Raw genomic sequence first — 72,089 nt, 5'->3', positions numbered from 1 at the left:
AATCCTGTTTTGTACTTATGGGTTGACCTACAAAGATCCCTTTCTTTCTGGAGTTCACTTGTTCCTGATTCTTCCAGCTTTTAAGGATTCTGTCTATGTATCTATCTATCTATCTATCTATCTAGTATCAGGGATTGAACTCAGGGGCACTCAACAACAGAAGCCACATCCGTAGCCCCCTCATATATATATATATATATATATATATATATATATATATATATGCATTTTATTTAGAGACAGGTTCTCACTGAGTTACTTAGCACCTCGCTAAGTTGCTGAGGCTGGTTTTGAACTCAACAATCCGTCTGCCTCAGCCTCGAAAACTGCTAGATGTGTGCCACTGCACCTGGCAGGATTTTAATGTTTATTCCTTGGAGAATGAGATTTCTGATACCTACTTGTTCCCCTCTGTAGATTGAGCTCAAACAATTCTGCATTTCTTCACAGGACTTAAAGCATTGGTAATTAAATATCTTTGAGCTATTTGTTTAATAACTGTGTTCCCCTCTAGTTAGCTCCTTGAGTTCTTCATAGCCATCCACCCAGTGGTAAACTCTCAGTGCCTAACACAGTACCTAGAACACAGTAGACACAAATGTGCACATCTGTTACAAGCATAAAATGACAGGATGAATCAAAGAATAAGCCAGACCTTATGTGCACATGAGAATCTGGAGAAAATTACTTTGGGGCTTAATAGAAGCTATAGGACTTACATGGTAGACAATTTTTTATGATAAGTTGTGTGGATTTAAATTTTAATGCTTTTGATAGATGGAATTTTGGCATAACATCTAGAGCTTTTTCAACCCTTGAGATGAGAGCTATGTCTATACACATTTGTCCTGTAAATGAGGACATTCTTCAGTCTTCTCTCCAGGGCAGGGTGACATAACAAAGGTCCACTCTCTCGCTGTGTCAGGCTGCTGCATCTACAGAGACTCCCTTATTAAAATTCTGTCTCTTTGCTAATCAGAAACAGGTGACTCCAAACACTTGGGGATCCGAAAGCTTCCAAGATGAATTTCAAATTCCCTATCTCACTGTTAGAATACAGCACAACTGGTGAGATGTAGTACAGCCCATTCTTTTAAGTATGTCCTCTCTCTCTTTCTGTGAACTAATAGACAGGGATAAGAAATGATGAAAATGTTTGTTTATATAAGCACATGCCTGTGTGTTCCTTGCTATTAGATATAAAATAATCTTAGACAAATATGCAGGTTGCAGGTCACACTTGGGCAATGTCACATGGACATAACTAACTTAATTTTCTAGTAAATCTTGACATCTATAACTTTGTGGCAGAATCTACAATATTATTTCTCTCAAAGATGAGTTGTGAGCCCCACAACTTTGCTGATTTGCATTTAGTGAATAAAATGAATACAGTGTGAAAGGTCTTTGGATACCTCTGATGATGAAAGAGTCTAAGACATTCCTGTTAAAAGGTGAAAATCAAATACCAGTGGGTGGTATTGGCCTATCTCCATTGCTTGAAAGGGCAAAATCTGCTTCTTTTCTCAAACTTGGCTGAGGCAATTACCTTGACCTCATCGGAGTTAACAAAATGCCAAGCATCTGAATTTGTCCATTGTTTGAGTCTTTCTTGTCTTCTAGATTTCAAATGAAAAAATAATCTGAGTTCAAAACTCTATTTTCCACCCGGAAATGTTCTCCTTTCCCTGTATTTCTTAGATTGACCTCACAGAGTGACCACACTTGATGAGATCAGCTATCTCAACTAAGATACCCTTCACCATTACTGCCTATTTTTCTATCTGAACTACTGATACTTACTTTATGGTATATAGTACAATTGGTTTATTGTTTATTATTAATTTTTAAAAATCTTTATGGAAAATCCATAAGAATCCTATGGTAGGAACCAAGTTTGCTTAATTTTTTTCCCCTCATCTTTACAGAATTCCTAGAAGAGTACCAAAAACAGAATAAGTATTTTTAGAAAAGTATTCAACAAATTGATTATTTGATTGAATAATTTATATACTTGAGTATATTGATCATTTCTTATTTGATGGACAGAATAAATATATAGGAAGAATTATTTTTACATTTTTTTAAAATTTGTGCTTTTTAGATATACATGACAGTGGAGTGTATTTGATATGTTGTACATACATAGGGTATAACTTATTCTAATTAGGATCCTGTTCTTGAGGTGTACATGATGTGGAGTTTCACTGGTATTTATATGTATTTATATATGAACATTTTTATTGATGGAAAACTCAAGTTCTTTTAGCTAGTGACGAGCAGAGGTAGGATTTGAACCCAGGACTGTCTATTTTACATCAGTATTAGAAAAGCATTTTTCTTACTGTTGTCAACCTCCTGGGAAAAGGTGAAAGAATAGAAGGCTCCTCTTTTCTGACTCTGCTTGTCCTTGCCTGGATTCTCTTGCTTCTAGTAGTATTGATAGTGTCCCTTTCTGTGCCTGTGTCTTTCAAACTTGGCTCAGTAACACATTAGCCTGTGAAGTTTTAAGAGATTCATAAAGTCTGTGTCCTAATTGTCGTTTTGTAAACTCTGGGTTTTCTCCTCGTTATCCCTTTTTACTTAAGTGATTCTAATGACTTAAAACATTTTTTTTTTTCTGTATGTGGACAAAAGAAGCAATTTGAAGTTAATTCATTCAAGGTTTTATGAACAAATGGTAAATGTAGCATGTGAACCTCTGCCTACCTATTTTTTTTTTCAGTCTCAAAGTAACCCAGCAATTTCTCCAGGAAGGGACTTTAGAAGCTTCATTGCAGAACTTAGAGAAGATGTCTGGAATAAAGGAATGTGGAGATTGGGAATAATAAGTCCAGGGACAGGCAGAATACAGATGGTCCTCGACTTCCAATGGTTTAACTTATGATTTTTCATCTTAACAAGGATGGACAAACAATGTTCATTCAGTAGAAACCAGATGTCAAATTTTGAATTTTGACCTTTTCCCAACCTAGTAATGTATGGTATGATGCTCTTTGGTAAAAACTGGGCAGCAATGGTGAGACGCAGGTGCAGTCGGCCACACAATCATGAAGGCAAATAACTGATAGTGTGCTATGTTGCAAGGTTTTTTTTTTTTTTGGGGGGGGGGGATACAGGTATTTAATAAATTACATGAAATATTCAAGAGTCTATTATAAAACAGGATTTGTGTTAGATTTTTCCCAACCGTAGGCTAATACTAGTGTTCTGTGCATATTTTAGGTAGGCTAGGCTAAGTTAGGATGTTTAATAGGGTGGGTGTACTAAAAGTGTGCTCAACTTTTTTCAATTTAGAAAGGGCTTATTGAGATGTATTCCTGTTGTAAATCAAGAAGCATCTGGACTGAGGAATTCAAGTAGAATTTTTAATACTAATCACTGAGAAATAGTAATATCTCAAATCCAAATGAAAGAACATCCAAGGAAAAATCTGAAAAAAATAGCAAGGAAGAAGGATTGAAGAATGGTATTTTGAAGTCAGAGAAAAGTATTGTTATGTAGATGGGAATTTTCTACTTTACTAAATTCTGAGAAGTTTCAGTGATCTTCCTACAAGCTACTGTCACTTACTGACAGGAGATGAAAACCCAGTTAAGTGAGTGGCGGGTAAAGGAAACAGGAAGATACAGAGTCCAGAGTGCAGATGAAACAACTGGCTTTAGGTAGAAGAAAAGACAACTTTTTTTTTCTTTATATAGAAAAAGAAGTTGAGGGTAGATCCGAGATATATTTTTAGTAATTGTTAAATAGGCAGCATAAAGGAAATTCTTGTCCAGCGGTCTCTGTTTCTCTATGTAAATGGGAATATAACATTTGGACTGTAATGGTGTGTTATCAGTTAGCTATTGCTGAGTAACAAACCATTTTAAATTTTAGGAGCATAAAATGACAACCATTTATTATTTCAAGAATTTCTGACTACAAGACAGTGCAGTTCTGCTGATCTTGTCTGGGCTTCTTCTTGTGTCTGGTCAGTGGCCAGGTCAGTTAAGGTCTGGTTGATCCATAATGACTACAACTGAGGTTGTTAATTTCCCCTCAATCAGCATGGCACACTATTTCTAACAGACATACAGTATTCCAGGAGAAGAAACCATTATGGACAGATTACTTGTGTCACCCCTAAATTCATACCTTAAAGCCCTAACTACCAATGTGACTGTGTTTGAAGATAGGTCTTTTGTGGAACTGAGATTAAGTGAGGTCTAGGATGGGTCCTGTTCCAGGATAGGTGTCCTAATTAGGAAGGGAGACCAGAGAGCTCTCTCTGTAAGGTGAGGACACAGTGAGAAAGGAGCCACTGGCAACATAAGAAAAGGCCCCCAGTAGGAATCTGACTGTCTTGGCACCCAAGTGTTGGATTTCCAGTCTCTAGAACTGTCAAAAAAAAAGTGTTTTCTTCTTTAGTACAGTCAGTCTATGTTATTTGTTTTTGCAGACAGAGCAGATGAATATAGAAGCAACTACAACAACAAAAATATGTGATCTTTTTCAAACTTCTGCTTGCATAAAGATGCTACTGCGCCATAATCATGTATCTATGTTCAGATTCCAAGCAGAAAAGAGCTTCAAACACAGACTGAATTCATTCAAGCCAGTTATGCAACAAATCCAACAGAGAGGGGGGGCCATTGAATTTGAGAATTCGCTTGCACGAGCCTTCCTCAGTAAATGCCCATGGAAAAATCAATCCTCTCTCTCTCTCTCTCTCTCTCTCTCTCTCTCTCTCTCTCTCTCTCTCTCTCTCTCTCTCTTTCCCCTTTCCTCATCCCTAATTTTATAAATTAAGGTTCTCAATCTTATTAGAATTCAACTCCACTCTATGGTTTCACTTAAACTTAATTATCTCATAAAAGTTCTTTCTTCATACATAGTCACATTTGGATTTAGCTTGGATGGGTGTATATTTAGTCCATAGTACCAGGCTAGATTTTTGAAAGGAAAGTTGCTCATTTCTTTCTTTCTTTGATTTCCTTGGCTTTTTTCCATTGTTGATGAAAGTACAGAGGTATAATAGAAATGATGTTATTGGTTATAGAGAATTTAAAATCCCAACTAAAAGTGGAGGGGATTTGGAGAGTAAAAAGTGATTGAGAGAAAGGTGGCATATAAAAAGTATAGAGATGCCACAGGATTGTAAGTGCAACAATAGAATACTCAGTCTGAAAAGAGCTAAATTAGGCTATTAGAACTAATTATTTAGAATGCAGATAGTTTTAGGAATCATAAAATCCATGGCATATGATGAACAGGAATCGTGGAGGAAGTTTTGGAAATATCATTTGAGAGGAGGAAGTGATGGAACTGAGAAGCAAGCATGTTGTATAGTTGTCCTGTGTGTTGGTGTCATCCCAGCCAATGGCAGGGACTTGATGGGGAGAAAAAAAAAAAAAAAAAGCAAAGCAGCAGTGTGTTCAATAAACAGAAGGATCACTCAGAGAACTGCAGATCACTTTGACTAATTCATTTCCCTATGCCTAATGTTTCTGAATATTACAAGTTTGATGCATATTCAGAACGCAAAAGATTTATTTACAGTAAAGAGTTAGCTTAGAGTTTGCAGAGTACAGCTACCCAGGAAGATCAGTACAACGCCACAAAGACAAAACGCCAAGTCAGATCGGGTAGGTACAATTGGTCCTGTTTGTTCTCTGAGTAAGTTTTTAGAAGCACTTAGAAGAATGAGATAAATCATTTTTTACCTCCAAATTTAAAAGCAGCATTTGGATAATGAATCCAAAAAAGAAAAGAAAAAGACAAGACTGAGGTTGTATGTCTTTTTTTTATTATTTTTTTATTTATTTATTTTTTAGGGAGAGAGAGAATTTTTAATATTTATTTTTTAGTTTTCGGTGGATACAACATCTTTATTTTATTTTTATGTGGTGCTGAGGATCAAACCCAGCGCCCCGCGCATGCCAGGCGAGCGCACTACCGCTTGAGCCACATCCCCAGCTCTGTATGTCTTGATATTAATTTTTTTGCTTAGTCCTTTGGAAGACAGATGGTTCTTGAGTTTCTCCTCTTCCCTAATCTTCTACTTTGCAAAGTCTATCTATGTTCACACCCCTGAGACCTGGAGGGGATCAGCTGTTTTGAGTTATTTTTCTGTGGGTTCATATAGAACATCTTATTGTGGTCTTTTAGAAGAAGGTTAGAAGTCTTCAAGAGAGATGTCCTCAGTTTTTTTTTTCCATCTGGAAAATAAGAGTACAGGAGCACCTGAGAATAACAGCAAAGTTCCCTGGACAGGACCTACCCCACATTCTCTCTATCTTCCTATACATGTTTTTCAGCTGGATATAGTTGGAATTACTTTTAAGAGACATGGTTTCTGATAGAATTCTCAAGATATATCCTCTCTTTCTATTTCATCTTCTTTTAGTTAAACACAGTAGAAATAAGGCAGAGTTTGCAAATACAAGATAAGTTCTCTCCTCTATTTGGTAGAAAATATCCCCCAGGGAATGCAAAAAATGATGCAATTTTCCCCTAATAATATAATAACAATTACTAGAACCTATAAAATAGCAATTAACTCAACATTTCATACCTCTTTCCTTCAATAGCATATAGAATCTTTCTGGGCAACTTGATTATCTTCTTAATCTTGAAATCACCCACACATAGCAATTAATAATAGCTAAGTAATTTATCAAATGTTATTATATGGCCATAACTAACACTTCACTGTTATTCTTTCATTTAATCTCTCAAAAACTATTAAGATAATAGGTAAGGCTACCTGAATAGAGATTAGAGAAGAGAATTCCAGGCAGAGGTTTTGTGGACAAAGCCCTTGGCAATCCTGAGAATACTGAGGAGTCCATTATGCTTTGGATGGAAGGCAGAGATTAAATGACAGGAAAGAGTCTCAACTGGCAGGAAGGAGTGAAGTGATGCAAGACTTTATGTTACTTTAGGATTTGGGGTTTTATATTAAGCAAATAAAAATCCATTTGCACTTTGAGGAAATAATTACCAAGTAAATGTTGAATTTCTAAAACCAATATTAATGATCTTTATATATTATTTGAGACATATCACCAGAGATTTTTGTTTTTGTAGATTGCGGATATTGGCTTTTAAACATATGTATTACCCAGGTCTCATAAATGAAACAGACTTTATTCTGTGATTCTTATGTATTGAATATGATGCAGACTGAGTAAATTCATAAAGGAAAGAGTCTAAAGCTACTTTGAAAGCAAGTCTCTGTTCTACTTTTCTCGGGTTTCAACCTGAGATATAGAAGAAAAGCCCAAACCAAAGGGAAGTCAACCACTCTGATGTGGTTTATTCAGGTTGACCTGGAGCAGAGAGCAGGGTGGAAAGACAGTGGACTTCAGGGTGAGTGCTTCATTAGATTTGTGACCCTAGGACTTTTGTTTCTAAGTTCTACTTGTCCTGGATCTGGGGTTGAAAGTGAATCTGATTTTTATCTTGTAACTAGAAATACTGTCACTAATGAAAGACATCCAGCACAGCTGGGTTTGAATAGTTTATCATTGTGTGTCTTCAGATAAGTTGTTCCATCCTCTCTAAACCTTATTCTCCTCACCAATAAAATGTGGTGGGCCATGGACCCACCAAGTTGAAGTCGTTAATCCACCTCCATTCTAACATCCAGAAAATAGTAGAGTGTAATTATTATGCTAATAATAACTGGAAATAGATTAAGTTTCACGTTGGATTTTTTTTATGTCGTTGTCTTCCTTGAAACCTGACATCTTTCCAAGGAGTCCAGCTCATAGCAGATATGTTAAGTCACTAGAGCAAGCAGTGAAAAGAGACATTTGGGATTGAAAGATTGTGGACATTCATAGATTCTACCTTAGAATGTTGCATGTCCAGTTTTAGTAAATACACATTGAGGTAGCTTTCTAATTACTCTGGATGAGTCAAAGAATGTCAACATATTCTGTGCCCACTCGGCGCTTAGAGGAAAATCATAAATATTAGAACATTTTCTTAGATATAAATGAAAAGTGAAGCTACATCCTCAGAACCTTTTTTGATTCTCCTTCCAAGTTTTCTATAAAATGCCTAAGCAAGGAGCTTTAAAGCATAAAATGACTTATGTCAGCCTATACTAAAATCAAACAAAAATTTGTAACATTTTCCAAATGAACAGGAGGATTTGGGGACATATTAATGCATAGCATAGGATATAGCCTGGGAAATAATTCTTAAAGAAAAGTGAAAGATTATCGAATAATATACATAGGAATTTCACAACAATCTGTCATAGTGTTTTAGCATCAAAGAAAAAAAAAACATCATATTCAAATAAGTTAGTTAAGAGTGCAGACTTAGAGGAGAATGGGCCCTGTTACTGTGGCAACCTAATTTTGGATTCACTAGGTGAGTGTTAATGTAGGCTCCTGTCTGATGAATGTATACAAGCACATAATAAGATACCTAAATCGCTGAGACAGCATGTGAGAAGTGCAAGTGTATTTGAGGAAACATCTTCCCAAATCTAAATCATCCATTGATTATGAACTAATGCCCTAAGCCATGATTACTATTTCAAACTATTTTCTATGAAGATTTGAATTATTTTCTTTCATGTGGATCTATAATGTTCCTTTTGGAGACTTTGATTGAACTGCATAAAATCTGACCATACAGGGAGTTCTCTTAGCTATAAAATAAAGAGGTTGGACTAGCTCTTGTTCCAGCACCCTAATTAGTGAGATTAATAAGGTGTATGCTGTTGATCTGGGATTCCAGCAGTGGTTTGAAGGATGCTTTATTATTTGTCTTTCAAAGACTTAAAATGACCATGTCTTGGTTATTTGGAATGTGTTTAAGGTAGTGTGAGATACCTATTCAAATTTACTTATGTTAAAAAAAATAGGGGCATTTTATGCTGGGGATGTAGCTCATGGTAGAGTGCTCACCTAGCATGGACCAGGCCCTGAGTTCAAGCCCCAGTGCCTCATATAAAAGGGAGACATTCATTGGAAGGAAAACAAGTGTTAGTGCACGGAAAGCAAATGGTGCTGTATCTTACAATGGCTAGGATTAGAACTGGAGAGTCGTTAGCAGCTTTGCACCCTATCTCTGTTTCTCATTACTATCACATTGGCATTCCCAACACTTCTTTACTTTCCTCTCTATATTTGCATCATTCTTTGTTTTCCCTGGCAGCAGCTTTCTTTGTGCTACATGTTTATGGGCCCTCCAATGAGGCTGACCTCTGCTCAGAGATATGTCACACCCAGTTCAAGAACTAGTAGATATTGTCTAGGAAAACAATTTCAAAAATATTCCTTATGAGCTATGGATCCCATGTGTCACAGATAAAAGGAGTGCAGTGTTCAGTTTTCCTTGCTGCCAGCATTCCTGGGATTCAGGGACCAACCATATACTCCAACTACTCCTCAGGCCCCATGGTGGCACCATTGTAAGCTCAAAGCCACTCAGCTCTTCTCAAAACATTGTTCTTCTAACTTGCCTGAGATCACTTCAGTCAACTCAGAATAGCCTGAAGTCAATGGACTCTCTGGCAGTATCTGCAGACCATGACTGGAGCCCCCTAAAAAGATATTCAAATGTTAATGCAATCCCCAATACCTCATTCTAACTACAGCAGAAATCATAGCCATGCTAGAGAGTATATATTAAACACCCCTAATTTAGAAAATCATTAACATACCTTATTCTAAACTGTTGTAACTTCATCAGTGCATTATTTTGGACACAGGTACCTGTGCTAATGGACACAACAGTAAAAATATAAACTATCAACTCCTAAGGTCATCTACATTATGTTGAATACACATGAGTATTTCTCATTAAAGTATTTCTACAGGATTCCTACAGAAATGAAACTTCATGAATGAGCTCAACTGCCTATAGCACTAAAGAGGGTGATTCACAGGAAAAATGCCTCGAATTCTCTCTATCTGTCCCTATGGTATCTGGCCTCCTATTTCCCAGGCGTCTTTTGAGTGTCACTCATTTATAGATATTAAACTAGATCCCTGTTGGCAAGTTCATCTGAGCCACAGACCCATGCAACCTACAAATTACTTAAAGACATGATCAAACCCCATTTGAAAGTATTGCTTCAGCTGGATGATAAAGTGCTGCTGTCAATCTCTATTTTATGATTTCCCAATTCTGATAGGCATCCCAGATTGTAAAATTACTTGATATTCCACAGTTAGAAGTTCACAATACCAAAATCCAGTGGCCAACCAGGAGCTGCTTTGCAAAACATATTTGTAGGATAAATCATGGCTTTTCTTTAATGCTGATGGATCTGCACTGTGTTTTCTTATTGGAATTTACCATAGGATCAATAGAGCATCTGCAACTGCCATTAACATTTCTACCATCATTATATTCACTGGGTCATACAGGCAAAAGGAAAGATCAACTTGCACTACAGACTAGAATAGCTGCAGGGCTTCTGTTAAAACAAGAACATAATCTTAAAAATCACAAGCAAATATGATCAGTATTTCATGTCATTCCATTATGCTTGAAAGTTTTCACAAAGTATCAAGTGTCCTAGGAAAGTCATAATTTATCAAAACTTATTTCAGAAAAATTGAGCTACCACAATAGAAAAAAAATATTATTATTAAAGCAATGGGATAATTTGTTTAAATTTTTCTCAATTAATTAAAAAAATCATCCTATGCCCAGAGATTTTCTACTTGTTTCATCAAACTCAATAGATCATATTTGTATTTTTTAAATCATCTTTTATTTTTTCAAATACAAATAAAGGAACATTATAGCTCACACATCTAATAATATTCTTTATATGAAAAGTAGACAAGTATTGTATGAAAAACAGAAAATTATATATCATACTACAAAACAGGTAAATAAAACACTAATAATCAGACTTCATCAATGTGTCAATGATACACTAGTTAGGCAATGATGAGCCCATGAAGATAAATTAATAAAATATACCTGGGTGGCAAAACTACATGGTATTTCTGAAATTAGGTCTTCTTTTCCATTGACTTGCATGGATAGCTGGGAATGTAGCAATCAGAGTTAGAACTACATTTCCCAGGTATCCTTGCAATTAAATATGGCCAAATATTTTCCAGTGGAATATGAGAGAACATGATCAGAACAGAGCCTGTAGATAATGAGCCCATTCTTCCTCTGCATATACTGAGTACCCCGCTGGATTTGGCAAATGAGGACATAGCCATAGGGATTGGTGAAACAAAGCCAGATTCAAAACACTAAGGCCCCCAAAGGATTTAATAGAGCAGAGGTTTCTGATAATCTGGAGTGTTTTACAAGGACTTTTTTGTGATAGAAGAAATTTGTTACTACTGATAAGTGTGTGTATGTGTGTGTGTGTGTGCGCGCACGTGCAGGGATGCAAACATATAATTTCCTATATGTTCTAAAAATATTTTAAAATTGTTTAAATCCATATGTATTTTAAATTGCAAGGTGAGATTTTTACTACAAAATTAATATTTTCATAGTAAGTTTTGTGGTTGTTTACAGTATATTGGCTTTCATTAACATGTTTAATTAAAATTTTGGCTCTGGATATTTTACTGGTAATAGTTAATTTTGCGTGTCAACTTGACTGGGCCAGGCAGTGCTCACATTGAACATTATTTCTGAGTTTGTCAGCAATTATGTTTCCAGATGAGATTTCCATTGCCCTCCCCAATGTGGTTAGACACATCCAAATTGTGGAGGGATTAAATAGAATAGAATACAAAGGAAGGAGACATTCACCCATTTTTCTTTCTACCTGTTTGTTTGAGCTAGGACTTCTCATTTGGGCCTACGTTCCTTCTCCTGGAAGAATTATAGCAAAGGTTTTCTAGGGTCTCCAGCTTGCAGAGAGAAGATTGCAGGACTTCTCAGCTTTCATAATCATGTAAGCCAACTATATCTACACAGGTATATCTATATCTATCTGTAAGATCTATCTATCTATCTATCTATCTATCTATCTAAATAGATGGATCCTTTTGAGTATCTGTCTTCTCTGAAGAAACCCAACTGGTTCTGACTAATGGATGGATGGAAAGAGAGATAGGTAGAGAATCTGATGGAGAGAAAGAACTAACATCAGGAGCTTTGCCACAATTTTGTGAAGGAGTAAAACTTCAGCATTTCTCGGTGCTTACCAACTTTTTATTGTCTTGAGTCTCCTTAACAACTATGAACTCAGGCATTGTCCCGTTTTTAGTGCCTGGATGATTTATGCCTAAGGGCAGTGCAACCTGCAAACATTCATTACATGCAGGATAAATAGTATTCTTCCTTTAGAAAGTGAGAAAAACACAGTTTCGATAAGGGACTATTTACAGGGAACAGGGCGACAACAGACATTTTCAACAAGATCATGTTTAGAAAAATGTACATCCAGAAGTTTAGGGTCTGGAAAGGTATTCTATGAAAACCATACATTTATGTATAAACCCTGGAAAAACCTTAATTGTGATCCTCAGGATCCAACTTTCTCAGAAGACTGATTTCTAGACTCAGCCAATGTTTCACATAAATAGAGTCCATGGAGCTCTTGGGCTACTTATTTTTTAAAAAATATACTGTGAAACCATCTCCAAACCTGATTAGAAACTCTAGAGGTAGGACCACAGAATCAGGTTTAAAGATCTCCAGGTATTCCTTGTACAGATAGCCTCTGCCTCCAGGTTATTCTTTTGGAAATTACTGTCATAGTTTTAAAAAATTTAAAAATTAACTTTAATTTTTTTTAGTCTCAACACACAAAAAAGAAGATCAAGTTCACAACTCCTCCAAATATTTTTCAAGTCTCCTAGTCTTCTTCCCCCTCTGTCATACTTGACACTCCCTGTTCATTTCATGGACCACTGCCATCCCCAAACCAAAAACCCAACAAATAAGAATCTTCCACCCCATCCTCCACTCTTGACTACCTGGAGGATCTCGCAGAGTTCTTTCCCCTTCTTTCTCATCTATTTCTACTATTTTTATCTTTCTACTATTTTATGGTTCATCACAAATATGTAAGAATCAGGAGGCCAAGAGATTTGCCTTCAAGGGCAGACATCAGAAAGACACCATTGACACAAAACGTCAGATTTGATGTCTTTCTCCTAGCATCAGAAATCCTATTGATGGTGGCAGAAGCCTCATGGAAAAGGTAATCCAGAGATCCAAAGAGTGACATGTACCTAAAATTAATATACGTCATGTCATAGCCTCATTCCTTGCTCATATTGCTCCCTGAACTTAGGGGAGAGGATATTTTTGTTGTCACTCAAGCCACAAGCCTTGACTTCCTTCATTTTGACGAGAGTAATGTGCAGAGTATAGAAATACAGTTAAGTTCAGTTTGGGAAGTAAATGCAATCATATCTGAATTGGCAGAGGTCTCTTCTGAAGAACAAAATAGACGTGGAAAGTAAGGTATTACTGGTTTCTCTGGAAATGCATTGTGCACAGATGTAGTGTGGGATGTAAGAGGTTTATTAGGGCCAAAAGCAAGATTGGGTAAACAGAGAAATAGAAAATGTTTCCATGGAGGTCTGGCAAAACCTTGGCCAACCTATGAGGTTCTCTGGGTGTAGATGGATGGACAAGACTCCCTGACTTTGGCCGAAATGGCTCAGTATATATACCATGCCTCTCAGTCACCAAATACGGGCTGTCTTGAGAAAGACAAGACCTGGAATGAGGTGGTTCTCTGCAGCTGAGGCAGGCCTTCTGAATGAGCTGACAGTTGAAGACTACCTGCTGACCACACTCCCCTCAATTCAGGAGCAAAACCTTCTATGAAAGGGGATCTGGAATGTGCATTTGTAAGTTTATCTTGTAAAGGAAGAGTGAAATAAAGAGAGAGGTGAGAGAGAAAAAATCAGCATTTTTTTTGTTTGGTTTTGTTTACAGTATTGGGGATTAAATCCAGGAGTACTCTACTACTGAGAGGCATCCCCAGCTCTTTGGCTCTTTGTTTGCTTGTTTTAGCAACAGGGTCTCATTCAGTTGCCCAGAATGGCCTTGAACTTCTGATCTGACTGCTCCAGTCTCCTGAGTTGTTGAATTATAAGCATGTGCTTCCATGCCCTGTGGTGAATTTTAAAATTTGAAAGAAAGGAGGAGTTTTGCAAATGGAAATGCTTTGTAAATGGGAAAAGTAGCTATTATGCTAGAAAGCCTTCCGGTTTGGGGCACATGGATGGTGAAAGAAAATTCTGGGACATTCTGAGCCTTATCCAATTAAATTTTCTATTAGTGTTTTTTAAAAAAGAATTGATTTGTCCTGAATATGTGTGTCCCCCAAAATTCATGCATTGAAACAGTAGCTCTTCCATGTGGTGGTGTTAAAAAATAGGGTCTTTGTGAGGTAATTAAGCTTAGTTGAGGACTTTTTTTAAAAAAATACTTTAGAATTTTAAAATTGTTTACAGAAAGGGTTAGATATTCCCCTTCTAGACACATCTACATTTAAAAAAATTATTTTCAGGTGTAAATAGACACAATACCTTTGTTTTACTTATTTATTTTTATGTGGTGCTGAGGATTGAACCCAGGGCCTCACACATGCTAGGCAAGCGCTCTGCCACTCAGCTACAACCCCAGCCCTTAGTTGAGGTCTTGAGAGTAAAGACCTCCTAGATGGGATTAGTGCCCTCATGAGACTATGAGAGACTTTGCCTCCCTTCTCTGCTCTCTTCCATGTGAGGATAGAAGGAGAAGACGGCAGTTTTCGACCAGGAAGAGGGCACCTCACTGAACATGTTGAGGATGGAATGATGATCTTGAAATTCTAGCCTCCACTACCATAAGAAGTAAACTTCTGTTGTTCATAAGATACCCACCCAGTCTATATGATATTTTTGTTATAACAGCCTGTCTTAAGAAAAAAATCTAATAAACACTTAAATCCCTTTGTAGTTCTTGTGTCTGTAATACTTGACCTAAGCTAAATTCAAGCTTTTTATGGGTAACAACATGACTGTCATTCATTTGCTTAAAACCTTCTGTGACTTTCCATGGTCCTTAAAATATAATTGTCCTGAGATGGAAAAATAAGACGTTGCCTTTGGTTGGCTTCTTTGCTCTATTCTCTTCCCCTTCCCTTCTAATCTACAGTCAAGCCTTAATGAATGCCTAGCTGGTATTCTCTCTACCTGCCAGGGCTTTTCTTGTGTCTGAATAACTTCTCCTTGCATAGTTTCTCCCTCATGCAGGTTTCAACTGAAACACCACTTCCTCGAGGAGCTTTGCCTGACCCCAGAACCCCCATTATTCTCTCTATCACCATGACATTTTCCACATCCAAAAGTATTCATAATACTCCAAATTATAAGTTTATCTCACCTTCTGTATTCCCTGAGAGACTGCAATATTCATGAGGGCACAGAAGCACCTGTTGTGCTTCTCACCATATCCTTGGAACTTCATGTGGGAAAGGAAAGCTTTCAATGTTAAGGTCTCAATCATATGTAAGTGCTCCTGGTAGAGGAGTTTAAAGTGAGCCACTGAAATACTAAAAAGGTCTTAATTATTATTACTTTGGCTGGAATTGGAATAAGAGTATTATTGTAACAATGATAATTAACAATTCAGGAATTTTTTTTCTATGCACTGGGTATAGTAAAGGACTTTTCATATTTTAATGGGGAATCATTTTATCTGCATTTTTCAGCACAGACACTAAAGAACAGAGGACCTATATAATGTCCCCTATGTCAAACATTTTGAAGGTATTATAGCCAAAGATATGAAACCCAGGAGGTGGCTTCCCATCCAATATTCTGAAGTATTTTTCATTTCGCCACTTTTGTATATGAGTGTGACCTCTGTAATAACAATAAAATGAGGAGCTTAATACGATTTTTTTTTTAATTAGCACAATGGACAGTAGGTATTTCTTTTTTTTTTTATTGGTTGTTCAAAACATTACAAAGCTCATGACATATCATCTTTCATACATTTGATTCAAGTGGGTTATGAACTCCCATTTTTACCCCAAATACAAATTGCAGAATCACATCAGTTACACATCCACATTTTTACATAATGCCATATTAGTGACTGTTGTATTCTGCTACCTTTCCTATCCCCTACTATGCCCCCTCCCCTCCCTTCCCATCTTCCCTCTCTACCCCATCTGCTGTTGTTCAATTCTCTCCCTTGTTTCCCCCCCCTTTCCTCTCACAACCTCTTATATGTAATTTTGTATAACCCTGAGGGTCTCCTTCCATTTCCATACAATTTCCCTTCTCTCTCCCTTTCCCTCCCACCACTCGTCTCTGTTTAATGTTAACCTTTTCCTCATGCTCTTCCTCCCTGCTTTGTTCTTAGTTGCTCTCCTTATATCAAAGAAGACATTTGGCATTTGTTTTTTAAGGATTAGCTAGTTCACTTAGCATAATCTGCTCTAATGCCATCCATTTCCCTGCAAATTCCATGATTTTGTCATTTTTTAGTGCTGTGTAATACTCCATTGTGTATAAATGCCACATTTTTTTTTTTTTTATCCATTCATCCATTGAAGGGCATCTGGGTTGGTTCCACAGTCTAGCTATTGTGAATTGTGCTGCTATGATCATTGATGTGGCAGTATCCCTATAGTACGCTCTTTTAAGGTCCTCAGGGAATAGTCCAAGAAGGGTGATAGCTGGGTCAAATGGTGGTTCCATTCCCAGCTTTCCCAGGAATCTCCATACTGCTTTCCAAATTGGCCTCACCAATATGCAGTCCCACCAGCAATGTACAAGTGTACCCTTTTCCCCACTTCCTCGCCAGCACTTATTGTTGTTTGACTTCATAATGGCTGCCAATCTTACTGGAGTGAGATGGTATCTTAGGGTGGTTTTGATTTGCATTTCTCTGACAGCTAGAGATGGTGAGCATTTTTTCATGTACTTGTTGATTGATGGTATGTCCTCCTCTGAGAAGTGTCTGTTCAGGTCCTTGGCCCATTTGTTGATTGGGTTATTTGTTATCTTATTGTTTAATTTTTTGAGTTCTTTGTATATTCTGGATATTAGGGCTCTATCTGAAGTGTGAGGAGTAAAAATTTGTTCCCAGGATGTAGGCTCCCTATTTACCTCTCTTATTGTTTCTCTTGCTGAGAAAAAACTTTTTAGTTTAAGTAAGTCCCATTTGTTTATTCTTATTATTAACTCTTGGGCTATGGGCGTCCTATTAAGGAATTTGGAGCCCGACCCCACAATATGTAGATCGGAGCCAACTTTTTCTTCTATCAGATGCTGAGTCTCTGATTTGATATCAAGCTCTTTGATCCATTTTGAGTTAACTTTTGTGCATGGTGAGAGAAAGGGGTTCAGCTTCATTTTGTTGCATATGGATTTCCAGTTTTCCCAGCACCATTTGTTGAAGATGCTATCCTTCCTCCATTGCATGCTTTTAGCCCCTTTATCAAATATAAGAAAGTTGTAATTTTGTGGATTGGTCTCTGTGTCCTCTATTCTGTACCATTGGTCCACCTGCCTGTTTTGGTACCAGTACCATGCTGTTTTTGTTACTATTGCTCTGTAGTACAGTTTGAAATCTGGTATCGCTATACCTCGAGATTCACACTTTCTGCTTAGAATTGCTTTTGCTATTCTGGGTCTTTTGTTTTTCCATATGAATTTCATGATTGATTTATCTATTTCTACAAGAAATGCCGTTGGGATTTTGATTGGCATCGCATTAAACCTGTAGAGAACTTTGGGTAATATCGCCATTTTGATGATGTTAGTTCTGCCTATCCATGAACAGGGTATATTTTTCCATCTTCTAAGATCTTCTTCTATTTCTCTCTTTAGGGTTCTGTAGTTTTCATTGTATAAATCTTTCACCTCTTTTGTTAGGTTGATTCCCAAGAATTTTATTTTATTTTTTTTTTGAGAATATTGTGAATGGAGTGGTTTTCCTCATTTCCATTTCAGAAGTTTTGTTGCTGATATACAGGAATGCCTTTGATTTATGCGTGTTGATTTTATATCCTGCCACTTTGCTGAATTCATTTATTAACTCTAGCAGTTTCTTTGTAGACCCTTTTGGGTCTTCTAGATATAGAATCATACCATCCGCAAATAGTGATAATTTAAGTTCTTCTTTTCCTATTTTTATGCCTTTAATTTCTTTTGTCTGTCTAATTGCTCTAGCTAGTATTTCAAGAACTAAATTGAATAGAAGTGGTGAGAGAGGGCATCCCTGTCTTGTTCTAGATTTTAGAGGGAATGCCTTCAGTTTTTCTCCATTCAGAATGATGCTAGCCTGAAGCTTAGCATAGATAGCTTTTACAATGTTGAGGTAAGTTCCTGTTATCCCTAGTTTTTCTAGAGTTTTGAACATAAAGGGATGCTGTACTTTGTCGAATGCTTTTTCTGCATCTATCCAGATGATCATATGGTTCTTATCTTTAAGTCTATTGATGTGGTGAATAACATTTATTGATTTCCGTATATTGAACCAGCCTTGCATCCTAGGGATGAATCCTACTTGATCATGGTGCACAATTTTTTTGATATGCTTTTGTATTCGATTCGCCAGGATTTTATTGAGGATTTTTGCATCTAGGTTCATTAGAGGTATTGGTCTGTAGTTTACTTTCTTTGAAGAATCTTTGTCAGGTTTCGGGATCAGGGTGATGTTGGCCTCATAGAATGAATTTGGAAGAGCTCCTTCTTTTTCTATTTCTTGAAATAGCTTGAAAAGTATTGGTATTAATTCTTCTTTGAAGGTTTTGTAAAACTCCGCTTTATACCCATCCAGTCCAGGGCTTTTCTTGGTTGGTAGTCTTTTGATGGCTTCTTCTATTTCTTCCTTTGTTATTGGTCTGTTTAAATTGTGTGTGTCTTCCTGACTCAATCTGGGCAGATCATATGACTTAAGAAATTTATCGACATCTTCACTACATTCTATTTTATTGGATTATAGGGTTTCAAAATACTTTCTAATTATCTTCTGTATTTCTGTAGTGTCCATTGTGATATTGCCTTTTTCATCCCGTATGTTAGTAATTTGAATTCTCTCTCTTCTTCTCTTCATTAGCATGGCTAAGGGTCTGTCGATCTTATTTATTTTTTCGAAGAACCAACTTTTAGTTTTATCAATTTTTTCAATTTTTTTTTGTTTCAATTTTGTTGATTTCCGCTCTGATTTTAATTATTTCTTGTCTTCTACTGCATTTGCTGTTGTTTTGCTCTTCCTTTTCTAGGGTTTTGAGATGAAGTTTGAGTTCATATATTTGTTGGTTTTTTCTGTTTTTGAGGAATGAACTCCAGGAAATGAATTTCCCTCTTAAAACTGCTTTCATTGTGTCCCATAGATTCCGGTATGTTGTGTCTGTATTGTTGTTTATCTCTAAGAATTTTTTGATTTCCTCCTTTATGTCCTCTGTAACCCATTGATCATTCAGTAACATATTGTTCATTTTCCATGTGATGCAGGATTTTTCCTTTCTTCTTTTATCATTGATTTCCAGTTTCATTCCATTATGATCAGATAAGGTGCATGGTATTATCTCCACACCTTTATATTTACTAAGAGTTGCCCTATGGCATAATATATGGTCTATCTTTGAGTAAGATCCATGTGCTGCTGAGAAGAACGTGTATCCACTTGATGATGGTTGATATATTCTATATATGTAGGTTATTGATTGTGTTATTGAGTTCTATAGTGTCTTTATTCAGCTTTTGTCTGGAGGATCTGTCTAATGGAGACAGCGGTGTGTTGAAGTCACCCATAATTATTGTGTTGTGGTCTATTTGACAATTGAACTTGAGGAGAGTTTGTTTTATGAACGTTGAAGCACCATTGTTTGGTGCATACCTATTGATAATTGTTATGTCTTGTTGGTGGATGGTTCCTTTTAACAATATATAGTGTCCTTCTTTATCCCTTTTGATTAACTTAGGTTTCAAGTTGATTTTATTTGATATGAGTATGGCCACTCCTGCTTGCTTCCAAGGGCCATGTGAGTGGTACGATTTTTCCCAACCTTTCACCTTCAGCCTGTGTATGTCTTTTCCTATCATTCATATGTCTTTTCATATCATTCATTCTCCTGAAGGCAGCATATTGTTGGATCTGTTTTTTTTAATCCAGGTTACTAGCCTATGTCTCTTGATTGGTGAAATTAAGACATTAAAATTTAAGGTTACTATTGAAATATGGTTTGTACTTCCAGTCATGTTTATTTATTTATTTATTTCAGTTTGGCTAGTTTTTCCTCTTTGGTTATTTTTCTCCCCATTTACTGAGATACCTCCCACTGTTAGTTTTGGGTGCTATTTTTCAATTCCTCTTCTTGTAGTATTTTGCTCAAAATGCCTTGCAGTGCTGGTTTTCTGGCTGTGAATTCTTTTAACTTTTGTTTATCGTGAAATATTTTAATTTCATTGTCAAATCTGAAGCTTAATTTTGCTGGATACAGTATTCTTGGTTGGAATCCATTATTTTTCAGCATTTGAAATACGTTGTTCCAGGATCTTCTTGCTTTCAAAGTCTGTGATGAAAAAATCAGCCGTTAACTTAATTGGTTTACCCCTAAATGTAATCTGCCTCCTTTCTCTCATAGCTTTTAATATTCTCTCCTTGTTCTTTATATTGGATATCTTCGTAATTATGTGTCTTGGAGTTTGTCTATTACTGTTTTGTATGTTTGGGGTCCTGTAGGCTTCCAGGATTTGGCAATCCATTCCATCTTTCATATCTGGGAAGTTTTCTAAGATTATTTCATTCAACAGATTGTTCATTCCTTTTGTTTGAACCATTATACCTTCTTCTATCCCAATGACTCTCAAGTTTGGTTTTTTTATGACATCCCATATCTCTTGCATGGATTGCTCATGATTTTTTAACATCTTTTCTGTGTTGACTATATTCTTTTCGAGTTGATAAACTTTGTCTTCATTATCTGATGTCCTGACTTCTATTTGACCTAGTCTATTTGTAATATTCTTGTTTGAGTTTTTAATTTGGTTTATGGTTTCCTGCATTTCTAGGATTACTGTTTGATTTTTTTAGGATCTCTATCTCCTGGTAGAGTTCCTTCTTTGCAATTTGAATTTGCTTATGCAATTTGTTTTCAAAGTATTTTTTCATTGTTTCGACTTTCTGTCTCATGACTTCTCTAAGATTCCATTCCATCTGAGTCAGGTATGCCTTGAATTCTTTCTCTGTCCATTTTTCTGATGCCTCTAGGTCCTCCTGTAGATTTAAGTTGTCCTGCATTGTTTGTAATCCTTTTTCCCTTGTTTTTTCATGCTGTTCACATTACTTTCCAGCTCTGTTTGACTGCTGTGTTTCTGTTTTCTCCTATAAATTTGTTTTGGTTTTGTATATCTCTGTGGTCTCTCCTTTGTGGTGGGAGACTATGCCTAGAAATGTTGGGCTTTATTGTACTTTAAAGCTGATTCATTCAATTCATAAAAGGCTTCCAGATTCTCTATGCATATAGTGATTTGTTTTTTGTTCTTAGGACTTTATGTTTAGGTTAGGTGCTATGATGGTATGAGGGTTAGTATGTCTTGGCTACTTTAGAAGATTGCTCTACTGAAGGGAGATATTAACAGGTGATTGGATCGGGGTATTTGGTAGTAGCTAGATATTTAGGAGTCCTAAAGACAGCCTCGAAACATGCGCCTATTTGCATTTAGACAATTACACGTAATGGAAGACATAATGCTTGGGATGAAAGTTGGGGGGGGTAGGGGAAGGAAGGTTCTCCTAAAAAGGAAGAAGTAGAGAGATATAGATAGATTAGAGGAGAATGGAAAGAACAACAGAACTTGAAACGGGAAAGAAAGAAAGAAGGAAAAGGGAGAAAAGAAAAAAAAAGAGAAAGAAAAAAAATTTTGAAGTCTTAGAGATCTATTTTCTTCTCTTTCAGTAGGCAGAGCTGTGCCCTCCGAGCCAAGCTTCTGCCCTCTATGTGTCAACAGCAATCCCTGTAAGGCAGCTCCTGAGAGTCTCTCAATCCTGTTAGTCCAGCGCCGTTTCACTTCTCCGCCCCCTCCCCCCCTTCCTCCTGCCAGCCAGCCAGGTCCTGTTCACTGGAGGCAGTTCCCCAAGGATCTGGTTACACTTGCAGCCCCACCGCATGCCCTATTTCCCGAACGACTGAGCACTCTCTCTGTCATTCATCTAAGCCCCAGTGTTGTGGAGCGGTGATCTGGGAACCAACAGTTTAATTTTTCCGGACCCCTTTGGTGGGCACGCCCCCGGAAACTGGCAGCTATGACCTTGGGTGTCGCCGCTGGTGGTAAGGGGAGTTGGGAATCAGGAATCCCCTCTGCTTCCCTTGGCCCCTACATTCAAGTCCACTCCGCTGGCGGTAGGAGGAGTTGGGGATCGGGAGTGCCCTCTGCTTCCCTCTGCCCCTACAGTCACGCCCACTCTGTCGGCCGTCAGGGGAATTGGGGGTGGAGAGTCTTCTCTGCTTCCCTACGCCCCTACAGTAACACCCACGCCGCTGGTGGTAGGGGGAGTTGGGGATCGGGAGTCCCTTGGCCCCTACAGTCACGCCCCCAGAGAGATTCCCAAGGTTTCCCGGCTGCTTGTATCTGGTGGGGGTGGGAGTCACACACCTGCTAAAGTGGATTCCGCTGGGAAGGAATTCCGTCAGCCGAACTCCGGTGACATCACCTCTCTGCTATGGCGGGCCCCAGGCTCCTTGCTGGAGTGCCAAAGGGAGGGGTGGGACTGGTCTGTCTCTGGTCTGACCCAATCTTGGTTGGTTTCAGTTCTCGTTTAGATATTTCACGAAGGCTTGGCTAGAGACCTCTTCCTAGAGTCCCTGCGCCGCTCCTGCTGAGCTGCGCCTCGGAGGCTGGTCGCCGAGTCGCGTGGGCAGCGGCCGCCTCGTGGGCAGGCCCAACGTGTGGGTGGGCGGCCTCCGGTCGCCGGGTCGCGTTGGCCACTGCGCGGGCTGGTGGCCACCGTCGCTGGTCGCCAGGTCACGTGGGGTGGGGCTGCCGCGCTAGCGGGCGGCCTAAGGTTGCCGGGTCGCATGGGCCACGGCTGGCAGTTCCGGACCTCTGTGCTGTGTGGCGGAGATTCACTTGTCTGGGGCAAACTGTCACCTCCAAAACTCCTGTTGATTCCCGGCCGGTCTCTCTTCAGTGGAATTTTGCTACAAGTTTTTCAGCAGGTAGAATCTAAGCGTATCAATGTGTCTCTCTGACCCCGTTATTGAGGAGGTACTGAAAGCGCTGCTTCCCCATCCGTCGCCATGTTGGATCCCTCAGAGAGTAGGTATTTCAAGGTTTTGTTTGCTGAAAGTGTTCTTTCTCACCTATCAGATATTAGAATGACCACTTGTCAGATATTTGAATGAGCACTTATTTCGTGATTACTCTGGTCAGCTGCTAGCTGTGTCTTCCTTCTCTTGTTCACAAGGAAATCTTTAGGGAATGTAGATGATGTCACAGTGTCATTTTGGATAACCCTGAAAACACTAAAGGGATGGGCTATAACAGAGATCAATTGGGGTTCAACTCTCACTTATTTTGGAGCAGAGAGCTTTTGAATTTACTTTCTTATTTGTAAATGGAGATAGTACCTCACTTAAAAGGTTATTATTAAAGATAATTAAGTACAGTATTTGTTATTGGAGGAGTAAATGACAGGGAAAAAAGTTCATTTTAATCCTCAGTAATCATTCAAAACTTTTCCATGCTTCCTGTTGTGCCAACTTAGAACTTCTTGTTGTAAGCCAATAGTATCTAGTTTAATTTATTTACAAATGGCTGGGTAATGAAATTTGAACAAAATTCATCCTTATCACTACTATCATTCTATTGGCTTATGTTCAAGGTTATAGTAACTATGCATCACATTGCTAATACTTAATGTCCAACGTTGGTGTAGTACTGTCAGTGACTCACACTTGACTGGGTGTGTTAATGTGGAAATTTGGAGTTTTACCAGATCAATATAGGTTTTCAAAAATATTTGAATACATTTTTTCATGGTCATTATATTGTTTCCTCACTTAGAATCTAGTCCATTGCTAATCAGCAAGGTTCTTGTCCCAGCTGAACTTTGACAAGTGCTCCAACTCTTTCCTAACCAGTTGATCAATTGATTGGATTTGAACTGAGAATTATTACTAGTCATTCCAGGAGTGAGAAATCAGAAAAGTTAGTAAAGCTTTATGAGACAGGTTAGACATTACATTTGCTTTAAATTATAAAGGCAATATTGATTTTAAAAGGTGTTCATCTCAACATTCTGATTCCAACTTGTACTACCATATAATATTAATGTTCTAAAACGTGTCACCCAGCTGGAAGTGGCTGTGCCTGTCTGTATGTAGTTCTGGCACAGGGGAATCTGAGGCAGAAAGCCCAGGAGTTCAAGACCAGCCACATAGTGAAACTGTATCTCAAAAATAAATTAATAAGTAAATAAATAAGCAAATGAATAAAATATGTCATCCTGTTTTCTGTTTCCCCATTGCTGTCACCAAAAGATAATAAGATAGATTTTATATTAAATTGCTATTTGTATGTTTCCACCTTATCTAAATCAATTTCATTTTTCATCTCCACCACATACAAAGATGATCGATACAAAAAATGTGCAAGCAAGGGATATATGGCTTGCTCCCACTAATTCCCAATGTCCTTTCAGGAACCCCCCTCACATTCCTAACCATGAAAATTGGGAAGTAGTAGACAGAAAAAAAAGAAAATAAAGTAGTCAAAATAAGGGACTATGAAGGATAGAACCTGGAGTTTTAGTCCTATGCTTCTTAGTATTTTAAGGGTGTCTCATCTTTCTAAAAAGTAGGTGAAATCTTATGACCTCTATTCCAAAAAGGACATATAATTATTCAAATGATAATTATCTCATTCTTATACCATTATGTTGGCTTCAACCCCAAAGGGAATCACAAAGCTCAAATTTAAATTCATAACAAAGGCTGATAAAGTACATTTTCATATGGTACCTTCTTATAAATACATTGTCCATTAAGCACAAAGTAGAATATATTTCCATACGCTGAGTCTGATTTTATTGTTAACTGAATTCTTAATATGGAGTTATCCCCCCAACACACACACACACACACACACACACACAAGATTAGCTATTAAACAGAAATGAAAAGTTCTTTGATTATTGCCCCAGGTTTTGACCCTGAGGTAGGCATCTGGGTCAAAAGGAACATTTACTTTAAATATTTTGGGTAACCATAACGGAGGATCTTTGTTGTTTTTATTGTTGTGATTGTTGTGTACATGTTTGATGAATGATTGATTGGTGGGAAACTACCTTTTCCTTTTAGAATGCATTCTGATAAAAATGCCAGAGTGCTCTGCATTGCCTCGGAGGAATAATGGACATGTCATCCACAGTAGGCCAATCAAACATTATCTCTTTGAAATGTGAAGAGGAAGAAGTGAATCCAAAAAGTGGGAAATGCTCAGACCTGGTTTATTTAATTGCAAACTTCCTAAAAGACATGTATCATTCCTGCTTCTGGTCCTTCCACCAGTGCTCTTATGTATGTAGCCTCATCTGATCCATTAGATGTCCTACTGGTTCAAGACCTCAGAGGTATCCTGCCCAAAATTCCTCCTTTGATTCAGGTGGACAGAATCAGTTTCTAATAAGGATACCTCAACAAGAATGCTAAATGATACCATTCTTGTTTCTAAATTTCCCTCCCAAAGTATCATTTCCATTTCCATCAATAGTATCTGAAGGTATTAAGGTAAATTTCTAATAAAGGAAAACATAGGAATTGGCAAAATTTCCACTTGAATTTGCTTGATCAGAAACATCATTCTCTATTCTTTCTTGAAACCAAAATTATTCTAGACTTGCACTTATTATCAGACTAAATGAATGAAATCTCACCATCAAAGTTGGAAATTATTTTGTGATGGGGTCATAGTTTCTCTGGCAAATGTGTATGTCTTTATTATGCTTTGTGGAGATTTCTTTTTTTAAGCAGTATGCTAAATCCCATGTGAAGTAAAAAATTTGAAACTTGTCCCGTCTCGCCATCAAGTGACCATCATTTAAATGTTTTTGTTAATAAACATCTAATTTATTGCAATGATTTGCAGATATAATTTTGGTTTTCTCTATATCTATCTTTATTCAGCTGCATATAACAGCAATAAATAACTGCATATAAAATTGTATGGATCATTTTAAAGGGTAATTAGGAAGTAAATAACCTGTAAAACTTATGGAAAGATTGTTAGGGTCTATTGGACTTGAATAACCCCATTTATATTTGGAGTTAAATTTAAGTTAAAAGAACAAAAGGCTAAGCTCAAAGAAAATGCAGATAGTTATCTATGAAGATGAGATGCTTTCTGACACTAAAGCTGGAGGCATATGTTAAGAACTGATTAAAGTATTTCTTTACTTGGGGATGGAGACAGAGAAGGATGCACACATGCTTTAAGCTTTAATTAAAGCACTCGTACTGGGGATAGGGGAGTATCCAACCGTAATGAAACTTAACTAGAACACCCACCTCAAAACAGAACAAATATTTTTCAATAAAGGGAGTGTGTGTTTGGATTAGGCAAAGGAACAGGTATGCTCTAATTACTATTGCTAGTCGTGATTATATAACTTTGAAATGTTGGTGATATTCAGGCAGGGGAGTATATTCCACTTCAATTCATCAATTTGAGCTATAGAATGAATTATCCACTAAGATTATTCTATTAGAAATATTACCATGAAGATAGACAGAAAAGAGTGGAAAATTTATGTTGGATGATCATATGCAAATTTCTCAAAGGGAAAGAATACTCAAAAAGTATTTTTTCTTCTTTCATATCACTCTGCATACATAAGCCAACTACAGCAAAAAACAGAAAATATCGATTGACATTTATTATTAGGTGTTGTCCAAGAAACTGGAGATAAGGTTGTAAAGTGAGTCTGTTTTTCCTCTCTGGAACAGAGAGAGATTTAAAGTAATATGTGTGTGTGTGAGGGGTGTATTTAAGGCTGTAATTTAATCACCAAGTTATTACAGCATGATAGATGGTAGATGCAACATATTTTAAATAAGTTCTTTTGAACATAATATTTGAATAGATTTTGGGTTTAGAAAATTAGTGAGGATCTCCTTGACAAGGGAAAAATAAATAAAAGTTCTCAGGGATGAAAATGAGTTTCTCATTGATGAAGATGAATATTGAGGTCTATGCTTCTAAGATTAAGCAAAAATGGGGAGAGAAGTAGGTGACCATGGAGGGAAGTTTTAGGAACTTACTCTATACGGTCTCACAAATTGTAACTTTTTTTCTTTTTGTTTTTTCATAATTTGTTCTATTTAGTTATATATGACAGTAGAATGCATTTTGACACATCATACACAAACGGAGTATAACTTGTCATTCTTCTAGTTGTGCATGATGTACAGATACACCAGTTATGTAATCATATATGCACATAGGGTAATAATGCCTGATTCATCCTGCTATTTACCTCCTTATGCCCTCCCCTCCCTTCACTCCCCTCTGTTTAATCTAAAGTACTTCTATTCTTCCCTAGCCCCTCCCCACTTACTGTGAATTAGCATCCACATATCAGAGAAAACACTTGGTCTTTGGTATTGGCATATTTCACACAGTATGATAGTGAAATCACTAGAGCTCCATCCATTTACTGGCAAATGCCATAATTTTATTCTTCTTGAAGTTTCAGTAATATTATATACCACATTTTCTTTATCCATTAATATGTTGAAGGGCATCTAGGTTGGCTCCACAGTATAGCTATTGTGAATTGAGCTGCTATAAACACTGATGTGGCTGTGTCTCTGTAGTAAGCTAAATTTAAGTCCTAGGAGTGGAATAATTGGGTCAAATGGTGGTTCCATTTCAAGTTTTCTCAGGAATCTCCATACTGTTTTCCATAATGGTTGCACCAAATTACAATCCCACCAGCAATGGAGAAGTGTACCTTTTTCCCCAAATCCTTGCCAACATTTATTGTTAGTTGTATTCTTCATAATTGTAATTCTGTCTAGAGTAAGATGAAAGATGAAATCTCAGTGTAGTTTCAAATTGCACTTCTCTAATTGCTAGAGGTGCTGAAACATTTTTTTATATATTTGTTGATTAGTTGTATTTTTTTCTGTGAAGTGCCTGTTCAGTTCCTTAGCCCACTTATTGATTAGGTTATTTGTATTTTTTTGTTTGTTTGTTTGTTTTTGGTGTTCAAGTTTTGGAGTTTCTTATGTATCCTGAAGATAAATGCTCTGAGGTGCATGTAGTAAAGATTTTTCTCCCATCCTGTAGGCTCTCTCTTCACATTGTTGATTATTTCCCTTGCTGAGAAGAAGCTTTTTAGTTTGAATCCATACTATTTTTATTGATTCTTGATTTTACTTCTTGCACTTTAGAAGTCTTGTTAAGGAAGTCAGTTCCTAAACCAACATGGTAGAGATGTGGGCCTACTTTTTCTCTTATTTGGCGCAGGGTCTCTGTTATAATGCCTAAGTTTTTGATCCACTTTGAGTTGAGTTTTGTGCAGGGTGAGAGATAGAGGTTTAATTTCATTTTGGTACATATGGATTTCTAGTTTTTTCAGGACCATTCAGTCTATCTTTTCTCCAACAAATGTTTTTGGCATCTTTGTCTAGACAATTTATGATTTTGAATTGTAAAGATATTTTGACAAAGTGAGAATGATTTATTTGAGTCTTTTGATCACAGAGTTGTGGTCAGGTATTTCCTTGTTTTCTACTGCTTGTCCATTAGAAAACTCAAGAGTTGGTTAGTACCTGTCTTGTTTACTGCTTATTTGCCTGATATCAAACATGGTGTGTATAGTGTCATGCAACTAAGCATCTGAAGAGTCAAATCCTTTATCTAAAAGGTGATTCCAAACATTAGCAAACTTTTATAATTTAGCTATAGTTGTCAAAACTGAAGGAAAAACATTAAGGTGATTAGAATTTAAAATCAAATATATATTTATGGCTATATAGATGATTAGGTTAGTACTCTACTTCCCATTTGGACATGAGTCTTCCTCATTTTCATAGAAGAAATCAAGCAAGACGCAAATGCTATTATTTTAGGTAGTGCTTTGGTAAATTAAACTGTCCTTTAGATACACTGCTAATGTTAGAGAGCAGCAGAGAACATTTGAAGTTCAAAGATATTTTGTAGCTTTACATCACCATATACATTAAATTGAATATTTGGTGGTCTCTTTATGAGAATTGTCCCAAATTTTCTTAAGGTAGTATAGTCAATGAAAGTGAAAGGATTTGGTTTCTACTTGAAATCTGTAGGCAAATATGAATCTATATTTTTCTAGTCAACCTAAACAATCTTTAATCAAAATAAGGCTATTATTGACTAGTAAATATTATTTACATTGCTCTGTCTAAATGTTGGAGAAACTTTGTTTCATGATTTTCAGTATTACTTTCTGTCATTTTCTCTTCCTGAGACTTTCCTAATTTGTATCCCAATAAACTCATATTTATATATATCTAACCCTAACCCAGGCTTAGATTATATCTATCAATCTGATCACACTGGGGAAATTAATTACTTATCTTTTATGTTCTCACAACCCTTAGTTTGGAGAATTTATTGCATCTTCCTGGTTTCATCTCTTCCCAAGCCCATTGCCTCCATTGGTTGAAAGATTGCCTGGAGTGGGCTCAAGTGTATCCTATCCATAAGCTCAGATCTTAGCCAGGTCTCCTGTGTGGTGCGCCCTTGCAAATGGCAGCTCCACAGATTTTTCTCCAGCTTTCTTATCTATTTACATTGCATTGGCCTCTCTATTAAAAGCTACACAAGAAGGTGAAAAAAAATTAGTCTAGGACCTAGAATACCATCAGAGGACTTGCTGAATTTAAAGAATTGGTTTAGAACTTCAGTACACAAAACTAGGATATGGTCAGAGGCACTTGAAACTTGCTGTTCCTGCTTATACTTCCTGATATAATACTGAGTGTCACTACTATTTGTTGGAATTTTATATATAAATCACAATGCCTAGAAGTAAAACTCTCTTGGTGGGGGCTTCCAAAAATGTTTGAAATTTTACATAAAATTTACATACTCTTATATGAAATAGAAAATTGAAATTAATCACTTTTCAATTAATCGTCTGCAAATTATTAACAATTAACCAACAGCTGTTCAATGTAATTCATATATATATATATATATATATATATATATATATATATATATATAAAGTATAGTCAAACCTAATGAGGTTATAATCATAGAAATGAATAATGTGTCTTACAGAAACTGAGTTATAAGAATTAGAAAATTAAAAATTAAAAAAATTCACTTTAATGGATATGCACGTATATTTTAATATGCCCCAACACAGCATGCAGCAGGGATTCCCAAGCAGAAATGGACTACTAGTTCATCCAGCAAGGTGGACTAGGGGTTCTAAAATGGTCCCACCATCATCTATTTGCATAGAAGTGCTTACAAGTACTTTTTCTGTGCCATGTCATTTTTCTATTAACTTATTTTTAAAATTTGTTCTAATTAGTTATACATGACAGCAGAATGCATTTTGACATATTTGTACACAAATGGAGAGCAACTTGTAATTCCTCTGGCTGTACACCATGCAGAGTAACACTGGCCATGTAATTATACATACATAGGGTAATAATGTCCATCTCCTTCCACCATCCTACCCACCCCCACACTCCCTCCCCTCCCCTCATTGCCTTCTGCCCAATCTGAAGTTCCTCCATTCTTCCCTAGCTCCTCCTCCCATTATGGATCAGTACCCATTAATCAGAGAAAACATTCGGCTTTTGGTTTTGGGGGATTGGCTTATTTTGCTTAGCATGATATTATCCATTTCCATGCAAATGCTATAATTCCATTTTTCTTTAAGGCTGAGTAATATTATTAATTTCTTTCTATTCACATGGCACCAGAATCCACTTAAACTACTGTTGATCATTTGAATTACTTTACATTTCTAGTAATAATTCTTCTTGCCTCCAAGTATGGTATTTTATAAATCATCCCCACTGTAGTTAAGAGTAATCTGCCATAGTATTTTCTTATTCTATCCTCTCATTCGCTCCTAGTGCTTCAGAAAACAAAAGAAAATCTTTATAGCATAATAAAAAATAACCTACAGGCAATGGCTTCAGTTAACCAACCTCTTAAGTCTCAGCTTTCTCAATTGGAACATTTGTCTTCTATTTTCCCTTTCCATGCATGAATACTTTACCTTCTAATAGTATTGAATTTCTTAAATAAACAATACTTTTCATGTTCTTTGTATTTTTACATGTGGTATTCTTTCTACTGGAAGTTTTTGAATATCTCTCATTTGCATATTGCAAAGTAAACAACACCTCTTCATCCTTGAGGGATTAATTTACAGGTCACCTACTCTGCTCCCCAAAATAAATTGGGTGGTGATTTTACCATCTCAGTCTCTTTCCTCTCCCCTTCTCAAACTCTCCTCCCACCAGGCATAGTGCTCTATTGACCCCCTCTCCATGTGTTATTCCTGACCCTCCTTCCCTCATCTTTTTATATTGATTTTCTTTTTGACATTTCATAGCTTATACTTCTATTGTTCATTTCTTATGCACTCTCAAAAGTTCTTAATTCGTCTCCTCAGAGAAACTATCCATGTTTACTTTTGCTTTCTATAATAATTTTTATACTCTGGACATATGAATATTATTCATATAATTATTAATCACTTGCCATATACTTCTCTTAAACATCATTGGTGTCCTTGTCATATATAATTTTTTTAGTTCTGATATGAAGAGTTCTAGTATGGAAAGAACTAGTGGCAAGTTCTTTGAAGGAAAAAAACTACATGCATCTCCTAGAGTAACTAACGAAGTTCCTTATTTACATTATTAGAGGTTTGGTGAAGTTTATTAGCTGAATGAATAAATAGATGTGTGAAGGAATACATTAAAGATTTTGTTGAATAAATATGAGTAAGAAATGGGAAGGAGATATTTTACATCAATGGAGAAAATGAATTGTGAAAAATTATTATTTTTAAAGCTGACTATAAGAAACTTCAGTAGAACAATAAGATTTCAATAAATGTGGTTGAGAGAAATCAGTGTTGATAATTTGCTGTGACTTCTTGACCAAAATAAAATTGATGTTGGTGAGAATGTTATCAGGGAGAAATTATTAAATATAGATCAGAGTTCTATGCCTGTCTCCACATTCTCTTAATTTGCACATTATTTCTAAGGTGAATTTAGATTATTTTTTATCCAAAAAATTGAAGAGATTAGCATATTGCAACATCTGCTGATGAGTTGTTATCTGATTCGTCAGTATTTTAATGCTGAGCACAATATTGTAGTAATTGCCAATTGTTTTTGTATTTTCCATCAGTAATATAATGTTGTAACTTTTAGCCTCATGTTTTGTGAAGACCATAAATAGTATACTGCTGTGTCAAACAAACCCAGTGAAGTAATTTAAAAAGCAATTAATTGGCATCACCTTGACAGGATTGACAGATATTGTGATTACAGGTTAACTAATATCAATTCTTTTGGCATTAACACAAACTATGTTTAAAGTTTAAATTAAATGTATTGTAACTGATACATAAATATTGTACATATAAATGGAGTACCATGTGATATTTCAGTACATGTATACATTGTGCAGTGTTCAAACCAGGTTAAACATATCTACCAAACTTTTATTACTTTCTATGGTAAAAACATTAAAAAATTTTTGATTACCTTTGAAATATACATTATTGTTATCTATAGTTACTCTACAGTGCAATAGCACACCAGGCTTCTTAATCTTATCTAAGTTTACCTTAGTGTAAAAATATTTTCACAGGCTGGAGTTCTGGCTCAGTGTTGAGTGCTTGCCTTGCACATGTGGGCCCTGGGTTCAATCCTCAGTGCTACATAAAAATAAATCAACAAAATAAAAATGTTGTGAAAATATTTTTAAATATTTTCAAAAGTAATAAAGGAAAAAAAAATAAGGTTTGGAGAAATCACAAGAAGTCTGTTGTAACACTTATTCTATCCTGGTTGACATAGGTTTAATTTCCATGTAATTTTAAGACAACAACAACAAAGTTACATAAGCAATAAGAAAGAGGAATCAGAAATAAAACAATAAAAACGAAAGCAGGGCAACATGTTCGGGGCTCCAGAATTTTTGATATTTGTTTAGTTTTGCTTTCACTGCAGAAAAAAATAATTGCTGCCTGACTTATTTATAATGCTGCCAATTTTGTTGACACTAAGTATCATAGCCCTTTGAAACTCAAAAATCAGCCTACTGGAGTCATATCTAATACGATGTAGTGGTAGATGTTAATAGCTGCCTACCAAATACTCTTATTTCACCTGGTGTGCAGCTGTAACTGGGAAGCAATTGGGCATCTAGAAACCACATTCCCCATTCTTCCCTGCATCTGGATGGGTTCTTGCCAAAGGAATACAAGGTATTTTGATTTATTTCACTTTTGAGATTGATCACAATTTTGTTTAATAAAATAGAATATGCCCTATCATACGTTTGTCCATGCCTCATCTGATTGCCAGATGCAAAACTTTCCAAACTCTCAGAAACAGTAGAGCTATAAGATGGAAGAAGTTTAGATCCTCAGTTCCCAATTCCCAAATAGAGAAATGTTATTCACACTGGCCAAGAACATCTGCATAGAAGTTATGTGAAAAGTACATGTATGTGTGTATGTGTGCATGCACACACATGCACATTGTATGTACACACACATATGCAAACACTACTGAATTGAGGTGGTTTATTGGTTATAGTAACCAGAATTATTCTGTGGCCATTAACACCAATATCGAGATCTTAATGGTACCCTCTAATATAAACACTGATTCTTTTGTTGCAAATTTTGATTGCATACTAAAAAGAAGTTTTGCCAATAATACTTCTTGAATTACCATTTTTTAATCATTTTTTTCAATAGTTCAACTAACATAAAATACTGTGATCTTTGTCTAACCATCAGTTTGTTACGACCATGCAAAGGGAAGAACAGAGTGGGGGAGATGAGGAGCACAAATAAGTTGGCTGCACTGCGGGATCCCGTGTACCTTATGCCAATCCCTAATTCTTATATTCTCTTCCTTCTTGCACTTTGTCCATTTCTTCCTTTCCTTTCTTTATCTGGCTTGGGTTGTGTCAACTGAAAACATAATTCTAGGATATAAGGAGCTCTACAAATCAGGTAGAGTTGCTTAGATTACTTGGAATTAAGATGGAACATAAAGTGGATTGCAACTCAAAAAACAGTCAAGTATTAAATTGTTCAAAGGGATGTTCACTATATACAAAGCATCTTATCAAACATATCCCAGCATAAGTTTAAGAATTACTACCATGGACTCTATAAAAATGCTTCATAGAAATACTTTGACTTATTCATCATTACATAAAACTGTATGCATGATTTAATTAAAAACTGCGTAAAATATAAGTGCTGAGGCATTTGTACTATAAAATATAAATGAGTTACAGTGAAAAGCTTCTTTCAATTCTTTTCCATTTTTAATGACCTATATATTATAAACCAAAAATATATTTCTCTTGGAACCTGAGCTGAATGGATTATAGTTTGACCAATTTATGTGGCATTTTACAGCCAACTTTTAATTATGTCTCAAGCAACAACCATGGAAGATTGAAGGCTCATGTATAGAGCCTCTGGCTATCCCATAATAGGTTCCTACAGAAAAAGTCAAACTTTGCTCAAAGAGAGACTTATAAAAACAAATCACAGTTTGCACAGATTCAATCAGAAGACAACAACCTGAAATACTAACATGCCAAATGCAGGTGATACCAAGTCTCCTCTCACAGCAGCCACAGGCATGCACCTGAGTGGTGGGGAACAGATTCTCCTAGTTAGCTGAGCCTTCTCTTTCTACCTCACAAGAAGTTCTGATCTGCTGTTTTCAAGACATTTTACAGTAAAGCTCTTTCTTATATAATTCTTATCAAAAATCTCTCATTTGGATATTTGATCTATTATACATCACAGATGTCTATCTGAAAGACTCGAGGCTGCTACCCACAAAACATTTACTCCACTGGTTAACTGAATTGAACTACTGAATCATGATCAAAAGCTATAGCATGAGGACCCCTGACTACATTTTTTTTTCCTTGAAATATTTCTAAGCAATGGCATCAGATCCAGTTTACCTATGCCTACCTCTTGGCCTCTGGCAAGTGGACCACCTTTGTTAAATCCAAGCAACTTTATAATGTGGGCTTTGTTTCTACTTTAGTCCATACTAGATACCCTTCCTCATGATGGGCTCATGGAACTTTAACTCAGCCTCGGACTTTTCAAGGAGTATTTGAGTAATTCCAGGCAACTCTTAAAAACAAATCCAAATTGGCCTAGGTAAAAAGAAAAAGTTGATACACTCCACATTTGAAGAATGCAAGGGAAGGTAGTGTGACTTTTCCACCAAGGCAAAATTCAGGATCTCCAACAATGCCAAGAGAACTCAATTTTTTCTCTGTATTGTAGCTTTCCTCTACATTTGATCAATCTATTCCCACATGGAGCATACTAACACTATCAGATTTGTGTGTGATCCTCTTAATCAACATAAGGAAGAGTTCCAGAAGAATTCAAGAATTGAAATTCATTGAACTGGTTAACTTGAGTTATGTTTTCATCCCACTGTAGCCACGGGGGAGAAACTGTTGCTGACCAAGGCTGTGTAACATACTCAAAATCAGAGCCAGCAAACTGATAATGAGAAATAAGTGGTTCCAAACATTAAGACAAATATGTTGTTATCAAAAACCAAGAAAGGGAGATGAGGAATCAAGAGTAGTTGGGCACAGTGGCCCCTGCCTGTATTCCCAGCAGCTCGGGAGCCTGAGGCAGGAGAATCCCAAGTTCAAAGCCAATTTCATCAACTTAGTGAGATCCTAAGCAACTCAGCAGGAGACTGCCTCAAAAACAAAACAAAACAAAACAAAAATTGCTGGGGATGTGGTTCAATGGTTTGGTGCTTCCTCTGGGTTCAATCCCCAGTACCAAACAAAACGACAACCAAGTAATTCAGTAACAGTAAAATAAATGGGAGGTCTTTGTGTCCCCACAAAGGTGATATTAGGTACACCTAACTAATCCTGTGATCCAAGCACTGTTTCTTCTCAGTAGTTGCTCTCCTTGATCCCAAATAGAAATTGAGGCAATTACAGAGATGACAAACTGCAGTGACTTATAGAGTCTGTGTCAAATGCAACCTTTTTCTAACTGTAGTCTTTTGGACTTGTGATGATTAATCAAGATCAAAATAGTATCCGTTAAGGGAGAAAGATGATTGTATAGTCAATCCCACAAGAAGCATTTCTACTTTAAACAGCCCAAATAATCACAGTGTAATTTTCCCAAATTCAAAGAACCTATCCATCAATAGTGAGTTGAAGCAAACTCTTCCTGGAAGACTAACTGCTTGAAAGGAATTGATTTTTTTTTTTTTTTTTTTGGATTCACATTAACATTAATTACTATTCTTTGATGCCTAAGATATTTCTTGACAAAGGTAGAATCTACTCTTGGCCGAAGGCCATTCATATTCCTCTGCAATTATGCTTGTCGTTGTCCTGGCTGAATATAGACTGATGAGAACAGTCCAGTCACATTATTTGCAAATATGCCACCTGACTCCAAAAGACTGATGCTGATATGGAGTGATGTTCTTATTTATTTTGTCAAAAGACATTTGACAAGCTTCAAGCACACTTGGGGGAACTGGTTGGCTTCTCATGGAAGGAGATGGGGACACAATCAAATGAATGGCCTGAACCACTATGACAGATGTTAAAGTGCATAATATGTAAACTTCAGAAGACCAGTGACCTTACCTTTCCTATCCATGGCTGCACTGAGGTACTGATGATAATAACAATGTTGGGCAAATAACAAGCATGCAAAAATACTGGTGCACACAGGGTTCTAAAATGAAAAAGAAAGCTAAATCTGGAAGCAGTGCAAATTCTAAGTCATATTCAACGTGGTGAAAAATTAGCTGGACTTCAATTTCACCTACAATCAGGAAAATAGGTAAATTAGACATGTCACATGATTTAGAAGGTCAATAAATACATATGTTTGCATGGTCCATTCACTTTATTAGCACAAAAGCAGGTATTATGTCTGAGGAGTATGGATTTGGAGATAAAGTGTAGAACGAAAATCAAGGATTCCTCAAATTGCTAGCAGTGTGACTCCTGGGTACTTGCGTAAACTCTCAATTTCAATTTCAACATCTGAAAGCTAGATTTTATGATAATTAAATAAACTATGTTTAAAATTATTATAAGACTATTTGACTGTGGAAACTTAGATAGCTAGATAGCAATATAAATTTTGTTATCTATATAATATATATTGCTTTTAGTAAGTTCTAAACAAATTATGGTTTTCAGCCAAATATTTTTTTTAAAGTAGTGTTTTAAACAAAGTTGAGTTTTATCAAGAATCACTCCATAGTTAATTTATTAACTCTTATTTTAAATCACTGTGGAAGTTTGGAATATAAGAAAATGTCTTATGATCCTATGTTCTTATCAGTAATCCAGGAAAAGTGTCAGAGGGCATTAAAATACAGGGACACATCAGTTCATGAATTGCTGATTCTGAAGACACTTCATTACAGTTATTTAAGAGCTTCCTGTGGTGCTTACCCTCCCTTTTTCACACTATTCATATATATATAATATATATATGTAACATATATATATAATATATATGTAATATATATATTATATATATGTAATATATATATGTAATATATATATATATATATATATATATATATATATAAATTTCCTTTAAATTTATTGTAGTCACATAATTTCTATCAATATTTGTTGGGTTTGCCATGTACTTAAAATCAATTCTAGAAATTCTTGTATTTAAGTTTCCTTTATCACCCAAAATGTCTCATGATTTAATTTCCATAAACTTTCCACTCTGAGGTGCAGCCTCCTCTTTAAGACTCCTCTCACATTTTTCATCTTCTTTGTCTTAGCTACTTGCCTCTTCCCAAGTTTATTATGCCAAACAATTTAGATCTCATTTGGGTTTGTACTTCCTTCGAATTCTTGAAGATTGCTTCATGTGCTCACCGAGAAAAATGATACATTTTGAATCCCACACTTTATTCTTAAGCAAATTTTGATATGTAAGCCTTTCTTTTAACCCTTCTTCACACACACACACACACACACACACACAAAATGAGATTTAGTATGAATTGTATTATTTACCTTCCACTTACCACACACACCCACACACTCACACACCCTAAATGGTAGTTTCTTTCTTTAAAAAAATGTGGTCCACTATTTGTAAATGTATGTTTGTGGAGGGAAAGATAAAGGAGATAGTTCTTCCAAAATTCTATGCTTAGAGATTGAAAACAATGATCTGCTTCCTAGAACTTTTGATGCCAGCACCTCCAGCAGCCCTGGAGGCCCAGAACTGTGCTCTGCATGCAGTAGCCACCAGCTACTTGTGGAAAAATGACAAAATCATGGAATTTGCAGGGAAATGGATGGCTTTAGAGCAGATTATGCTAAGTGAAGCTAGCCAATCCCTAAAAAACAAATGCCAAATGTCTTCTTTGATATAATGAGAGCAACTAAGAACAGAGCAGGGAGGAAGAGCAGGAGGAAAAGATCAACTTTAAACAGAGACATGAGGTGGGAAGGAAAGGGAGAGAAAAGGGAAATTGCATGGAAATGGAAGGAGACCCTCATTGTTATACAAAAGTACATATAAGAGGTTGTGAGGGGGAAGGGAAAAAAAAAAAAAACAAGGGAAAGAATTAAATTACAACAGATGGGGTAGAGAGAGAAGATGGGGGGAGGGGAGGGGGGATGGTAGAGGATAGGAAAGGTAGCAGAATACAACAGTTACTAATATGGCATTATGTAAAAATGTGGATGTGTAATCGATGTGATTCTGCAATCTGTATTTGGGGTAAAAATGGGAGCTCATAACCCACTTGAATCGAATGTATGAAATATGATATGTCTAGACTTTTGTAGTGTTTTGAATAACCAATAAAAAAAATAAAGACTCTTTACTCACAAAAAAAGTAAATAAAATTAAAAAATTCAAGTCTTCATTCTCATCACTCACGTTTTACCTGTCCATTAGCCACGTGTGGCTATTGCTATCATATAGACAGTGCAAATTTTAAAACACTTTCATCTCTACAGCAAGTTCTATCAGGCAATCCTCATAAGAAGTTGACTATAGAATTTGCGAACAAGTGTTTTGAAAAGCAGAGCTTTGCCTTGTGTCTTCCATGAGGCCTTGCACATGGAGAGGATTAATAAACATGTGGCCTTCATCCTAGTTTTTGCCTTATAGTTCTTCTTATTCCAGATGTTGAAAGTGAAAGAAAACTTATGTAAATAATTTAAAATAATTAACAGTTTGCATTGGTGTATTTTAATCATCATTTCCTCTCTACAATGGCAATTGTATACTTGTGCCATTTTTGTGATTTCCATTGTATAACATTTTTTTAATTTCATGGTGTCAGTCCATGACCAATTCACCCACCCAACAAAAATGGTCTACACTTCACTCTGAAGTATTCCCAGTAAGTACCAATCCCAATTTATCTAGACACCATCGCAGATGGCAGTTCTCCCATGGCCTCTTTCTAAAACTTGTCACTATTTTCTAAAACTTGTACCTTTTCCCAAAGGTACCATAAATTGTCATTCCCAGATAAAATAAATAATAAATAGTATTTTTTAGAAAATTAAAATTCCATCAAAGTAAAATAAGAATCCATTACACATAGATAGGCTGAACATTATTTCATTTAACTTCTTTAGTTTTGCCACATTGAGTCATGACGTAAAAATGCTTACTTACAGTGGGTCATATTTAAAAATGTTTCAAAGCAATTATAGAAAAATCTAACAGGGTTGGCACCTCCACAAGTGTTAATGTAACATTTTGATTTTTCAGCTTTCAGAGAGGATGCAAAATGTTGCTATTTCGAAGGAATGAGAGTTTTAGAGCTATGCTTTATATTATTAATCTAAGCATATACAAGTTATTTGTGAAAATAAATGAGGAAAGGCTATAAATCATGCCATTTTCTGAAGTCTTTACTAGAAACCTAAATTATTAAATTCATCAATAATCTCAAATATTATCAGATTACTCCTTGAAATTTAACTTGCGTTTTCCTAGAACACACACTAAAACTTTCTTTATCTCTTAGTACCCTTTTTAAAATTTCTCTCCCTCCTTCCCATCCCCCCTCCTGCTCTCATTCTTGTTCTTTTGGTCTCTCTCACCCAGATAAGCAATGTGATCATAACATCAACCCAACACCATTCTTAATTCCTATGCCCCCCAAATTCACATTTTGAAGTGCTAACCCCACTCTCTCAGAATATGACTTTATTTGGAGATTCGGTGTTTTTTTTTTTTGTTTGTTTGTTTTTTTTTAGCAAGGTAATTAAATTAAAATTAGGTCATTAAACTAGGCTTGAATCCAATATGCATTCTTATACAAAGAGAAAATGAGGACACAGACACACACAAAGAAAGGGGAGACTCAATAAAGACATGAGGAGAAGACCACCATCTACAAGCAAATAATAGAGGCCTTACAAGAAACAAATCCTGCTAAACCCTGATCTCAGACTCTGAGGCCCCAGGACTGTGAGAAAATGAGTTTCTATAGTTTTAGTCACCTAATATGTGGGGTTTTACTATGGTGGTCAGAACAAATTCATCCAATCTCCATGTATTTGTATCTTGGACTTTTTCCTCCTAAATTTTAAGTAAATGAATAAATGTGTGTTTTAGCTAAATTTTGTTAGTTTCAAGAAACAAAAACAGGTTTTGCTCAATTAAAGAAACAGAATATACTGGAAGATATGAAATAGTTCCACAAATTAAAAAAGAAAAGTTTACAGAACCAGGCTTCTAGGAAGACTGGAAGCAGGAAAGTGGGCAGGATTTGGGGAGCTCAGGATGGAGAGAGAGTCATAATAAGTTTTTTTTTTTTTTTTTTTTGTGTGTGTGTGTGTGTGTATGTACTTTCTCCAGACTCACATTCCAGTAAGAGAGTATTGTTTGTTCTAGTTTACATGAAGAACTCTCCTCTGAGATATGTGCAAGTGTTTTGATTGACAGTTCTACCATGAATCTATATAATGAGGAAAGGTGTCATTCCCAGATAAAATCAGTTTTCTTTTTTTTCCCCTCCTTCCCTCCCTCCTTCCCTTCTTCCCTCTCTCCCTCCCCTTCCTTCCTTCCTTCCTTCCTTCCTTCCTTCCTTCCTTCCTTCCTTCCTTTCTCTCTCCAATACAGGAGCAAATGCAAGTCTGACCAAAATAGCAATAATATGCTAAACTTCAGGTTTACTTAACATAGACCATTAACATTTTTAGGTCACATCATGTTGGATATATCAAAATATGATAACTTTTATAAATTACATATTAATAAAATGTAAATACAGACTGAATTGATTCCAAACAATTTTTGGATTTTCATGGCTTCAGTTTTTCTACATAACCCAAATTAAGTTTTTATGGAATATGTACACATACAAAAAAAGATTGCAAAAAATAATATTTCAATACAGCTAATTTACTCCCGATACCTACAAGCTATTTGAGTTTTTAAAAACAGCCATTTTCATTACTTTATCTTTTCCCTGAGATTCAAAAATAAGAGGGCAAACTATTTAAGAATTTTTATCTGAAATAAGGTAGAACAGCAGCTCCGATAGTTTTTCCTAGTTTTCTGGTGAAGGTTGTTATGATGACAGTATCATCTATTTTAATGATAGCAACTCCTTTCTGTGGCCCAAAACTACTTTTCCCAAAGGTACCATAAATTGGAGAAGGCTAAACTTCAACATCTGTTATTCAGTTTATTTTCAGCCTTGTCCTAACAAGCAGTTATGAGACTGTTAAATGATTTGGAATGCAGAGCTGCTGTCTGCCATGTCAAAATGAATGGAGTGCCAGTGCTTAGCTGTCATTCACTAGCTTGATTTTTCCACTAGTCCAATTAACCAGAAAGTGGTTGTATGCTAAGTTCAGAAATGCAAAGATAAAATAGCTTTTTCCGCCAAAACTTCATGAGAAGACAGAGACATTAGTGGAATAAGCAAAACAACATGAGAAATATACTAATGGGTTAAAGAGGTTTGGTTTTGTTTTTTAAAATGTGAACATAGAGGAAAGAGAACAAAGTCCTATGAGGCAGAGTTCAGAACAATTTATAAAAGAGGTGGGACTGGAGTTTGGTCAGCATACTATTAGCTCTGAAATTTGTGTATATACAACTAAACTTCAAAGTGATTATTTATGCTGACTAGTTAAAATGCTTCACTGCTGAAAAATCTTTGAATAATTAATTAGGTCTTCACTTTATATAGGACATTCTGGGGGTAGGGAGAACAGTACTAAAACAACTAGGATGGAAAGAATATGGTGCCATAATAGGCTTAGTATTTTAACAAATAAGACATCCAATTAAGTTTGAGTTTCATATAAATTATGAATAATTTATTTAGTGTAACTGTATCTCATGTAATACTTGGGACATATTTATACTGAAAAATATTATGCATTTTTTATTTGAAGTGCAATTTTAACTGGGTGTTTTCTAGTATATTTGGCAGACTGACTTAGAATGAAAAATAAAATAAAAGAAGGAATAGTGTTGGGAAGCTGGAAAGTAAAAAGGAATCCCTAACTGAGAAGAAATAATAATGTGTGTGGAACAGGGCATAGAGGTGGAGAACAGCAAAGTTTTTCATCAAAACACTATAATTTTATACCTAAAAATTTTAAAGGTGCCTTGTTAATACTCATAAGAAAAAATCAAATGTTTTATTCTGCAGTTCATATAAACACTATCTCTAAGAAAATTCAGGGAAAGCTACTTTTTGTTTACAGATTTTCAAAGCCATTCCAACAGTGCTTGTCATTAACCAAAGGCCAAATTAAAGCCAAGTTCTTCTATGAGTTCATTGATTGCATAGTCTTAGGGAAAAAAATTACAGAAAAAAATAGTCTTAGGAAAAATATTTACATAGTCTAAGATTTCTGGGTGAAGTAGTTGGGGAGCAATTATAACTCTGAGAATCATTTCTGTAATTCCAACCAGGGCTTAAGATTTCTTTTCTCTCCCTCCCTTCCTTCCTTCCTTCCTTCCTTCCTTCCTTCCTTCCTTTCTTTTAAATGGTGCTTGGGTTAAAACCCAGGGGTGCTCTGACACTGAGCTACATCTCCAGACCCTTTTATTTTTTTGTTTTGAAACATGGTCTTATTATATTGCTGATACAGGGCTCAAACTTGCAAGCCTCCTGCCTTAAGTCTCCTTGAGTCCCTGAGATTACACCTGGTCTCAGGTTTAAGATTAATCATCAAAGTTCTGAAAATTTTCTTTGTATATTTAGTAAAGCTCATGGGCTTGTCATCTGATCAGCACAAATTTACACCTGCACATATTATCTTATTTTAAACAAATCTACCCTGTCTGCAGTAAGAAGATGAATGCTGAAACTATTAGTAATTCTTCTAATTTAATCAGTGCAATGTTATTGCTTTGGATAGGCATAATAAATTATACCCCAATAACCCAGCTTCCTCGAATCAAATCAAAGCTAAAATGTGCAAGTACTGTGTGAATATAAAGAACTGCAGATATATTTTCATGTTTGTTTTGCTAAACCTTAACTGAGAGCCTCCTAGAAATAAGAAAGACTGAAAATATTATTTTCATATGTCTAGATTTCTGCTCAGCATCTGTTCAGACATTGAACATTCTATTTAGGTAAAGTACTTCATGTTTATATGTTTAATCCTTAACTACAGTAAGGACGAATTTTGAAGTGATTTTTAATTTTAATGTTTCAAACAGTGCTTCCTTAGCTGGTAATATCAAATGCCAGAAGATCAAGATTGTGCTACCATTTATATGTGATTATAAACACTTCAAGTTTCTTTGTATACTATTTTTAATCAATACAACAAACCTCCAAATTGCTTTCCAAAGACTTTAGAGTAAAAAGAAAAACAATTATATCACAATCAACATTCAAAGAGCAGCTTTCATTTTCATTTTCTTCCATGACTTCTTTGGAGAAGAAACTGGGGAAGAGGCAAAAGGAAATAACATCATCAACCATCTTATGGGAAAACCATAGCATTTTAAAAAAATTTTTTATTTGTTTTAATTAGTTACACATGACATTACAACGACCTTGACATATCACACATTTGAATCAAATGGGATACAATTTCTCATTTTTCTGAGTGTACAGGTTGCAGAATCACATTGGTCATGGAGTCATAGCATTGTTTTTTGACCAGAAGGAAACTCATAAAGCATCATTCTAGATCTTCATTCAAAAATAAATACTGAATGGTGTCTTAGCACTTTGTATTGCTGTAACCAGAATACCATAGACTTAAAAACAGATATTTATTTCTCACAGTTATGGAGATGGGTTAGATCAAGGTCCAGGAGTGGCAGAATTGGCCATGAATGAGTGATGGGGTTTCTCCTGGGTTATACATGGCCTGCCATCTTGTTAATTACATCACTTCTTTTTTATTATTCACAGCACGCTCTCTGTTCACTTTGAGTGCACTAGTCCAATATTGAGAATGCCATTTTCAAAATCTTATCTATGCCTAATTATTTTCCTTGCCCTTTGAGAAGAAATAATACACCCATAGGGGGGAAAAAAAAACAGGTCTTGGATTCTGATCTTGGTTATAAAAGCATTATTCAATAAAAGGAAATACACCTCAGAAAAATGATTGATTTTAAGGCTGAGCTAGTAAATATACAAGATAAGCATGGAATATCTTTAGTGCCAGAAACAAAGAAAATACTACAATAAAAAAATAAGGGGAAATGTCAAAGAGATATAGGAGCCAACTTAAAGAGCCATGAGTAGCAAAAGCTGAAAAACAAAATAAAAATAGTGCCAGAGTATAACCCAAACTATAAAATAAGTATCCATAAATCCATACAAATATAAAAGTAATTAAATGATAAATGGGAGGTATTGATGAATTTCCTATGAAGAAGAATCCCAAATGATTTTTGAAGCTACTTTGTTCTGAAGGAAGAACATAATTCCCCTCTCCCCAAGTGTAGGCAAGGCCCAGTGACCTTCTTCCAAAATCCACAGTATGGGAATGGGGGATGGGTAATTTTGTCCTGGGGAATCTTGACAAGGCTGCTTCAGCCAGCTGATCAAAGCCAGAGTCAATAGGTGCATCATGGTGATAGTATACAGCATTCCCATGATGTGATAAGAAAACCTTTCCTGTGATCACCCTCCAGCTCAAGAACCCTAGACCCCCATGAGAAAACCATGAAGCAAATCTCATCCAGTGAACATTCTATAGAGTTCTTCATCAGCACTTCACAAGATTGTCAAGAGTATCAAAACCAGACAAAGTTTGAGAATGTCATGGGAAAGAGGAGCCCAAGGAAACACGAGGACTAAATGTAGGATGATATCTTTGATGGGCACTGGAACAGAAACTGGGCATTAGGTAAAAATTAAGCAAAATAATCTTTTAATTTCTCCATATACTTGATTAAAAAAACTATTTTATAATTGTAGAAAATTTTCAAATGTAAAACCAGGTTTCCAATATATTGCTATTATTCCCTATTGCTAATAATTCCCTGTTATTACCCGCCCATTGTATTATTACTTAATGGTAGTATTGGCAAGACTTCTACTTCTGCTTCCTCTTATAGAGTGCAAATAACATTATTTGCTTTGTGCTAGGGAATGAATATTTGTGTTCTCCCCAAAAGTCATATGTTGAAATAATACCCCTCAAGATAATGGTATTAGGAGATGGGATTGGGGGAAAGTGATTTGGTAATAAGGGCAATACTGCATATTAAAATATGATTTTATGATAGTCAAAAAATAACATGGACTTTGTTTTATTGGGATTTGCTTATTTCTCTTAGCATGATAGTCTCCAACTGCAATCCATTTACTGGCAAATGCCATAATTTCATTCTTCTTTAAAGATGAGTAATATTCCTTTGAGTATATATATATATATATATATATATATATATATATATTCCATTTAATATATACTGCATGTTATTTATCCACTCATCTGTCAAAGGGCATCTAGGTTGGTTCCATAGTTGAGCTGTTGTGAACTGAGCTGCTATAAACATTGACATGGCAATGTCAATGTAGTATGCTGCTTTTAAATTTTTTAGGTATAATCTGAGGAGTGGGATAGCTGGATCAAATAGTGGTTCCATTCCAATTTTTCTGAGGAATCTCCATACTGCTTTCCATGTTTTCTCCACTATGTGGATTCTAATTCACAATAAGGGATGGAGGGCACTAAGAAAGAATAGAATTACCTTAGACTAGGTCGAGGCAAGTGGAGGAACAGGAGGGGAGGGGATATAGGGATAGGAAGGACAGCAGAATGAATCAGACATTATTATTTTATATATATAAAATATATATATATATATATATATATATATATATATATATATATATATATATGACTGCATGACCAGTGTGATTCTACAACATGTACAATAGAAAAATGCATTTATGCACTTTGATAATATCACACATAGATTGTGTATAATTTCTCATTTTTCATGAGATCTGCTCTAACAAAATACCATAGACTGGTTTATAAACAAAAAAAGTTTATTTATCACGATGGTTAGCATCTAAGAAATACAATTTTAAGGAATTAGTGGACCTAATGGCCATGAGAGCTCACTTCCTGGTTCTTTGAGGCTATCTTTCATTGTGACTGCAAATAGTAAAAGAGGTGAGGTTTTCTCTGGGAACTATTTCATAGGAGTATTCATCTCATTCTTTTTTTTTTTTTTTTGGAGGGGGTACTGGGGACTGAACTTAGGGACATTCTGCTATTGAGCCACATCCCCAGCTCTATTTTGTATTTTATTTAGAGACAGGGTCTCATTGAATTGCTTAGCACCTCACTTTGGTTGAGGCTGGCTTTGAACCTGCGATCTTCCTGCCTCGGCATACCAAGCCGCTGGGATTATAGGCGTATGCCACCATACCTGATAACCATCCTATACTTAATGGAACCTCTCTTAATTACCCTCCCCAAAACCATATCCTAACACTGTGGCCTTGAGGGAGGTAGAATTTCAATATATGACTTTTGGGGGGAATACTAATATTCAGTTCATAACATAAAGTAAATAATACCATATTCAATATATAAGAGGAGGAAGAAGTAGAAATCTCAACAAGAATGTGCAGAATCATCTGAACACATCTTCATTCCTGTCAGTATGTGGAGCATCAGGACTCTCTAGGTATGCTGATGGAAAAGGTTAATGACACTTCCTTCTTTTATAGAAAGATATTTGGTATCAAAGAACCCAAGATAAACTTCTCATGTTCCCATACCAAGCTAATTACAAATTTAGGACTAGCACTCAAATGTATTAATTCCTAAACTGTTGGAGTTCATTTTGTGTTGCTGTAACAAAATACTTGAGAATGGGTAACTTACAAAGAGGTTTGTTCAGTTTATATTTCTGGTAGCTTAGAGGGTCCAAAGGACTTGTTGCCATAGTACTGACAAGGATCCCTTAGCTGCATCACAATATGACAGACAAATGGAAATGACCACATGTAGAAAAGGTGAAACTAATAGATGGATTCACTTTATAACAGCCAGCCACTTTTACAAGACATAATTCATTCCTTGAGAACAGAGCACTAATTCATTTATGGGGCTGGAGTCCCCATGACTTAATTACCTTTCACATGACCGTATATCTTATAGGTTTTACCAGTCAGTACCACTGCACTGGGGACCACATTTTCAGCATGTGTACTTTGGGGGATCAAAGAAATCTATATCATACATTAATCAAAATATTTCCTCAATTTGTGGATTTAATTTATTGGCTTACCAGTTTAGCTTTTACTTTCTAATCTGTTCAGTTTACATTGAGATAGGCTTATTGATATTTAAGATCATCTTCTCCATGTTCTCCTAAATTCTACAATTGTTATATAATCACCACCTGAATATTTAAAGAAACTCAAAAGTGATTAAAAGCTGATGGATTCAAATATCAAATAATAACTGTGCAATTTTAACAGTTGCAATTTTAAATATATATACACAGACACACAAACATCTTGAGAATCTGTGGTTGAATTTGAGTGGAATTCATACATGGTAACTCTTTGATCCCTAACATGATACATTATCCATGGCAAGCACTAAGTTAATGTCTATTATAAGAATGAATTGACATGTCTTATTCTGAAGATTATTTTTTATTAAATAAATCAATCTATTTTGTAAATACAGCAGTATTTTTTAGCAAGAATATTTCCCAAAGGTGAAGAAATGAATGTGTATATCTAATGTGTCTGAAAGAATATTCTATCTTGAAATTAGCAAACAAGAAGAAAATAATAAAACTTCAATGTATAAGAAGTCAAACTAAATGGAGGGAAATGGTATGGTAACACTTGAGGAATTATATTTCTGTTTAGATGAGGAAAGAGCTGAAAAACACCTGCATATAATTTTTTAAAAATTTTTACAGTGCTGCACAAGTGAAATTTACAGAATACTTTGTTGTGTACCATTTTATAATTTATTTATTTATTTTTTGTACTGGGCATTGAATCCAGGACAATTAACCACTGAGCATATCCCAATCCTAATTTTGAGACCGGCCTTGCTAAGTTGCTTAGGGCCTCAGTAAATTGCTGAAGCTGACTTGAATTTGCAATCCTCCTGCCTCAGCCTCTCAAGCCACTGGAATTACAGGTGTGTGCCACTACTCCCAGTTCCATTCTATTATTTTATGTTAATTATTCTGAACAACTTTTTCAATTGAATGGAATAGGTATAACAATTTAGAAGATTCACAGAATATAACACAGGAAAGAGTGTCTGGACAGTTGTGTTTTGTGGGTTCTGTATAAATGTGTTATTTTTAGTCATGCCGTATGCTCTATTTCTCTTAGGATCTACTTTCTTCTAGAAGTAGACTTTCCCAAATCAACTCTTCTCTTAGATTTGCAACCTATTTAATTTTCTATGGCTTGAGTTTTGCTGTATATTAACAATAATCAGAAAGTTATATTCAGAAATCTATTTCTTCCTTTTTTTAGGTGTATCTTACACATTTATTCCTATAATTTAGGAAAGAGAAAAGTAGTTTATTCACTATACGAAGTCACAAGGCATAATTGTTGAGGATATCAGTGTTTAAAAGACTCCAAATGTCTTGAAGGAAAATATTAATCATCTCATTTCCCCACTCACAGAAACACAGACGTTAAGCAAAATCACACACATATTAGATGAGGAATTTGGCTTGACAGAAATCCATAGGAACAAAACCTGAGCACTTAGAGGATTACAAGCTTCGTAAATCTCGACAGATTGATGAAATGACTCTGAAGAATCCTAATAAAATCTTAGAATGGATAAACAGCAAGAGAGCCAGTCAACCCATTGTGCTTGCTATTGACAGAGCTGCCTCTGGGACAGAGTGCCAAATTCTCAAGGGCTCTTCAGGAAAGATGGAGCTCAACCAAGCTGCTGACAACACAGGAGATCTTTGAATAAAGTCTTTTTGAAGAGATGAGTGTTTTCTCACTAACACTCTCCTTAAATCAATGCTGTGTGTAAGAGGAGTTAGACTTTTATGTACATACGAAAATGATGGGATAGATTAAGAAACTTGGCTCGAACTAGAATTTAAAAGGGTTCACATAGCCATACAAACTGAGATTCCTCGCTCTAAGCAGACTCATTGTTAAAAGACTGCAGAGAATATTTTTATATGTAGTGACTTTATATCAACTGGAGACGAGAACTTTGTAGGTCCCTTCCCGATGACTGCCTCTATAACCCAGGCTTTGACAAACTATTCCCAAGGGACCTAATTCCTTTGCAATAGGAAAGCATACATCTATCAGAGCCTAATGTTTTACCTGGTCTTGTTAGGCCAGGTAACTGGGTGAAATCAATTAGTTGAAAAGATGCTTCAACATGTGGACTGCAGGACTAAATCATCAAACCAATGGCGTGTTCAATAGAGAAGGTAGATTTAGGGAGTATTTAGAAGCAGGGGCCAATACAAGAATACACCCATATCCTCATGATTGTCAAAGTCTATGATTAAAAGGAAAAAAAATATTTTTCACAGATCTCTTAAGAGGATAAAAGTGAGGAAGTTCATCAAGCCACTTTTTTTTTTCTTTTGAAACACTACCTCCAATTGCTATACAAAGCCATCATGAATATTTTATTTATTTGATTTTTTATTTTTGGTACCAGGGATTGAACTCAGGGGCACTGAACACTGAGTGACATCTGCAGCCCTACTTTCTATTTTATTTAGAGACAGGGTCTCATTTAGTTGCTTAACATCTCCTCATTGCTGAGGCTGGCTTTGAACTTGTGATCCTCCTGAGCCGCTGGGATTATAGGCGAGGGCCACTGTGCCTGGCAGCCATCATGAATATTGACTGCTGCTGTAAATGTTATTTGTCCCTAAATTTCTAATTTTACCAATTTTGCCATTGTCCATTATAAGCTACTTGTTTTATTTAAAAGCAAAGGATAACACTAATCAAATCATTACATTTGGGTTAGAAATAAGGAAACAAACAACTGAAATATTAGGCACAGGATACATTTAAGAAGAGGGGGCCTTTTCACATTGCTAACAAATACTGTTGTTTCAGGATTTCTTAAGGGAAGTGAACATTCCTTTGAAAGCTGTTGCTACATTAGAAAAGAAAATAGATACTAAAATAAGCCTGCATGCTATTCATGAAATTTATATCCAGCTATGGAAATATAGATGGCATTTTATCTCCATTGTTTTACATGTCAGCATGACCCCAGCATCGCTAGATAACCAGGAATATGTTGGATAAGAAGCCCACAAAAATAAAAATAAAATCGCCAATATATTAAATTAAACACAAGGCATTAAAGAAAAGTGAAATTGAGGATATCAAGTATATTGGCAAGGAAAATGGTGGGGGGGGGGTAGCAGTTCTGAAAATAGAAATCTGGAAATTACTTCCTTGGGAAAATTGCTTAACACCTTTTACAAAGTATAAATAATCCTTCAAGGTTTTAATCATAAGAATTCTATCTTTTTACCTGACAAATAAAAGTGAGGAATACTATTTCCAGTTCCTAATCAACACAGGGTGAATTTAATGAATCTCATTCCTATGTTAGTGTGATTTTTTTTTCCCTCTGAAATAAACTAAAACTCTAGGTGTTTGCAGATCATCAAATCTGCTTCACAAAGAGCTTGGTGCTGGCTTGAGATGGGCAATAAATACACAGCTGCCATATTCAATAGATTTTTATGGGAGAAAAAAACTCTTCCAGATAGAGATGTTAAGTGGCATCATGAATACAGGGCAATGCGCATGACAAACAGAGGGAACGCCTACTGGAGAGGAAGGTGCTCTCTCTTCCTTGCTTAGGGAGAAGTCTGAAATTTCTATCTTTCCATGTTCTCTGGAAAAGTACCCACTGTTAGTTCAGTCATTAACTTGTATTAACCTAAAAAGATATGATATGATAGACAGAAAAAAAAAAAAAACATACCATGAATATTTCCAGGCTTCTGTAATGAAAAGATGCAACATATTCCTATCTCTTAATCCAGCTTGGTTTGTGATTGGTTTTGACCCATAGTATGTGGCAGGCTGGCTGGGACAGGTTCCTTAGCACAGACTATAGTTTGCTCTGCAGCATTCACCTTTACCCTCAGGGAGTGTTTCTCTAGACCACCATTTAAAGAACCTGGTCTAGAACACTGGAGATGGAAAAGCATGTTGTCCTGGTTGTCAGCTAGCAGTAATGCAAGACAATCCTGCTAACTTGGACCTTCCAATCCAGAAAACCCTTCCAGTTTATGTAGTATCATGTGCAACCAGGTTCACTTTTAATTCATTTCCCATGTCTCTCGAGACATGTCTTAATAATTTATTTCTTTTTACCAATATTATTTCATTATCTGCGTGTACAATGGCTTACTTATTCGTTTACCTACTTAAGTTTACCTAATTTGCTTCCAAGTTTTGGCAATTATGAATAGAATTTCCATAAACAACTGAATGCAGGTTTCTGTACATATGTAAGCTTTCAACTTGTATATGGTTTAGTAAGGAACTACCAAACACTCTTTCAGAATAGTTGTGCCGATAGTACTCCCACCTAAAATGCACGAGAGCTTTTGTTGTCCCCTGTCCTCACCAGGATTTGGCATTGTCTGGGCTCTGGATTTTGGCCATTCTAATAGGCATATAGTTCTACTGCATTGCTTTAATTTGTGTTTCTCTCCTGACTGATGATTTGGAGAATTTTTTCATATCCATGTTGCCATTATCTATTTTTTTTTTGGTGAGGCATCTGTTAAAGTCTCTAACCTATTAATAAATTAAATTGTTTGCTTTCTTAGTTACCAATTTTAAGAGGCATTTTTGTGTGTGTGTGTGTGTGTGTGTGTGTATAATTTTTCAATAACCATCCTTGATTAGGTGTCTTTTGCAATATTTTCTTCCAGTCTATAACTTATTCATTCATTTCTTAAAAGTGCCTCTCACATAGTAGAATTTGTTTTTATTCTAATGAAGTCTAGCCTACCAATTTATTCTTTTATGAATTATACTTTTAGTGTTATATCTAAAATGTCATTATTATACCGAAAGTCACCTTGGTTTTATCCTGTTATCTTCCAGGATTCTTTTATTTTTTTCATTTTACATTTAGTGTGATTCATATGGAGTCAAATTTTAGGAAAGATGTAAGATCTGTGTCTAGATTCATTGTTTAAATGTGGATGCTTTGGTATTACGGTGCTGTTCTTTCAAATGACAGGTTTTTTTCTTTATATTGCCTTTGTGTCTTTGCCAAAGATTAGTTGACTAGGTTGACTTTGTTTCATTAATCTATCTGTCTATCTTTTAAGGAATACATGTGTTGGTTAGTATTGCTTTATGGTATGTCTTAATGTCAGCCACTATCAGTGCAACTTTTTTTTCTCCCTAAGTATTGTTTTAGCTATTCTGGGTCTTTTGATTCTCAATATAAACTTTAGAATCAGCTTGCCAATATTCACAATATAATTTACAAGTATTTTTATTGGGATTGCAGTGAGTCAATAGAAGATATATTATGTGCTTGCATAATTATGTCAAAAATGGATTCTACTGTCATGTATAACTAAAAAGAACCAATAAAAAAAGACATGGCATTTTGACAGTATTAAGTGTTTTTATCCATACACATGGAGTCTCTGTTATTTTAGTTCTTACTCTTTTATCAGATTGTAGATTTCATCATGTCAATCTTGAATACATTTGGTTAGAGTCAAACCTGTTTGTTTTTATATGGGGGTGCTATTTTTTTCTTCTATTACTAGAAATATTCCAGCTTTCTTTGATTTCTATTTGCATGATTTACATTTTTTTCATTTTTCCTGTAATTTCTGTACACAATTATACTTGAAGTACATTTCTTATAGAGAGTATATAGATGGATTTAAAAAAAATTAGTCTCTGAAAGCTAATTGGTTTAAATCAACATTATGTTTAATGCAATTATTGGTTAGGATTTATGTTGCTATAATCTGAATCCCTACCACAAATATTAAGTTGGAGAATTATTTCTTGATATGTCTGTATTTGGAAGTAAGGCCTACCAAGAGGTAATCAGGATTAAGTCAGGTCATAGTCACTGGATTTTAATTTAATAAGACTAGTGTCCTTATAAAAAGAAGACCCTGGGCTGGGGATGTGGCTCAAGCGGTAGCGCGCTCGCCTGGCATGCTTGCGGCCTGGGTTCGATCTTCAGCACCATATACAAATAAAGATGTTGTGTCCGCTGATAACTAAAATATATATATATATATATATATATATAAATTAAAAAATAATAATAAAAAAAATAAAAAGAAGACCCCACCCCATCCTGCTTACCAAGGAAAGGACCCAGGGATCTTCAGTAAGAAAGTGGCCATCCACAATCCAGAAAGACAGCCTTCTAAAGAAAGTAAATTGTTTGCTACCTTAATCTTAAAACTCTATCTTCGAAACCTGTGAGAAAATAAGTGTCTTTTTTAAGGCAAAGTATCTATTTTTTAAGCCAATAAGTCTGCATTTTGTCATGGCAACTTGAAAAAAACGAACACACAGATTTATCATTTTATTATTTGTTTTCTGTTTACCATTTTTAAAAAGATACCCTGCTTCTTCTTTTTCATTTTCTTTTTAGATTTCTAATTTCTATTTAAGATTTTATTTTCATTTTTTTTCCTCTTTTCTGCTTTTGTCTGTGTCTCTTTCTATGCGTTTTCAGGTATCTGCGCTGAGAATCACAATGTACCTACCTGGCTTCATAGTCTATGTAAGGATACTTTATAATTCCTAATAGAATGTAGAAAACACAAGAAAGGTCATTCCCACACTTTTATTTGATAATATTCTGGTACATTGTATGTATGTATATTTATAAAATTCATAAAACAATTATTCTGATACCCGTTGATGTGTTGCAATTCACTAAATTTAGCTAAATGGCTGATCTTTCTGGCCTTGGTAAGCCCAATGCAAAAACTACCTTAGGACTTGCTGGGAAACCACAATTAACAACCATCAGGAATGACAAAGTCACACCTAATGTTCAAGAATACCGTGAGTATTTTGAAACACAATGCTAGGAACCAAGGAAAAAGGACAGATTAACAAAAGATCATTTTAAAAGTTTGTTTCAATCATCAAACATATTGTGCAATTCCCAAGAGGATAATAATAATGTAATACATTTACCCAGGATTTACCTTTTTTTTTTTTTTGTTCCTCATTCCTGAGGTTCCAGGAGTTTTCCTCTTTGATACCATTTCATGCATATTGTAAGACTGTCCTTCAATGAAGCTTTCTAGAAGTTTCATTGGAAACAAATTACCTTAGTTTTTCTTCTCCCGTGTTCCTTTTACCTGTGGTTGTACATGCTATTTTTGCTGGATATAGAATCCTGGGTTAATATTTTCTGTCAGCACTTTAAAAATTCTGTGTCACTTCCTTCTGACCTCTGTGCTTGCTGATAAGAAATTTCTCATTCCAATTACCATCCCCCTATATATAATGTGTCCTTTTCTGTGGCTCTTTGCAAGTCTTGTTTTTCTTCAGTTAAATGCAGTTTGATTATGAAGGATTTGGGAATGGTGTCCTATGGATTTAGCCTTTTTTTTCTCTCTGCACTTATTTAAATCTGTAGGGCTGTATCTATACATTGACTAGGGGAAAATTCTCAGCTACTTTTTTAAAATGTCCTTTTCAATACCATACTCTTCCTCCATTTTATTTCTTTATTGATTTGGAACTTTGATGATACAGATGTTATGCTTCTTACTATTATCCAAAAGCTTCTTGAGTGTTAGAGTCTGTAAACAAGTCGGGATGGCGCCTGGCAAATGTTAGAGTCTGTAAACAAGTCTGGATGGTGCCTGGCATTTTGCCAGAGGGAGTGGTTTGTGAAGTAACGCCAGCGAGCCATTAAGTGTGCAGATTCCTTATTGGTTGACTGATGTATCTAGTTTATGCTAATTAAGATAAGCTGTATGGAATGTATATATACCCCTCCTGTCCTACAATAAATGGCTCCCACCCCTGCTGTATCAATGTACACAAGTTGCTCATCACCCCCCCAGCTAGTTTGCTGCAGCCGGACTTTGGCACTTGAGCTTATTTTTTTTAATTTATTTTTACTTTTTATCTGTTGTCCAGAGAACAGTGGAATGGTGTTGAAAATTTTGCTCTATCTTCAAACCTACTCACCCTTCCTATCATCATCTTCACGCTGCTGCTCGTCCAGTGTAATTTGATTTAGTATCCTTTCTATTTCTAAAATTTACACTTCATTTTTCTTTTTGTTTAACTAGTTTTTCATAGGTATTTTATTTTTTAAATATCTCAAAAGTGTTTACAATTTCTTGCTAAAAATATTTTATAAGAAATCCCATAAAATTATTATTAGGCAATTATCACATAAATGACATACTATTCTTAATTATCTTTTTCCCTTTTTGGTGGGAGGGTATCAGGGGTTGAACCCAAGGCCACTTAACCACTGAGCCACATCTAAAACCCTTTCTTTAAAAATTATTTTTAATTTTCAGACAGGGTCTCAGTAAGTTGCTTAGAGCCTTGCTAAGTTGTGGAGGCTGGCTTCGAACCTGCAATCCTGAATTGCTGGGATTATAGGCATATACCATCATGCCTGACTTATCTTTTTACTTTTGAGTTAAGATTTTTGTATTTTTTTAAATCAGAAATAAATTTATATTGGATATTAGATATTTGGAGTCTCATCATATGAGACTGAGATGGTTAATGTGACATACTTATTTAGCAGCACCAGGCCTCTTTAAATTCAATCACAATGTCTAACTCACAGTTTTCAGACATAACTGTGCTTGTTCATGCATCACCCACTTATGGTTCTTGAATCCTGGGTGTTGGCTGATATCTGTTGATTCAGATCTCACTGTCTTTAATATGCTGAACAGTATTGGAACCATATATGTACAGCTTGAAGTAGGTCTAGATCTTCACAAGAAGTTTTTTTTTTTTTTTTTGGCTGCTTTCCCAAAAATTTTCTTCAGTGCCCTCAGTAATGTCTGTTTCCCTGGGGCTTCTGTTTCTGTTCTCTACACAGAAAGACAATTTGCCTTGATCTTCCAAGTGCTTTTGCAATAGCTGCCTCATCTGGGGCCAAGTAGCAGAAGAGAGAGTGAATAATGGCACTACTGCCCAGAATCTTTACTCTAGGAAGCACAGTTCTACTGACTCAAGAGGAAGAGACACCCCCCACCTTAGCCTCCATTTGTGTGTGTTCCTGTTTTCTACAGCTGACACCAACCCTATGGAATTCCTTAGAGACTAGGTTGTGGGAAAACAGAGACAACGCAGAAACCAGAAAGGTATGTTACCACATTCATCTGAGTGTTGAGAGTTTCATTTTCATTGATTAAACACAGAACTGTAGGGTTTTACTTGGAGATTGCTCTGTCTTTCTCTCTCTGCCCCCACTGGTATGCACTTGTGGTGCATTGAGTACAAGCCACAGGAAAGCAAAGAAAAAAAGGAAAAACAAACTGTTTACTGTGTGAGTGAGTAGTTCCTTTGCATTCTGATTCTGCCTGCTACTGTTCCACTGTCTCAGTCCTCAAACAGTGGTGGCATGCATTTTGTGCAGGTAACATAACATGTTACATAGCATAACATAACATAACATGTAAATATGATTAGTGGAACAGGCAGAGAGGAATGTGTTTATTACCTCTTACTCAGAGCCAGTGCCAGAACTCCTGGATAACAAATATTTACAGAGTACATTTAATGTGACAGGCCCTATTCTAAGTGATTTACATAGATAATCTCCCTATCTCTGACAATAGGCCACTGAGGTTGGATTGGTTTTATAGAAGAAGAAGCTGAGTATTTGAGAGGCTTAATAATTCACTCATATCACACCACTGCTAGGAGGTCTCCAGGCTGAAATATGTTTTTAGCACTTGCCTAGTATAACCTCAGCTGGGCCAAACATCCAAACTGGGAGTAGGATTTTGGATATGGAGAATTTCATATGAAACTTTTGAGAGGCAGACCTTGAGGAAATTACCTTAGTCATGCTGAAGACCAATTTGCCTTTCATTATTTTCTTTGGCTCTACTCCTGCTGCCAAATTCTTTCAAGGTCAGAGCTAACATTTCCAAGCAGTGAGAAAATGCACTTGAAGGCTTCTTAAGGCTCTAGGAATCTGAAGGCATAAAATCCTTCAACAAAGATTTTGAAAAATAGAAACGGGAGATGGAGAAAAATAATAAACAGACTTCCCAGTAGTCCTCTGGCTTTGTCCAGGGGCAGCTTAGCACTTCATAATAGCTACAAATTTAAACTTGAAGTGTAACAGTGGTCCTTTCACCTTCTGACTATAGCCCTCATTGTTCTAAGACTTATTTTTCATAAAAATGTGTTTTTCTTTCTTCTTCCCTCTCCCCCTCCTTAAGAGATTAGGGATACAGAGTTATCTTTTCTTCCCCTACTTAATTGCGCTTGAACTCCCACTACAGGAAGAAAATGCCTGCCTAGGATCTGGGGAGTGACTAACCCCAAATTAACAAGTGAATTTTAACATGCCTTGGGATCCCCCTACCAGAGCACACCTAATGTAACCCTTGAAGAGTTCCTTTAAAACCCCCTGTCTCTCCTGATGGGCAGAGTCACAGTCTTTGGGACAGAAGTCCCCTGTGTTTCTCCTTTGCTAGCAAAGGAATAAACCTTGCTTTTATTTTTTCTCAAAAACTGTGTCCTCATTATTAAATTGGCATTAATTGGAATTGGGAACAAGGTCTAAGCTGGTTACAAAAGGACTAATACTAGCATTTGAGTGGGTTAGGATTTTATTTCAACAAGTATACACTATTTTAAAGTTGATAGTCTTTTTACTGAGTTAACAAAATTTATCATCTGGAATTTTAGTAAAGTATCTGAGATTTCCCACAAACAAATTTTGTATTATGATAAAGCCTGATAGAGACCCCCAAATTAATGATTAATATAATGGCACCACTAGAAAAAGAACATATGTTGAGACTGTGGTTGTGGCTCAGAGGTAGAGTGCTCACCTAGCATGAGTGAGGCACTGGGTTCAATCCTCAACACCACATAAAAATAAAATAAAGGTCTTGTTCCCACCTACAACTAAAAAATAAATTTTTAAAAAAGAACATATCTTAAGACAATGATCTCAACCTGGGCCCAGTTTTATCTTGTGACCATTTGTGGGTTTTTTTTTTTTTTTTGTAGAGTTCTGTGGTGTTATTTATTCAGAAGTTTCTTTTTTTTCCTCTCTCTTTCTTTAACCAGACAACCTTGAAAATATCAATGGTTTCAGGAGTCATAGTAATAGAAGTAATAAAGCAAAAGGAAAAATGACCCAAGTCTGCTCTAGTCAATGTGTGGCCAAACAGTGCACAAACTATTCTAATTCTTTCTACTGGAATGTGGAACATGACTTGTGATTGAATTGTCTTACTTGCTATGATAGCTAAACTCTGTTGTTAGAAGTATGGTGTAGCCTGTGAGAGAGACCATATCAAAAATGAGCTATCTTGGAAACATGCAATCTTCCAAATTAAAGCTTCCCCAAACAAGGTCATTTGGGACTGGGGCTGGTAAAGGAGTCTGGTAAAGGGATGATCACTAAGACAGCACAGGTGCTTCCTAATTCAGAGATGACTCGGGCTCAGCATGCACTTAGGTTTGTTGTAACTACTTATGTGTTTTGGATTGTAGTTGTGTTAGTTCACCAAGGCTGCCTGACAAAGATTTATAGAGTTGGTAGCATGAACAACAGAAATGTATTTTCTCATAATTCTGGAAACTGGTAGTTCAAGATGAAGGTGTTGATGGGGTGAGTTTCCTCTGACACCCTCTTCCTGACATGCAGATTGACAACTTCCGCATGTGTCTTTCCCCATGGCCTTCCCTCGCTATGTGACTACATCTAAATTTCATAAGCACACTGTCATATTGAATTAGAGTCCACACTAGTGGCCTCATTATCTTAACTACCTCTCTATAGGCCTTATCTCCAAATACAGTCACATTCTGAGGTAGTAGGGATTAGGGATTCAATTTATGGATATTGGGGTGGTGACACAAATCAGTTGAGACACAATGATATATAAATTTGCATGTATAAGTAATACATACATATGTGTATATGTGTGTGTACTTAATGTTTTTTAACTAGAGAATATAAAACATTATGCTTAATTGTTTTCTTTTAAAATTAGAAAATCTAGAGCTGAATGTGGCTGTGTACACCTTTAATCCCAGTGACTCAGGAGGCTGAGGCAGGAGGATCTCAAGTTCAAAGCCAAACTCTATAACTTAGTGAGACTGTGTCTGAAAATGCAAATAAACAAACAAAGGAACAAACAAAAAGGCCTAGGGATGTGGCTCAGTAGTTAAGCGTCCCTGAGTTCAATCCCTGGCATTAAAAAGATAAGAATTAAAAAGCTAAAAATAAATAAATGTTAAAATTAGAAAATTTGATTACACTGGTCCTGCATTTATAAAATTTTATAATTCATAAAAATTTATAAAGCAATTTTTCCTTGGTTTTAAAATTGTGTTTCTAAATATAGCAAATTTGTCTCAATAAGCTGTGGCATTAGGGAAGGAGTCAGAGAAGCCAGTGATTTTGTCATGCCCAAGGCCATGTGATCTTGTGTTAACACCATCCTTATGCAAACCGCTCCAGTTATCTAGGTTTCGGTCTGGCCTGTAGGCACTGGAGCTTATAACAGATGTTCTGTTCATGTGCTGACCATGTGAATCATGCCAATTGGACTGTTTTCTGGTCTTCTCTTCCTGTAGGGAATGGATAGTTTTTTTGATTTATTGTCTGATAGTTAGAAGTTTCGGAAGGGGCATAACTTAGTTCAGGTTCATGGCTCAGCATCTTGAAAATTATTCAATACCCTTGAGGTTTGTTTCTTTGTTTTTTGTTGTAAACATAGCTTCAGAAATTGAGTCTGCAGATCAATTGTCAGTTAAGATTATTTCTACAAAAAAATACTAAAATGTAAAAATTTCAGTTACACCTGTGGTTTCACAATTTACATTATGCCACATAGTTATTTATCCATTTATTTTTCAATAAATTAACTGAGATTGCATGCATAACTAGATATCGTTTTAGAAGGAAAATGCCAGTAAAAGTACATTTTTGCATATATCTATCATATAATTTTGCAAAACTCAGTTAGATGACTGATTTGTTTCCTTTTCATTGGTTGGCACTTTGGGATAAAATTGACCACAGATAATTTTAGGTTTTGTGAAAGTTGGAAATTTAGGAGTGCATGAACAATTATCACCAGAAATAGATTATCATCAAAAGAAGATGCTGTTAAAGTTAACTCATACAGTCAAGCAAATACTAATAAATTAATCTCATTTTAATCTCACAAAACATTTATGACGTGCATCATTTTATGGGATTCTTCACCATGAATGGATTCCCGAGATAGGTTTTATTCTTCAAGCGGTGCACACACCAGGATACCTCATCCTAAGGTTTTTTTATGTGGTGAACAATCTGTTCTTTATAAGCAGTCAAGGATGCAGACACCATCAAGATATTCTCAGAGTTGTCGAAAGATGAAAATGCTAACTCAGAAGTTTTCCTTTCTCCTATCTTTAATTTTTCATTTTAGCCTACAATTAGGAATGCTCTCTGGCAGTTTCTTTCAGCAATACCAGATAGCCAGTCATGACACTATGTCCCTTTTCACTCAGTGACTGTACACTGCATGCTGCTAAGTGGACAAGCTTCATGTTTCAACAGAATTACCTGGGAGAAAATCCAGTGAAGATTCTATTTGTCTTTCGTGAACTGTGGCCTGCATTTTTACCACATCCACCCCCAACTTTTGCTTTTGTGCATTTTTCTATGTCTAGTTTTGCAGTTTACCTTAGCAAACTGTAAGATATAATAAGGTAGGCAGCAAAGTCAAATGATTGATCCAGGATTCCTGCGGTCCTATCAATGCCTCAGATCCAATAGTTTCCCAGAGACCCATGCAGGGTTCCAGAGATGCCAACTTCATTCTACAATCACTCATGCTGCTTATCTTATTTGAGGATTCCCCTAATTTAAAACTTCATGTGACTTTGGTACACAAGGATAATTACAGACCCTGGGCACCTTGTCCCTGTACATTTAATGCACACATAGGAGTCCATTTAGTCTTTAGCTTCTATATATTACTGAGCAGTGAGCTACCAATCAAACTAAGCCACAGTAACTGACTACAGCTGATGGCAAGCAGATTTTGTGGGAGATAATAGTGGGAAATAGGGCAGAGTAAGAACCAGTTCTTGGTTGAGAGAAAGCATCTTAATGATGTTGACATGGGCCCAGAGGCTCTGGCAGAGAACACAAGTGTGACCTTTGTGATTTGCTAGGCAGGCTGGCACTTGTCTTGACACACTTTGGAGAGATGCCCTGGAGAAGTATCAACACTAAACTCCCCTTGTGGAAGTAGCTGGAAATGGAAGCCTTCACCACTGGCTTTCTGCATGGTGGCTATCTCAATTCATTTTTGCTGTTTAATTAACATCCAACTTAATTGCCAACTTGCTGATCCTCATTTTACTTACTGTCCCACATTGTTTGATTTCTCTTCCAATCCTCCAGAGTCTTAACCCCTCACGAGTTCCTGCTACGGCTGACAGTTGTTTTTCTCCCTCATCCTTGGTATTATTATTATTTTTTTTTATGAAGCCAGTAGTTTGAAATGAAAGGTGATCTTGCAGAGAAAAGACAAACTTCTTTATAGTCTCAGCAGCACCTCCAGTCAGCTCTGCAGTTCTGATTCAAGGTGACTGCTTTTTGTGTTACATTTCTTATCTTAACATTCCATTTCAGGAGCTGCCAGAACATTCATTTCATTTTTAATATGAATGCAAAAATCCCCAAAGCATCTACAGGACCACTGAGGCTTACTAATTAGATTCATTAAATAGTACTCAAAAGTAAAGGAGTTTGTCTCTTATTGTGTTTTTATTTTCCCAAAACTTCCTCTCCACAGTACTTTATTAAATAATAGGCTGTGTTTAATAGCCCTTCCTGCTAAAGCAGAAAGCTCACAAGGTGTTGGTTCATTCAATTTTGTGTTAGTGCATCTTGGTTAGTGTCAGTTTACTCCTGAAAGACTGCATCTATCACTCTGGTATTCTGGGTGTTCTAAAGTAGTCAAAAATATGATTGACATGATGTCTAATTTTGGAGCTGTAAATGTGTTTAAAAATAGCATAGAAAACTTCTTAAAATTTTTGAAAATTATTCTAAACAAGGGGGAAGAATTCCTATTACTCTACTAATATTTTTAAAATAACATGAAGTAAATATATGTTTTAAATTGTACATTTCTGAGTGTTGACACATCCATCGATTTATGGAACAATCAGTACGCTTAGAGTACACGATTACTCTTAACACCCTTTTGCTGTCTCTTGGAAATCAAAGCCTTCTATGACCCTAGCCCTGGCAACTAATGCCCTGCTCTCCATCTGGATTGTTCTACCTTTTCCAAGTGTGTGTGTGTGTGTGTGTGTGTGTGTGTGTGTACATATGAAAATGCATGAATAAATAAAATCACTATCAAGCAAATTTTGAGACTGTTTCCTTCACAGTACATGCCTTGTAAATCCCCACCCATATGATTGTATGCATCAAGTGTTCATTTCTTCTATTGTGATGTAGTATTCCATTATATGTTTAAACCAGAATTTCTCCATTCTGTTACTGGAGGCCACTTGTGTCATTTCTAGTCTTTGGTGGTTGTGAATAGAGTACTGTAATATTCATGCTCACGTTTTGTGGGATTGATGGATCATAGGTCTTCTATTTCCCAGCAGGGAAGAAGGAACTTAGCAGTTGCTACTCTGTTCTAACAAATTAAAAGTTAAAATCAACAACTCTTTAGATTTGGCAGAGATGTAAGCTTCCAGGGAAACTGCCTCCACATTGGAAAGACAGATAGACAAACACAGAGAATCACAAATTAAAGGAGCAGATATCCCTGAGAAGAATCCTCTGAGGAATCAGTGCCAGGGTAGGAAATAGCCAAACTATAACTGAATAGCTGGAGGCTCAGTGTGGACAAATTGGAGTGTTAAAAACTCAAGGGAACAAGTCACAGCCTCACCCCCATGCTTTTAAAAGTTTACTTCCAGGACCTCTCCAGGTTCTCATAGGAAATTGAGTAAAAACATTCCCTTATGCTTCTGACAGTGAAACAGAAACTGTCTTCAAACATGCCAAAGCATTCTGTTCCTCTTTAATGCCTACCTCAGGGAGGAACCCATTAGCCAGAGCCTGACCTGCTGGACATAATCAGTCTACCTGCCCAGGGGAGGTAAATAGATAACTCCATCCCCTTCTAACCACCCTGCCCACTGAAGAGGGAAGAAAAAACAGAGAAACACTGGTTCACATTCCAGGGATGCCAAAAGATCAGGTCCTATTCACAGGAATACAACAGGGTCCCCCACCCTGCATGTGGTACAATGACATCACACACATTACATTACATCACTAAACTATTGGCCTCAATTCTTCTTGCCTGGTACACCATGCCCACCTGTCAACAAAAAAATTTACAAGGCGTACCAAAAGGCAAAATATTGTTTGAAGATTTAAAAAGCATTAGGATCACTCAGATATGATATTAATGTTGGAATTTATCACTCGGAAAATTTAAAACTGACAAGTGATTCATATGGTATGGGCTTCCATGGAAAGATAATATTCAAGAACACATGAGTAAAGTAAACAGAGAGTTGTCAATTCTAATGAAGAGTTAAAAAAAAGGGAGATATGAAGACACTCTAAAAAATTTTAAAATGTCCTTGATGGGCTCATTGCAAGACAGGACACCCTGAGCGAAGAATCCCTAAGCTTGAGGACATAACAATTCAAAATACAAAATTTAAAAACCAAGAGGAAAACATACTAGCCAAATCACAACAAAATATCAATGTATAGTGAGAAACTAGAAAGGTGAAAACACACATCATAGGCAAACATACAAGAAGAGAGAGAGGAAGGAATATTTGAAACAAAGCTGAGAGAATTTGCACAAAATTATGTTAAACATCAAACCAAAGAGATCCAAAAAGCTCAGAGAACACCATGGAGGAAAAATACCACCCCCAAAAAAGAAGGAGAAGGAGGAAGGAGGAAGGAGGAGGGAGGAAGGAGGAAGGAGGAGGGAGGAGGGAGGAGGGAGGAGGGAGGAGGGAGGAGGGAGAAGAAGAAGAAGAAGAAGAAGAAGAAGAAGAAGAAGAAGAAGAAGAAGAAGAAGAAGAAGAAGAAGAAGAAGAAGAAGAAGAAGAAGAAGAAGTCGTCATCAAACTGGCTAAACTATTTTGTGGGAACCCATGATAGATTTCCAATTGCTTCATGTATAGTCAGCATTGTGAGTGTCCATGTTTTTCTTTTTACCCAGGGTATACAAGATTTCTTCTTAAAACATATGGAATACTGTTTACATCCAGAAAACTGTTGAGACTTGCTACTATCTTCATGAAAGATTTAACTCAGCTTACTGTGGAGCTAGTTGTCACTTATGAATTCAATTCTTTCTTTGGATAGAGGCTAAATGTTTTCTTTTTCTTGCTGAGAAAGTTTTTTAGTTAAAGTCTTTAAAGACAATGTTTCATTTCCTTCATTTGATATTGATAAGGTTGTTCATAAGATTCTCTTATTGCATTCTTCATTTCTGTGAAATTTATGAAGATTTGCCCTCTTTGACTCCTTATATTAAAACTTTGTGTTTACTCATTTTCTTAGTCAGACTGCCTAAAAACTTTATTATTTTCATTGACATTTACAAAGAATCAGTTTTTGGTTCTACTGACTTTTTTTCTATTGCTATCTTGTTCTAAATTTCTTTGATATCTGTTCATACCATTTCCTTTATTTGAATGCCTTGGGTTTATATTGCTCTTTTGCTAGATCCTTAGGGCGGAAGGTTAAATTAGTGATTTTGAAACTTAGTTCTTTTTCCCAATATCTGAATTTAATGTTACAATTTTTTAATTCCTCTCTTTGGTGAATCCCTCAAATACTGATATGATGTATTTTCATTTGCACTCAAAATCTTTTTTAATGTATCTTGATACTTCCTCTTTGACTTAGTAATTATTTGCAAGTGTGTAGTTTAATTTTTCAGGTACATAGAGATTTTTCTTTTAGATAGTCTTCTGTTAAAGATTTCTAGTCACATCCTGTTAGGGTGACAAGATAGTTTGTATAATTTCCCTCATTATACAATGTATTTTTCTCTGTGATCTGGAACAAGATCTTCTTGATGGATGTTCAAATGTATATGCAAAGCAGAGCTGTTCTCAAGCTGTGGGTAGAGGGTTCATGTATTATGTCCAGGTTATCTAAGTATTGTTCAAGTCTTATATTTTTGCTGATTTTCAGTTCACTTTTTCTGTCAGTTACATTGAAGGAACATTCACATCTTCAACTGTTTGGGTTCACTGAAGTTTGGGTTATTGTAACAAAATATCCTAACTGGATAGCTTTTTGCTTTGGTTTGATTGTGTTCCTGAAGATCATATTTTGAAAACTTAACTCCTAATGCAACACTATTGGGACTGGGGACTAACAGGAGTTGTTTATTTAGGTCATGAGGGCTCTCCACCTAGTGAGTGAATTTGTGCCCTTAACACAGGAGTGGGTTTTGTAATACATGTGAGGTCAGCCCTTCTTGTGCACTGTTATTCTCTCATCTGTGTGTTGCTTCCTACCATGTTATAATGAAACAAAAAGCCTTCACTAAATTTGATCCCTCAATTCCGGACTTCAAGAGCCTTCAGAATGATGAGACAAATAAACTTCTGTTCATTATAAATTTCCTAGACTGTAGCATTGTGTTACAGTAGCAAAACAATTGTGTTACAAAACAGCCTAACATAATTATAAACAGTAAGAATTCAGCTCTCACAGGTCAGAAGACTGGGAAGTCCCAGAGCAAGTCCTGCTGTCTGCTCATAGATGTATATTCTCCCTGTATCCTCGCATGGTGGAGTAGAGAAGGGGTCTCTCACAGGCCTCTTGTATAAGGGCACTACCCTCACTCATGAAGCCTCTGCCCCCAATAACTTAACCACCTCTGAAAAGGCCCACTTATTAATACAATCATTTTAGGTATCAATGTTAGTAAGATTAGGTTTTAATATAAGTATTCTGGGGGCAATACTAACATTCAGACCTTAGTACCAAGTGCAAGTGTGTATATATATGTACACACACACACACACACACACATGCACACAGTATTTTGAAATTCTTTTTTACATGTATACAATTGTTGGTTATTATATCTTTTTGGTGAAATGCTCTTATATAACATTGTAATATTTCTTTTCATGCCTGGTGATTCTCCTCGCCTCAGCCACTCTAGCCATCTTTTGTTTAGTATTTGTATGGTATGACTTTCATACACTTTTTGAATTTTAATTATAATTTTTCATATACACCATGTTTTTGGTAATTTGTAATGCAGTCTGATTACCTCTGTCTTAGATCATTTGCATTTATTATAATATTAATAAGTTTGGATTCAGGTTACTTTTTGTTTGTTTGTTTTCCTTTTGTCTTCAGTTTTTTATTTCTCTTTTCTCTTTCCTATCTTCTTTGGATTATGTGAATGATTTTTAGATCTGCATTTAATTATCTATTGAAATTTTTGTCATTTCTGTTTTTATGTTTATCGTTGTGGTTGTGTTGGGGTTTTTAGAATACCCATGTCACTGTTCAACCTAATCGGGAATATATTTCACCTCTGAAATGTAGATCCCTGGCACCCTTTAAAGTCCCTCCTCTTTCCTCTTTGTATGTTATAAATTTTATATTTATCAAATAAATTCAAAATCACCATGTAATCTTAAATAATTCCTCTTAACTAGGATACACACATTAAAGAAGTGAAGAGAAGAAAATGGTCTGTCATACTTGTTCAAATATTTACCATATCTGTTTCTCATCCCTTATTTGTTTTCTTCTAGTATTATTTCTTCTTTGCTTGAGAAACTGTTTTTAGCGCTTCTTTTACAACAGTGTTGCTAGATGACCTTGGTTTTAATTCATCTGAGAATGTTTTTATTAATGATCATTCCTGAAAGGTTTGTTTATTGCATACAGAATTCTTGGTTGGCGATTTTTTTGTCCTCACCACTGAAAAAAAAAAATGTTCATGTCTCTTCTTACCCAGTGGTTTGTGATGAGAAATCCACAGTGATGAGCACTTTCCGTTTCCCATGCAGGTCACATGACATTTGTCTTCAGCCATTCTAAAGCTTTTAGGGTGTGTTCAATTTTCATTGTCTTTTGTTTTATGCATTTTATTTGAATGTGTATGGGTGTGTCTTTCCAAGAGTTTATATATTTGTGGTTCACATAAGTTTCTAAATTTGCAGGTTTTTGTGTTTCAGTAAATCTGGGGCATTTTCAAATATTATTTCTTCACTTTTAGGATACAAATATTCTCCTGTCCCTATGGGACTACAGTGATATAAAGAATAGATGTTTGGATATCATTCTGTAGTCTTAGGTCTCTAAGATTTTGTTCTTTTTGATTGTTTTTTTTCTGAAACTTTGTTCTTAATTTTTCAATACTTTCCCTTCCTGCTGTTCTGATTGGATTGTTTCTATTAATTTGCATTTAAATTCACTGAATGAATCTTCCCATATAATTTTCATTCTGCTGTTCACTTCATCCAGGAAGTTTTTGTACTGGGTGTTTTATGTGTGTTAGAACAAAGTCATCAGGCTGGATGCAAACTTCACAGATCTTTTCAGCCTTTATTCTGGAATGGGACTACACCTACAGGAATGGACCCATATTCCTGGTAGAAAATGAGCCACTGAACAAAAGAAGGGTCTGGGCTTATATAGGTTATTCTGAGAGGTGGTCTAGTGCGCATATCAGTTTTCTACAATACCTAGGAATTTTGGGTTTGTCCTATCAATCAGTGAAGGGATCAGTTTGAGTGCTGAGGAATTTGAGCTCTTGGGTCAGGCATCTGTACTCTGTATCTGGAGAGTATTTACTCTGATTAAGGTGAGTGCCCTCAAAGGCTATCACCTTAGTATGATGAGACACCTCCTTCCTGCCTGCAATTAGCATCAGGAAAACATTTATTTTCTGAAAGCTGTCAGTGCATGGCTTTCTTTTTTAATCCCCTTTTCTCAGGCCACATTCTTTTGGGAATTTTATATTTTCCATGTCTATTAATGTGTTTATTTTTAAATAATTTCTTTTTCTTCTGGATATTTCAGTCTTTCCATTTGTTTCAAGAGTTCTCACCCATACTTAATGAGGCTTGATTATAATAACTGAATGGACGTTTGGATCTGATCATTTTAATCTATCGGTCATTGTGTACTTGGCCTCTCTCAATTCTTCTTTTCCTTGAAAGTAGTTAAAGTTTTCCTTTTGTCTTTTTGTGTTGAGTAATTTTGTATTGTGTTCAGGACATTTGAAATATTACAGTAGATGTTTCAAGGTCCTGTTAAAAATCCTCTGCAGAATGTTTATTTTAACAAATGATCAGTCTTGTTTGGTGTAGCACTCAAATTCTGTTCTGATTTATGTGGGCTGTGGTTCTAATGTAAGTTCAGTTTTTAAAGCTGTTACTGTGCTGTCTGGATCCATCCTGTGTATGTGCAACCCAGACACCTGTCGGGACTTGGAGGATGGCCTATATTTAAGGTCAGTCATCAAAGTCTTTGGTTCTTGGAACATTTCCACAGATGCACAGATAAGACATGACACCATTTTCTTCTTGATCTTCTTATCTACATTACTTCCCCAACTTCACTATCTCTCAGAGCCTATTTTTCTTGTTCTCTAGTCAGAAAGCCAGAATTTAATGTTCCTGCACTGTTGCACATCTCCTGAAAATTTCTCCAAGGAAAATCAGAAACCTAAGTGCGGCTAACAAGTCCACACCATACAACTGAGACTTGGAGACTGATTTCTGCCTCCAGGGAAGGAAAAGCTGGGAGATAAAAATGGAGGGTGTCCACCACTATTTCTATTCTCAGAGTCACCTATCTATGTGCTCTCTCATTGGAGAGAGATTTTTCTATGGCCACATCTTTGTTTGGCTGCATATTTGGACTGCTATAAGTTTATGAAGGATAAGGGGATGAGGTCAGGTGGCAAGAGAAGAGCTGAACATTAGGTCTCTGTTTCTTCAAGTTTTGATATTCCCCTCTAATCTATCTGCTATAATTTATTTTTCAGAGTCCTTGAAGAGTTGTTTTGCACTCTCTGCAGTGTTTAATTATAACAAATGGACGAAACAGAAGGTTCACTCTATCTTAGCTTTACCAGATTCATACTGTGTTAGCATTTGAAAACACATATTCTTTAAACACTTTTTTTTCTTTTCTTAAAAACTCTGAAAATTAACTTTAAACTAAGGCGATAAGCCTCTGTTACTGTAGCTGTATGAAAACAAGTTAATAGGAAAAATGGTGGAATGAATCTGACATAAGTTTCCTATGTATATATATGAATATACTAGGGTGAATCTCAATATCATGTACATCCACACGACTGGGACTCTAATTAGAATAAGATATACTCCATGTTTGTGTAAATGTGTCAAAATAAACTCTACTGCAATGTGTAACTAAAAAGAACAAATAAAAAAAAAAGGAAAACAAGTTAAGTTGATTGATCTTATTCTTTCAGTTCTTGTATTTCATTTCATGTTGTTAAGTAAGATGAGGCTTCGCTAGGGTTAGTGGCCAACAAAATTAATCTGTGACTACCAGAATCTCAAATATATTTTTAGTTATAATTCCTATTTAACTATATATCCTCACTTCCTCAAAAAGATTGTCTCCAATATAGTTTTAAAAAATCTGTACAAAAAAAAAAAAAAAAAAAACCTAATCTGCCAAGCTTATTTCCAAGCATGAATGCTATCTTTCTATGAGGGAAACCACTTGACGATGGTGTTAACCATTTCTTGAGACTTCAGATAAAATTGTGGATGGGATTTTGTTTTCAACACAGAGAATACCCCCTAATGGTTTCACTTTTGAGGGAGCTGCAGGAGGCTGGTGTCAATCTAGTATTATATTAAGGAGATAGCAGATGTGAATTGCTGTGTAGCAGATGTGCATTTATATGAGACTCAGTTCAGTTGGATGTTCCTGTATTTTCCTTCAAATAGTGGGAAAAAAATGAATTAAAAAGCCAAAAGAAGTCTAACCATTGGTAAACTATGTCTCTAAAACTAGCAAGAAAGATGACCCCAAAGACTTTGGTATACAGCTGGAAGCACCCTTAACATTCATTTACAAATTATATTATATACTTCCTGGTTTTGAGATTCACAGAATGACAGGGCTTGGTATTCAAATAGTTACTGCTGTCATTCTTATTAATTGTAACCTTCATGGAACACTGCGTTCTAGGAGCTGAGCTATAAACTATGTATATATTATTTTAATTTAATTCTCAAGATTACTGTCTGCATTTGATACTGTTATTATACTCACTTTTCAGAAAAATGAAACTTAGAACAATTCAGTATATTTTCCAAAGAACCATAGAAAGAAATCAGGAAAAAACAAGTTAATTGAATTGTGGGATATTTAATAGCAGCCCTTGCCTTTTCTCCAGATTTCCAAATCCCATCAGCTAAAGGGGTATTCCTGGTGTGGCAGAGGCTGTAGCACCACCACCATTGTCTTCTTTGTTTGTTCAGTGTCCACCACAAAATAATTGTTACATATTTGATATATATTCTCATTTACATATATATTTATTTATAAATGAAATCATAATTTAAATATGCATTTTACTGAGGATCATACCCCCAAAAAAGCTTTAAAAACCCAAATCCATTTAAATCCTATTAAAGTAGTCAATAAAGTATATCTTCGTGATCTCAAGCAGGAATGGTTTGTCACTTTGGAGCATACTTGGCTATGTCCAGAGACAGTTTTGGTAAGCACAACTGGAAATGGAAGAGTGGAGATAAGATATGCTACTGGAAGTTAGTGGAAAAAGGACTAGGGCTGCTGCTAAATATCCTACAACACAATTAACAGTCCCCATAATAATTAATAACCTGGCTGAAAAGATGCCAAGATCAAGAGGTCCTAACCTAGGGAGAGATGCGGGCTCCTACTTTTTAGTATATAATATCCATGAATTTTTATTTTAACTCTGCACATAGCATAAACAGATTCTAATTTTCCACATGTTCTAAATTATCTCATTTGACCAATCTGTAATACTTGGAAATGAAAGGAATTATGCTCTAGAGTTGTATGTCACTTTTGATTTTATTTTCTGTTGTGTTTAGACTGTGAAATACATTTTGTTTGATTTTGGATTCACAGAATAATTCCAACAAAATTATAGTTATT

The sequence above is a fragment of the Marmota monax genome, unplaced genomic scaffold (genome assembly GCF_021218885.2).
Source record: "Marmota monax isolate L192 unplaced genomic scaffold, Marmota_monax_Labrador192_F-V1.1 WCK01_AAM20220418_F8-fsc00246, whole genome shotgun sequence".
NCBI classification, from domain to species: domain Eukaryota; kingdom Metazoa; phylum Chordata; class Mammalia; order Rodentia; family Sciuridae; genus Marmota; species Marmota monax.
The sequence above is the reverse complement of the archived record's forward strand: the minus strand, read 5'-3'. Positions refer to the sequence as shown.